We start from the raw sequence: 72089 nt of genomic DNA on the forward strand, positions 1-72089 counted from the left end.
GAAAAGTTAAAAAGTTGGCAAAGGACTGTTTTAACGTCAAGTAGTTTTCTTTCCCCAGAACATTTTTCTTTGCATCTTTTGGCAATTGGTTGCAAAGAGGTGGGGGTAGGAAGCCATGGCAAAGCATTCTTAGGGCATGCACAAAGCATTTCTGGTCTACTTCCAGGCATTTTTCAAGGAAACAAGGGGGAAACCCACAAAGGAGACTCAAAGGGTTGATTGAGAATTTGCACCTATATTTTAAGGTCTCTATCATTCTTGCCGCTTTACTTAATATTGAGGGTTTTCATGGATTTCTTTCCAGAAAGCAGACCTGAGAAAGTTCTTGAAGATTGTTTGGGTCATCCTTGTAAGCAAACTGTTCGTGGATGGAACTCTGGTGACGCGTCTGGGATATGATATCGAGGATGGAAAGGAGTTGCGGCAGACAGCTGGTGAGCTCTTCTTCCTGAAACTTGGGAAAAGTATTTCGAGCAGTTTTATCGAGGGCAGGAGGAGGCTGTAATGGAGGAGATGGGTATAGACACCTTACCTTCATGGCCTCCTGTGCATCCACAAGAAATCAAGAATCTTATACTAACTCTGAGATCTAACAAAGCCCCAAGTTCCAATCTTATACCAGCAGACCTAATTAAGAAAAACCTTGAGTGGTGGATTCCGGTTCTTACTGTTTTATTTACAACTATAGATAGAACAGGTAGAATACTTAAGGACTGGGGAGTAGCAATAATTATGCCTATCTATAAAAAAAAGAAATTGAGAGAATCCTGCCAATTAATTATCTTGGGCATAATAAGTAAGCTCTATTCGAAACATCTGTATTGGAAGTTAAAAGAATGGATGGAGCAGGAAGGTCTTTTGGGACGGGAGCAAGCAGCTTTTAGAGAGGGACGATCATGTGTAGATCAATGTGTGGTACTGGACTATTTCAAACTATTCCTCGAGTTCTCAAATCTCCTTATATGCAGCCTTTATAGATTTTAAATCTGCATTTGACTCTATCTCAAGAACTATACTGTGGGATAAGTTGAAATCTACTACAATAGATAGACGCCTATAATTTCTACTGAGAGCTCTCCAAAAACATACTTCTATAAGGGTACGATGTAATCCACAAGGTCATCTAACAAAGATGGTTAGTACAAATAGAGGAGTTAAACAAGGATGTATACTGGTGCCACTTCTATTTAATATCTATATTAATGATATGGCCCATTGTCTGCATAAACTTGATTTCCACCCCCTCCCCAGGCGTGCAGATAGGCATGTATCATTATTACTTTATGCAGATGATGCAGTTTTACTCTCTCAGACTCCTATTGGCCTTGAGAGCCTTGCATGCTCTTTCTAAATATTGCAGACAAAATTGTCTGGAAATAAATTACACTAAGACCAAAATAATGGCATTTGCCAACAATCCTGTGGTGTTTAACTGGTGTATAGACAATCATTCTATAGAGCAGGTCCACTGTTATAGATACCCTGGAATTGTATTTCAGTCATCCGGTTGCATGAAAGGCTATGTTGACTACCTGGCTGCTAATGCGCAGGAAAGCGCTGGTGCTATCCAAAAGTTTTACTGGTCTAAAGGAGGCCATAATTTAGAAGCTCTTATTAAGCTATTTTCTATTAAAGTATTACCCCAGTTATTATAAGGAGCACCTTTATCCCTTCAGATTGATTTGACCTTGCTTGAAAGAACACAATTGAAATTCTTAAAAGCTATCTTCCAAGTTTTAACGAGTGTTTCAAACACTGCAATTTGTTTAGAGGCTGGTCTGGTTTCAGTAGAGGCAAATTATGGATTTCTGCATTCTAATATTGGTTAAAATTTATTTTTTTTCACCTACTGGCCTTACTCATACCATGATGCAGGACAGTTTTGTCCCCCCATGGCGGAAGAAGGTAGAGGACAAATTGTCTTACTATGATTTCACTAAACAATTTATACAGTCCTTGGTTTATGCTCAGGCTAGATCCATTCTAAAACAAAGAATATTAAATGTTGAATGACAGGTGGGTGTGAGCAGTATCAAGAATCCTCTATTTGATTAAGTACTTCTAATAAGTTAATTTTAAGATCATATATTAAATTCCTAGAGAATTCTAATCATAGGAGAATTTTTACTCTTTTAAGGTATAATGTCCTTCCCTCAGCTATCCTAGAGGCTAGATTTACTAGATCCTTGAAGAAAGACTGCATATATGGGATGGGAACTGATGAAACGTTAGAACATGTCTTTTTTTTACTGTAGTTTATACCATAACATCAGGGAAGTTTTTATTAACCCTATTATTAATGCTTATCCAGGTCACAACAGAAGAATTCTTTTGTCAATTATGTTGGTGGGAAACAATCAAAAGTTGACCAGAATGGTTGCCAACTTTGGATGGTTGGCTTAGTGAATTAGGAGAGAGATAAAGAAGTATAGAGAAGTTTAATTGTATCTTCAATTTTGATATTTTAACTTAATTTTTAGAATATTTGAAATTTTAAACCTCTCTTTATATAGGAATGTATTCTGTTTTTAACATCACTGTTTTCTTAATTATTTTTTACTTGCTTCCCTTCAAACTGTTTACTGGTCAATGACTGTAATACATTTTATTATTTATTATATATTCATTTACACAAGACAATGTGCTCAGAGACATGTTCTCAAAGAGGCACTATTGCATGAAAGGAAAAGGTAAGCTGGGAAACACATCAGAGAGTCCTGACATCACAGAAAATGTGCCAATAGGCAGTGATGAACAAGACCTGCTCAGTATTGGAAGTTTTATATTTAGGTTTCTTGGTTTGAAACTATAGTTTTCATTAAGTATTGAGATTTCAGCTCATAGAAACAGCTTTATTGAAACTAGAAGCAGACAGACTACAACAGGCTCAACAGAAGCCAACTATGTACGTACAAGCCGCGCCCATTTTTCAAGCAACAACCAATAGACACACATAACTAGAATCCTTAGTTTGCATTAACTATATACAAAGTAACTTAACTTATATACAAAGTAACATACACTGGTTGGTCTTTATTATACAGCACATATTGGCTGCTGCCAGCAGGAAGCAACCAATAGTAAAGAAGACTGCAGGAGCCTTTGTTCAGACAGAAGCTAAACCAATACATGATGGTTATATGAAACCTTTATAGTAACACAGCAGAGTAACAGTAGAGTTATTTAGGCAGAACTGTTTAAACCCTAAAAACATGCATTAATTAGTCTTCAGACAAAATCATAGAAAGATACAACTTACAGTTTTATTGAAGTAGATTTCTTCCATAGCAATACCTTGTAGTAAAAGGGAAAGAACCTAATCTAAAGAGTTACATTCCCTAATTCTAAAACACAGCCTGAAACTAGGCAGCGGGGCTGAAAGCGCGGGTCTGTGGATGAGGCCTTCATGGCAGAGCATGGAGGGTTACATCCTCCTCCTTGGAAAACCATGAGGCAAGAGAGAGATTCTCCCAAGGGGCATAGAGACGAGAAGGAGGAGTCAGGAGGCATTCCCACCTTAGACAAAAGAGTAGCAGCTTACTTGGCTAGAGTTGCACATACATACAGAGAGACATGCAGCCCCCCCCCCATTTCCAAGGCATGCTGAGCCACCTATTCCAACACTCAAGCCTGGGGAGGCAGATAGTCTGCCTCCAAGTGGGGAACAAACAAGACATGAATTCAGTGATGATATGCCTCACAACCTGGGAAAAAAGGGAAAAACAGGAAAAGGGGATACAATTTGAAACACAAGAAAAAGGAGTGTAAATTAAAACATGAGAAGAGGTACAATTTGAAACACAACAAGCACACTCCAAATGGAGCAGGAAGTATATCAGGCTCAGGCATGCCCCACCCCTCATGTGTCTCTGTATGCCATGGTGGCACTCACCTGCCACCTGCCTGACTTCTGCTTCTTGGCCTTTGGGTCTACTCCAACACAGTTGACTCACTAGCCCTCCTTAGCTGCAGGGATACTATCTCATGAAGGTCTCAGAAGCAAGGTGATTGGGCCCTGGGTACTCCCCAGGGGCCACTCTACAACCCAGAGTAGACTGACTTCCACTCCAAAAACAAACCTCCTACACTCTCCTTTCAACCTCCCCCACTTGTGGGTGGACCTCCCTTTTATCCCCCCACCATTCCCAGGCACCACCTCCTAGCCCCACCCCCAACAGCCTAGCTGCTGACCTGGCTGCCTTAGGCAGCCACAGCTGTGCCTGTTTTGCCCCCAACCCTTTCCCATTCCATCTAGCCTGTCTGCTGGGTTGCTGGGCTGTAGCTCTTCCCCTGCCTGCCACTGGGTTGGGGTATGGCCCTGTGCCACTAGCACTGCCTATGATCTGCTGCCTGTGATGGCACAGGCTGGCTGTCTCTGCCCCCTGTGCCCTCTTCCTCCAGCTTTAAGGGCCTGGCTGGGAACTGGCAGTGGCTAGGACCCAGGAGCTACCACCTAGCCTGCTTCCTGCCAATGAGAACTTGTCAGCACCTGGTCCATCTAGCCTGCCTCCTGCTGATGAGGGCTTGTCAACACCTGGGCCCTCTCTGGCATTCCATTTCTCTGTTGGTGCCTTTGCTGCCTGTCTCCTCCTTGTTGTTGCTTCTTTCCTCCTTGTTGAGTGAGTGCCAAGGGTGGCAAGGCTGGATGGTGGGGCTGCCAGACTGGGTTCTGGGTGTGGCTCTGGGAGAGTTTCCAAGTCCGGCCTGGTCACCAGACAAAGTGATGGGAACAATGTTATTAATGGGAGTCAACCCCTCATCATTATGTCTTGTAAAGGGAATGACATCATCCACCCCTGGAAATTGCCTGGCTGGGCCCCAAGTGTACCTACAAGAGCTAGCGATGATCTGGGTCTGGTGGAGGGGAGTGGTCAGCAGATGAGTAATTCTGAGAAAGGAGCTGACAGATTCCTCCGTGGGAGAGAGCAAGGATATCAGAAGAGCAAAGGGAAGGAATGAGTCTTGCCAATAAGAGGGGCACTGCAGGCTATTGGGAAAGGAGGAAAGAGAGTCTATCCTCAAGGATGAGGATGGTCTACAAAAAGGTACACCTAAAGAAGGTAGTCAATCTCCAAATCAAGGCATTCCAGAAAATAAAGAGAATATGTCTAGGATTAACACAGATTCAGAAGAAATGGAAAAGGGAAGAGAGAGAGAATTCAAGAGAAATAATTGCAAATATCGGAAGAAGTGATATTCTACACATGAAATAAATGGGAAGGAAATGGGGTCCATCCCATAGACAGATATTACTTATTCAGGGAACAGTTCAATAGAGGAAAAGAATAGCAGAGAAGGTGCACAATATACCATGGAAAGAAGGTGCAGATAAGCTTATACTGGAAGGATTAGAAAATGAGAAATGCTTGTCCCTGTGGGTGTACCTATTCTGATGGTCAATCTCTGAATGCAAATGACTCTTCCCCAGATGGAAATGGGAAGGGAAAATTGTATCTGGTATTTATTAAGGTCCCATTTTAATTGTATTTTATTTTTATTATTTTAATAAACAACTATTTTATCAAACAACTAAGGAACAAAAGTCTCCCACAGGAAAAGTGTTTTTGCCATATATCAAAGGAATCACTGATCAGATGGGAAAGCTTATGAAAAAGCACAGCTTTCAAACAGTATTCAGACCCACCAGAAAAATACAACAGATGCTACATTCAGCAAAAGACAGTAGAGACCCCCTCACCTCTGCAGGAGTATACCGTATACCCTGCAGCTGTGGAGAAGTTTACTTCGGGACCACAAAGTGTAGCATCCAGACAAGAATAAAAGAACATGAAAGACACTGCAGACTTGGCCATCCTGAAAAATCAGCAGTGGCTGAACATAGCCTAACTCAAACAGGACACAGTATCCTATTCCAGGACACTAAAATACTTGACAACACTTCCAACTACTTTGTCAGACTGCACAGGGAAGCCATTGAAATTCATAAGCATAAGCACAATTTCAACAGGAAAGAAGAGACTTTAAGAATGAATAGAGCATGTTTTCCAGTCCTGAAAAACACCAGGCTAACAAAACACTCTATACCCGACAATAGCCCTGCAGAGAAGATTAGCACATCAAGCACCAATCCATATGCTAAAGAACCTCCTCAGGATACAGTGAAGCCTCCTTCCATTAGCATTCCATGCCCTGGGAAACTCTTACAGGATGACTCAGCTCAACCCCACCCCTCCTGAGTAGATATAAATGACCTGCCAACATCTTTTCCACACTGTGACACTGAGAGATCTCTGGCTTTTGGTGCTACACCTCTGAAGATGCCAGCCACAGCTGCTGGCGAAACGTCAGGAACTACAATGCCAAGACCACGGCTATACAGCCCGGAAAATCCACAACAACCATCTATTTTTACTGTTTTTAACTTTGTATTGCGACGGCCTTTGGCCATATACAATTAAACCTTACTTACTTACTTACTTACTTACTTACTTACTTACTTACTTACTTACTTACTTACTTACTTACTTACTTTTTAAATATCTCTATCTTCCTCTTCTCTCTAGTCAGGGACTCAAGCCAGCTCACTAAGAAACACAAAAATATAATTTAGACAAAGAAAAAAATGCAATATGATACCAGTTTTTGGCTAGTTCTGAGTCAGCTGTCCTGCGTCAAAAGGCCACAGGCTGATAGAGACAGCCTTTGGTTCTTGCCCGTTAAGTTGTACATCTGGCGACACCCAGGTGAAAAATCTCTCTTCAACTCATACCGCTTAAGTTGTTAGTTTTAAACAAACTACAGACTACTAAAGTATTTTTAAAAACTAGACTGCATTTAAGCAGATATAAAAATCAATCACAAGCGCATATAATTTTGCAACTGAACAAACAATGAGTCTACTATTATCTTCTAATAAAAAAGGCAATGTCTCCAAGTGATCTATATTTTGGAGCAAATAACAGATTCAAATATTCTTAACGTCAAAAAAAAAAAAAACCGCTGCATTCAAAAGTCACCAGATATATGGTGTCCATATTACCCACACCAAAACAGTAAAGAGTCCAGTACCACCTTTAAGACAAACCAACTTTAATGTAGCATAAGCTTTAGAGAGCCACAGGTTTCTTCGTCAGATGCAATTGTGCAATCCAGGCTCAATTGCGCCTGGATTGCACAGAGGAGTAGCTGTGCTGGTTCATCTGGAGTTGGCTTATTTCATGACTTTTTCTTTAGATAAAATTTTTTAAAGCCTTTCTTTCTTTCTTTTCCTTCCTTCCTTCCTTCCTTCCTTCCTTCCTTTCTTAATTACAGTCAGCGACCAGAGAAGCAGTTTGAAGGTTGTGGAAGACACAGCACCCATGCCTGTACGAGAGATTACCCAAGATGTCTTGCAAACCCGCATTCGAGATAAAAACAAAGGGCAAAGGTAAGCTTTCCTGGAAAGCCATATCTCTCTATGTTACCTAGAAATGCACGAAGCCTCTGTTGAAGGGGCAACACCTTTTCTTTCCTGGTTATTCTCATATCCTGTTGCAACAAGAGGCCTCGTTGCTCAATTGCGCAGAGCATAAAGTGCTTCTTTTTGAGAAGAATAACTTTTTTAAAAATAGATGCAGAGGAGTTAGCCGTGTTAGTCTGTGGTAGCAAAATCAAAGAGTCCAGTAGCACCTTTAAGACTAACCAATTTTATTGTAGCATAAGCTTTTGACAATCAAGTTCTCTTCGTCAGATGCATGGTACAGAAATTGGTCAAATATAGAAGAGGAAGGGCGAGAAGGGGAGGAGAGAGAAGATGTAGTTAGGGGGGAAAAGAGAGGGATGTAACCAAAAAATTCCTTTGCTAGTAAATGTAAACATCTCCTCTTGGTATGGAGATTAATTGGCTTGTGTGAGGCTTCAAAGGAGTTTGCCATGTTGGTTTGTGGCAGCAAAACAACCAGACCATCCAATTCCAATGTAGTATAAGCCTTCGATAACCACAGCTCTCCCCGTCAGATGCATCTGACAAAGAGAACTGTGGTCCCCGGAAGCCCACATCAGGTGCCACTGAGATGCATCTGGCAGGGAGAGCTGTGGTTATCGAAGGTTTTTTTTCAGTATTACCGAAACTTTTTCTGAATACTGAAAAATTTCAGTAATACAGAAACAGAGATTGCCAAAACGATTCGGCCATTGTTTTCAATGAGAAAACCTTCTCCCGGATTTCCGGGAGTCGGGGGGGGGGTTCTGTCCAAATCACACCAAACTTGGTGGAGACCTTCTCCTAATTCTCCTCTAACTACCTCCCAAGTTTCAGAAAGATTGGACTTTGGGGAGCCATTTTATGCCCCCCCAAACAAGGTGCCCCCATCCTCCTATATTCTCCATGGTTCTCTATGGGGAAAAACAAGTCATCTTTCCAGGTGGCTTGGGATGGCATTTTGCAAGCAAAATGCACCCAATTTTCAGGGGACCTGCTCCCACCTGTCCTCACACCGTCCACCAAGTTTCAGGCAGATTCCACTTTGGGGGGCCATTTTGTGGCCTCCCAAAAAGGTGCCCATATCCACCTCCACTATTCCCTATGGGGGAAATAAGAGAGGCTTGTGTGGCTAGGGGTGGCATTTTGCATGCAAAATGCCCCCAACCTTCAGGGGCCCATCTCCCACCTGTCCTCCCACCCTCCACCAAAGCTCAACCAGATCCCACTTTGGGGGGCCATTTTATGCCCCCCCCCAACGGTGGTTCTCCTGCCACACCACTTTGTCTTTCTACTGTGGGGAAGACACACCGCAGAAACACATGGGATTGGGGCTGCCAATGGCCACAGCTACAGTCCACCTGTACCCAAACTGCCAAATACCACACCCCTGCTCCCCAAAACCTAACCTCCCGTGTCCTGTGGCTAGCCACTTTCTATTGATTCTTGTTATGGGAAAATCTCCCACAGCAGGAACCCACGTAATGTGGCATCTATGGCCACAGGCACAGTCCCCCTTTTAAATCCACCCCCACAAGCCCCACACTGACCCAAAGACACCCTCCCCAACATTCCCACACTGGCCACTACCCCAGGAGCAGGCTTGCCAGCCGCCCCTCATTGTTCCCTGTGATGGAAACTTTTAAACTCTCTTTCCCAGGGCAATTATGCACAGCCCAGGGGTGCCACAATGGTGGGCATATTCCTGAGTGTGATCTTGTCCCTGTGAAAGAGCACCTGAACCACAGACACCCTCTCCCAAATTGCCCCACCACCTAGAGATGGCAAAAATAACACAACTCCACATCAGAGAATCACCCAAACACAATTGCTGTCAAAAAAGGAGAAGTGAGTTGTGTTATTTTGTGTAGTAGACTGCTTTCATGCCCTGTTGTGCCCTCCTACTGTGTAATCTAAAGCAGTCAAAGAAATAAAGTGTTTTTGACAGCAATTGTGTTTTTGTGATTATTTAATGTGAAGTGAGTTGTGTTATTTTTGTGTAAGATACTGCTGGCATGCCCTTTGGTGTGCTACCCTGCTGTGTAACCTAAAGCTGTTCAAGAAATAAAGTGTTTTTGACAGGAATTGTGTTTTTGTGATTCTCTGATGTTAAGTGAGTTGTGTTATTTTTCTGTGTGGGGGACTGCTGGTGTAATGTGTCACAATGCTTTGCCTACTTGTACTTTGAAAGTGAGAAAATATTTTTTTTAAAACTTTATTAAGTGTGTGTTTGTGTTTTATTCTTTGTTGTGCAGTTGGTTCCCATCATAGGGAACAATGGGGCTGGCTGGCCATCCATCTCTGTAGGTGGTGGGGGAATTTGGGGGAGGGTGTCTGTGGTTCAGGTGCTCTTTCACAGGGACAATCTCAAACTCAGGAGTGTGCCTACCATTGTGGCACCCCTTGGCTGTGCATAATTGCCCTGGGAAAGAGAGTTTAAAAGTTCCCATCACAGGGAACAATGGGGGACGGCTGGCCAGCCTGCTCCTGGGGTAGTGGCCGGTGTGGGAATGTTGGGGAGGGTGTCTTTGGGTCAGTGTGGGGCTGTGGTGGTGGATTTAAAAGGGGGACTGTGCCTGTGGCCATAGATGCCACATTCCGTGGGTTCCTGCTGTGGGAGATTTTCCCATAACAGGAATCAATAGAAAGTGGCTAGCCACAGGACACGGGAGGTTAGGTTTTGGGGAGCAGGGGTGTGGTATTTGGCAGTTTGGGTGCAGGTGGACTGTAGCTGTGGCCATTGGCAGCCCGAATCCCATGTGTTTCTGTGGTGTGTCTTCCCCACAGTAGAAAGACAAAGTGGTGTGGCAGGAGAACCACCATTGGGGGGGGCATAAAATGGTCCCCCAAAGTGGGATCTGGTTGAGCTTTGGTGGAGGGTGGGAGGACATGTGGAGATGGGCCTCTGAAGGTTGGGGGCATTTAGCATGCAAAATGCCACCCCTAGCCACACAAGCCTCTCTTATTTCCCCCATAGGAAATAATGGAGAAAGGGGGGGGGAGCTAAGAGCAGCATCTTTGGGAGGCCATAAAATACCCCCCCCAAAGTGGGATCAGCTTGGGCCTTGGTGGAGGGTGGGAGGACATGTGGAGATGGGCCTCTGAAGGTTGGGGGCATTTAGCATGCAAAATGCCACCCCTAGCCACACAAGCCTCTCTTATTTCCCCCATAGGAAATAATGGAGAAAGGGGGGGAGCTAAGAGCAGCATCTTTGGGAGGCCATAAAATGCCCCCCCCCAAAGTGGGATCAGCTTGGGCCTTGGTGGAGGGTGGGAGGTCAGGTGGAAAATGGGCTCTTGAAGGTTGGGGGCATTTTGAATGCAAAATGCCAACCCTAGCCACACAAACTTCTCTTATTTCCCTCATAGGGAATAGTGGAGTGGAGGTGGATAGGGGCACCTTCTTTGGGAAGCCATAAAATGGCCCCCCAAAGTGGAATCTGCCTCAATCTTGGTGGAGGGTGGAAAGACAGGTGGGAGCAGGTCCCCGGAAAGTTGGGTGCATTTTGCTTGCAAAATGCCACCCCAAGCCACCTAGAAAGATGACTTGTTTTTCCCCATAGAGAACCATGGAGAGTATAGGAGGATTGGGGGCACCTTGTTTGGGGGGGCATAACACGCCCCCCCAAAGTCCAATCTTTCTGTAACTTGGGAGGTAGTTACTGGAGAGTTAGGAGAAGATCCCCACCAAGATTGGTGTGATTTGGACAGAAAATGCCCCCCCCAGAAATCCGGGAGGTTTTCTCATTGAAAACAATGGCCGAATCAAGCCAAAACGTGAATACAGAAACGGCTTACTGATTCGGTATTCCCTGAATACAGAAACGGTTAAAACCGGATCAGGTTTACTGAAACAGGCAGGCCTTGCACACCCCTAATCTCTAGATGTGCCTGAGTTCTTGAGGGAGAAAACAGGCAAAAAAGCCTGTCTGCTTTTTCTCTGTCCTGCATCAGAGTTTCTCCATCTACTCCCACAGCGGCCCAATTGTCTCTTTTACTTCGCGTTTGCTTCTGACATATCTGTAGAAGTTTTTCTTATTGTAGCGAGCCCTCTGGGCCAGACCCAGCTCGTACTGAGCTTTGGCCTCTCTGATGGGTGATCTGCAGTACCTAGAAACCCTCATATACTCCTCTTTAGAGATCTGTCCTTCTCTCCATTTTCTGAACATTTCCTTTTTCTCCCTTAGCTTCTTTTCATGAAACTTCATGAAACTTCATGAAACTTCTTTTCATTCATGCGTTTCTCAGCATTTATGATTTTATTCCTCTAAACAAAGAGTCATCAGTTCTGGTTTTCTATGATTTTGTTGAATTTGTGTGAAGAAAAAAGTCACTTTTAGAGCAGGAAATAGCTTATTGCTGTCATTCTCCTCTCACCCCCAATTCTGCAGTATGAAGGTAGTGGAAGTCACACCACCCATGTCTCTACGAGAGATTGCCCAAGGCATCTTGCAATCCTGCTTCCGAGATAAAATCAAAGGGCAAAGGTAAGCTTTCCTAGAAAGCCACATGTCTCTCTTTGTGACCTAGAAATGCATGCGTACAGAGGCTCAAGGGAATGTAACTTACCCAATAACGTTTATCGCTATGACATGAAAAGCGTCACCATTTCTGCACATGAAGCCTCTGTTGAAGGGGCAACAGGTTTTCCTTCCTGCTTATCCTCATATCCTGTCGCAAAACCTCATATCCTGTTGCAACAAGAGGCCCTTTTGTTCAATTGTGCAGAGCATAAAGTGCTTCTTTTTGAGAGAGAATACTTTCTTTTCATTCGTGCTCTGCTCAGCATTTATGATTTTATTCCTCTAAACAAAGTGTGTCATCAGTTCTGGTTTTCTATGACTTTGTGGAAATCAGAGGCCTGGATTGCAGAGAGGAGTAGGTGTCCTGGTTCATGTGCAGTTGGCTTATTTCATGAATTTTTCTTTAATAAAACAATGCCAAAGCCATTCTTTCACTTTAAGAAAGTCCACAATCCCTTTTGGTATCTTCTTGAGGTGTTGAGTTTTCTCTGTGTGAAGAAAAAAGTCACTTTTAGAGCAGGAAATAGCTTATTGCTGTCATTCTCCTCTTACCCCCAATTCTGCAGTATGAAGATTGTGGAAGTCACACCACCCATGTCTCTACGAGAAATTACCCAAGGCATCTTGCAATCCTGCTTCCAAGATAAAATCAAAGGGCAAAGGTAAGTTTTGCTGGAAAGCCACATGTCTCTCTATGTGACCTAGAAATGCATGTGTACAGAGGCTCAAGGGAATGTAACTTACCAAGTAATGTTTATCGCCATGACATGAAAAGCGTCACCATTTCTTCTCATGAAGCCTCTGTTGAAGGGGCAACTCCTTTTCTTTCCTGGTTATCCTCATATCATGTCGCAACAAGAAGCCCTGTTATTCAATTGCGCAGAGCATAAAGTGCTTGTTTTTGAGAGATAATAGCTACTCTTCATTCACGCTTTGCTCACTATTTATGATTTTATTCCTCTAAACAAAGTGTGTGAACAGTTCTGGTTTTCTATGATTTTGTGGAAATCAGAGGCCTGGATTGCAGAGAGGAGTAGGTGTCAGTCTATGGAGTTCAAGTTACTCTGATTTCATCTCCCACCCCTTGCAGCAAGACATCCAAGGTCTCTTGAATCGAAGTTTATTGAGAGAGTATATATTCAAAGTACAGATATCCATATATAATCCAGAGGCTAGGATAGCTTCTGGCTGAACACAAGGCTCTTGCTAAGAATGACACATTAGTTACTTGTATCAGTATATCAAACCCTCCGTTTCATCCCCCCCCCTTTTTGCCCAGTTAGTCTAGGAGCTGGGGGATGTGAATGTAGCTGCTTCAAGGTCTCTGTGGCGAGCCACCTCTGATAAGGCTGTCTTGGGAACCACAGCTGCTCCTGTGAACCTGCATACAAAACAATACAATACTGGAAAAGTACAGCAGTAAGAAAGCAATATGGCAGTACTGTGGATAACAGACCTGACATTTCTGCCCCTCCAAAGGCCTCCCTTCACCCCCCAGCCCCCACCTTGTCTGAGTACTTTTTGTGAAATTTGGCAATGAGTCTTGGGGCTTTCACATGAGAGGACTCTTTTTTTTTTTAGAAAATTTTTATTAGGTGAGAATATCAATATACAACTTTCAAATAGCATCTCATTATCCTTTCCCCCACCCTTTCCCTCCCCCCTTTTCCAAGACTTCCAAAAGTTTTCCAACCCTATAGCCTAATCTATTCCCAATCTGTCCCCTTTTTCTATAACTCCTTATCTCATGTTTACTTATTCTTTTATTCAACTAAGCCCTATCTATTAACTTCAAAAATATTGTTATAAACTTAAAATCTGTTATCTGTTACTTTATATTAGCTCCACGTATATTTAAATTTAAACTAACTAACAGTCGGATAAAGTATCTACTTTAGTAATTCTAACAATATCTGTTAACTCTAAGTCCACTTACATTTGGGCTAACAATTAGCTAATACTTCACTTCATATGGTAAAGACTCTATCTCTTCTAATAACAAATCCATTCTAATAATTTTCAAATTGCCATAATTCCCCCTTTACATGCCACTTCTTTTCTAAATATGTTTTCAATCTTCCCCAGTCCGTAAAAAATTCCACTAAATTCTGATCTCTCAGCTTCCTTGTCATTTTATCCATTTCCACCATGTGCAGCAATTTATGCATCCGATCTTCAATAGTTGGTATTTCTTGTACCTTCCATTTTTGCGCATATAAAGTCTTTGTGAGTTTCTCCGTCAGCAGGGGGCGCCGCGTCCGTCGGGTCCGTTGTGGCGGGGGTGCGGTCAGCGCAGCCGGCGGGTCCGGGGGGGGTTGCCCCGCTGCTACCTAGGCCGGGCAGGCGGCCTGTCTGCTGGCTCCAGGGGTCTCAGCTTCCCTTTTGATTGGCCTCAGATGGCCCCAGGGCTGTTAAACCGTGTCTGGCAACAGGTAAGCACAGCCTCTGGGCCCAGGGATGGTCCTTCCCTCAGGACAGCCTCCCTGTTTCTCCTCCCCGGCCAGGGAGCCTCTGACCCCTTTTATCCCCTCCCTCGCTAGGGGCAGCCCCGCCCCGCTCCCCAATCGCCAGCGCCCCAGGTGAGGCTCATTATCTGTCCCAATGCCGGCAGCAACACCTGCCTCCAGCCTTTCCGGGGTGGGAAGCCTGGTGCTCCTTCCTCCCGCCTCCCAGCTGCCATTGGGCGCCCTTCCCCCGTCTCCCTGGTGGGCGGGCGGGCCGGCCTATCGCCTGCCGACGCCGGGGCCGGTTCCCACCCCCTCGCTGCCTCGCGGCCCCGGGCGAGGCTCGGCCTCGCAAGCGCGGGCCTCGCGGCTGCGCCGCCTCGCCTCTGCCGTCGCCGCCGCCACCGCATTGGGGCCGTCTGCCCTGGAGGCGTCCGCTCCGGCGGCCGCCCAGCCTGCCGGTTTGCTTCCCCCGGGTCGCTTCCTCCCGCCCGGGTTGCTGCCGCCGCCGCCTCCTCCGTGGCGCCGTGACAGCGCTTCGCCCGGCCGCCGGGCCGGCTGCCGCGGCCGCGCCCGGCCGCCGCCGCGCCTGCCCCGGCTAGGTGAGTTGTGGGGCCCCTGGAGCCGGGGGGGGCGGCGGCGAGGAGGGAGGGGAGGCTCATCCCCGGACACGCCCTCCCCCTTTCGCTCCCAGATGCAGGTGGGTCTTCCTCGTGCATTCTTGACAGGAAGTCGGCGTTCCGGTGCAGGTGCCCTGGTCGGTGTCTCGTCACAAAACTGAAAGGTAAGAGCGACATATACCATCTATGTATGCGGGCATTGTGGTCCTTCATCCGCGCCATCCACAAGAGGGGGGCATGGTCCGTAACCAGGGTGAAGGGGTTATTGGTGAGGTAATACTGGAGGGCCCCCACCGCCCACTTGACGGCCAAGGCCTCCTTCTCCACCGTGGCATACTGCCGCTCGGCCTTCTGCAACTTGCGACTTAGGAAGAGGACTGGCCGCTCCACCCCGTCGATTTCCTGAGAGAGCACGGCTCCGAGCCCCGTGTCCGAGGCATCCGTGTGGACGACGAAAGGCTCATTGAAGTTGGGATTGTGGAGGACCGGGGCGTGGGACAGGGCCCCCCGGAGTGCCCGGAAGGCCTCATCGGCCGTTGCCGTCCAGGGGAGCTTGGTAGGCAGTCCTTTCCGGAGGAGATCTGTCAGGGGGCTGGCCCGGGATGCGAAGTTCGGGATGAACTTGCTGTAATATCCGACCAATCCCAGGAAGCGTCGGAGCTGCTTCTTGGTGGTCGGACGGGGACAGTCCCCCAGCGTGGCCACCTTCTCGGGGACCGGCCTCAGCACGCCGCGGCCAACTATAAATCCCAGGTATTTGACCTCCTGGAAGCCCACCCGGCTCTTCTGCGGGTTTGCCCGTAGGCCGGCAGCGTCCAGGGCTTGCAGAACCCGGCGAAGGTGTTGCATGTGGGAGGGCTGAAGACGAGAATATCGTCGATGTAGGCGGCGGTAAACCCCTGGCACTGGGCTAATGCCGTGTCTACCAGCCGCTGGAAGGTGGCGGCCGCCCCGTGTAGCCCGAAGGGCATCATGCGAAATTGGAACAGCCCCTGGGGCGTGGCGAAGGCTGTCTTCTCCTTGTCACCTTCCGCCATGGGCACTTGCCAATAGCCCTTCGTCAGATCCAGGGCTGTCAGATATCGGACGGTGCCCAGTTGGTCGATGAGGGTTTCCGCCCGCGGCATGGGGTAGGCGTCAAACTGCGCGATGCGGTTGACCTCCCGGAAGTCAATGCAGAAGCGGACGGATCCGTCGGGCTTCGGCACTAGCACCACAGGGCTCCTCCATGGGCTGCGGGAGGGCTCGATAACCCCGAGCTGGAGCATGTCAGCTACCTCGCGGTCCACTTCATCCCACTGCTTCCGGGGCAAGGGCCGCCAGGGTGCCCGGACCACCCGCCCCGGCGGGGTAGGTATGGCATGGGTCACCGTCGTGGTGCATCCCGGGATCCGCGAGAAGCTGTGGGGGAAGTCCCTCAGCAACTGTTCCACCTGCTCACGCTGTTCCGGGAGGAGCGCCGGGTCTAGCGTGGGGGCCTCCGGGGGGCCCCCCCGGGGGGTCCAGGGCAGGTTTCCATCGGTGGGCTCCAGGGGGTCGGCGGCGAGTTGACACGCCTGCGGCTCCCGCTCCCGCCACGCCTTGATGTCGTTGACGTGCAGCCTCTTGGCTTGTCGCCGCGAGGGGCCCCACTGGACTAGATATGTCAGAGGGCCCAGCACCCGGGTGATTGTAAAGGGGCCCCTCCAGGGGTCCCCGGCTTGTTGCGGGCCAAAGACTCGCCGGTTGACCAGGACCTTGTCGCCTTCCTGGAAGGTGCGTAGCCGGGCTCCCTTGTCATAGCGCTCTTTTTGGGCCTCCTGGGCCTCAGCCAGATTGCGCTGAGCCGTCTCCCGGGCGAGCTGGAGGCGTTCCTTCAACTCCCGCACGTAGTCCGGCGCCGCTGTTGCGGGGTCGTCTCGGGGGGTCGCCCATTGCTCCTCGACCACCCCCAAGATGCCTCGTGGCCGCCGGCCGTACAACAGCTCGAAGGGGGCGTAGCCGGTGGATGCCTGAGGGGTTTCCCGTAGGGCGAAGAGGAGGGGATCGACCAGAAGATCCCATTGGTTTGGCTTGTCCCGTGCCAGCTTCCGCAACATGGCTTTGATGGTCTGGTTGAGGCGCTCCACCAGGCCGTCGGTCTGCGGGTGATAGATGGACGTAAAGATCTGGCGGATGCCTAGGGTTGAGCAGAGCTGTCGTGTCAAGGAGGCCGTGAAGGGTGTCCCACAGTCGGTGAGGATTTCCCGGGGCAACCCCACGTGGGCGAAGAACCGCATCAGTGCTCTAGCGACGCCGGCCGCCTGCATGGACCGCAGGGGAATCGCCTCGGGATAGCGGGTGGCGTAGTCAACCAAGACCAGTAGGAACCGGCAGCCGCGGGCCGTACGTGGCAGTGGTCCCACGAAGTCCATGGCCAGGCGGTCGAAGGGGGTCTGTACGAGCGGCAGGGGCATCAGTGGGGCTTTGGGGGCCGGTCGGGTGGAGGCTCGCTGGCACACTGGGCAGGAGTGGCAGAAGGCCTTGACGTCAGCAGCCACGGACGGCCAGAAGAAGTGGGCCAGGACCCGGGCCAACGTATTATTGGCCCCCTGATGGCCGGCCCAGGCGTGGTCGTGGGCGTAGGAGAGGACGGAGGCCCGGAAGGCCTGCGGGACCAGCAACTGCCGGGTCTCAACCCCCCGACTGGCAGTCAGCCTGTACCAGAGGCCCATTTCCTTGACAATACGGGGGTAGCGGCCAGCCCTCCGCCCGTCCCGGATGCACCCCTCACTTACCGCCACGGCGTCCCAGAGGGACTCGAGGGTAACATCAGTCGCCTGGGCCTCCCGGAAGGCGGGATCGGCACCCCAGGAGGGTGGCGAGGGATCATCAGGCGATGCCGAGGTCCCGGCACGGGGCTCGGGGTCAGTGGTGGCGGGGAGGGCCTCCGCTGGCGAGGTCTGCAACCGCACCTCCAGGCCTGGCGCATCTCGGCCCAGCAGTACCGGGTAGGGGAGCGCGGGCACTCGGGCGAGCTCCAACTCCCACTCCTGTCCTTGGTAGCGCACCGGAACTCTCACCACCGGGTACTCTTCTGCGTGTCCGTGGAGGCACGCGACGGACGTGCGCCGCAGGACGGGCAGGCCCTCGGGCAAGAGCCTGGTCCGTATCATTGAGACGGAACTGCCGCTATCTAGGAGTGCCGACAGCCGCCGGCCCGCAATTTCAACGATGACCAGTAGGGGCGGGGGCCGGACCGCGTGGGTGGCCAGTGGTAGGGCTTCCTCCCACCCTGCATCGCACTCCATTAGGGGGCAGTCCCTCATCAGGTGGCCCCGCTGTCCGCAGCGAAAGCAGGGCCCTCGGTCGGCAGTGCTGGCAGGGGCCGGGCCGCCGGGGGCCTTCACGTTGGGTGGTGGTGGTCGCGGCCAGCGGGGCGGGATTCCGCTGCTGCTAGGTTTGGCCCCCCTGCGGGGGAGGGCAGTGGAATCAGCCCCCAGGGGTCCACGGGGCCCTACCCGGGCCCTCCCGGTGGGTCGGCCGTCGCGCCCTGGTGTAGCTCCGTCCTTGTTGGGCTCCCTTGGCTCTGCCGCCATGAAGTTTTCCAGCAGGGCCGTGGCCTCCTTGAGATCGGCCGGCTTGCTACAGGCCACCCAGTATCGTGCCTTGGCTGGCAGAACGTTCAGGAGCTGCTCCAGGACGACCTGATCCGTGATGGCCTTTTCGCCCGGCGTCTCTGGCTTGAGCCATCGGTAGGCCAGGTCCCGGAGGGTGGTTACGAACCCCCGCGGCCGATCACCCTTGTTATAGCTCAGGGCCCGGAACCTCTGGCGGTACGTGTCGGGGGTGATGGCGTAGCGGTCCAGAATGGCCTCTTTCAACCTCGCGTAGTCGGCCGCCTCCTCCTTTGGGAGGGCCTTGAGCGCGGCCTGCGCTTCCCCGGTCAGGTAGGGTCCGAGAATGAAGGCCCACTGGGCGGGGGGCCACTGGGCAGCCTCCGCGGTGCGCTCAAAGGTTTCCAGGAACGCGTCCACATCATCCTCTGGCCCCAGCTTGGTGAGTTGGAACGGGGCGGCCCTGTGGGGGCCCCCCGGGCCAGCTGGGGCTCCGGCGCCGCCTTGGGCGTCCCTTAAGGTGCGGCAGACATCCCGGAGGAGGGCTGCCTGGGCGTCGCGCTGTTGGGCCACGATGTCTTGCAGAATCCGCCTCTGCTGCTCCGTCTGCTGCGAGGTTATGTCGCGCAACAGGCGCCCCTGTTGCTCGGCCATCCACTGCCCGAACTGGGCAAAGTCAAACGAGCCGCTGGGGTTGGCAGGCGCTGCCCCTCCGCCTCCTCCTCCCTGGTCCATAGCTGTCGGGGGTGTAGGCGGTGTGGTGGTGGGTCCCGGAAACGTTGGCGGACGGAGGAAAGACCGGCTGCTGGCCCACCCCGCAGGCGTGGGTAGGTAGGGGAGGCGCTTCACTAGCGGTCGAATGCTTGCATTCTCCACCACGTTGTGAGTTTCTCCGTCAGCAGGGGGCGCCGCGTCCGTCGGGTCCGTTGTGGCGGGGGTGCGGTCAGCGCAGCCGGCGGGTCCGGGGGGTTGTCCCGCTGCTACCTAGGCCGGGCAGGCGGCCTGTCTGCTGGCTCCAGGGGTCTCAGCTTCCCTTTTGATTGGCCTCAGATGGCCCCAGGGCTGTTAAACCGTGTCTGGCAACAGGTAAGCACAGCCTCTGGGCCCAGGGATGGTCCTTCCCTCAGGACAGCCTCCCTGTTTCTCCTCCCCGGCCAGGGAGCCTCTGACCCCTTTTATCCCCTCCCTCGCTAGGGGCAGCCCCGCCCCGCTCCCCAATCGCCAGCGCCCCAGGTGAGGCTCATTATCTGTCCCAATGCCGGCAGCAACACCTGCCTCCAGCCTTTCCGGGGTGGGAAGCCTGGTGCTCCTTCCTCCCGCCTCCCAGCTGCCATTGGGCGCCCTTCCCCCGTCTCCCTGGTGGGCGGGCGGGCCGGCCTATCGCCTGCCGACGCCAGGGCCGGTTCCCACCCCCTCGCTGCCTCGCGGCCCCGGGCGAGGCTCAGCCTCGCAAGCGCGGGCCTCGCGGCTGCGCCGCCTCGCCTCTGCCGTCGCCGCCGCCACCGCATTGGGGCCGTCTGCCCTGGAGGCGTCCGCTCCGGCGGCCGCCCAGCCTGCCGGTTTGCTTCCCCCGGGTCGCTTCCTTCCGCCCGGGTTGCTGCCGCCGCCTCCTCCTCCGTGGCGCCGTGACAGCGCTTCACCCGGCCGCCGGGCCGGCTGCCGCGGCCGCGCCCGGCCGCCGCCGCGCCTGCCCCGGCTAGGTGAGTTGTGGGGCCCCTGGAGCCGGGGGGGGGCGGCGGCGAGGAGGGAGGGGAGGCTCATCCCCGGACAGTCTTGCTGCCGTTGTCATATAAAATAGTAATGTTCGGTACTGAGTAGGAACATCTTCCATGCTTAAGTTCAATAGCAATAGTTCTGGGTTCTTCTTTATTTGAATCTGCAATATCTCATTTATTACTTCTATAATATCTCCCCAGAACTGTCTGGCTATTTCACATGTCCACCACATATGATACAATGATTCTTCATGCTTTTTACATTTCCAGCATTTATCTGACATGTTAGCATTTCCAAGCGCAATCTTCTTTGGCGTTAAATACCATCTATAGATCATTTTATAAACATTCTCTTTAATACTGGTACAAGTTGAAATCTTCAGTGTAGTTTTCCATAAATATTCCCGTGATTCCATTGTTATTTCTTTATGACAATTAATTGCCCACTTCACCATCTGTACTTTAACCATCTCATCCTCTGTATACCACTTCAAAAGTATTTTATAAATCTTAGATATCTTCTTTTTGCTTTCTTGTAGTATAGTCTCTTCCAACTCTGAGTTTTCGCATTTAATTCCTTCTTTTGAACAATCCGAATTATGAAGGTCTCTGATCTGTCTATATTGGAACCATCCATAACAAGAAGATAACTCTTCCTCTGATTTAATTCTTATCATTTTCTGTTCCATAATCAATATCTCTTTATATGGTAAACATTGTTCTTCATTGTAGATAGCTCTCGGATCAATCACTTCAAACGGTACCACCCAAGAGGGGATGTCTTCACCCAGATATTTTTTATATTTTTTCCAGATCGTGAAGAGGCTCCTTCTGATATAATGATGCAAAAACATAGAATCAGCTTTTATTTTATCCTGTCGCAAGTAGGCATGCCATCCGAACAGCTTCTTATAACCTTCCAATGTTAAGAGCTTACAATCTTTCAGTGACATCCACTCTTTTAACCAAACTAAACATATTGCTTCGTGGTATAGCCTAATATTTGGCAACTGCAGTCCACCTCTTTCTTTAGCGTCACACAAAACTTTCATTTTTACTCGTGGTTTTTTGCCTGCCCACGCAAAGTCAGAGATCTTCCTCTGCCATTTTTCAAATAGTTTAGTGTCTCTAACATGAGAGGACTCTATCCACTCTCTATAACTTTCATCAAAGTCTTTCTATCTGATAAGATAATATAGTTTGTGTTTACGTTTGGAGTCCAATATCTCCTCCACCTCGTAATGTATTTGTCCATCAATGAGGGTAGGGTAAGGCACTGCCTTTTCTGGATGCCACTCATCTGGTAGCGGTGCTTTCTTTAGCAGACTAAAGTGGAAAGTAGAATGCATTTGGCGTAGGTTTTTGTGTAATTCCAATTCTACTGTCACCTTGTTAATCACTCTTTTGACAGGGAAAGGACCCATGTACTTCAGTCCTAATTTTTTGCAGGCTTATTTGCTCCTAAAGTATTTGGTGGAAAACATAGACTCTGTCTCCAGGTTGTAGTTTCCATTGCTCTGCACGGTGGCAATCTGCATATTTTTTGTAGTCGTCTTTGGCCTTTTTAAAGGTTTTTTGGATGACTACCCATTGCTCTGTCAGGGAGGACCACCATTCCCCCAGATCTCCTGGCTTTTGGATTTCTGAAGTGGTTTCAAAAAGTATGGCTTGCCCTTTGTATTTTTGCACTATTTTAAAGGGGGATTCTCCAGTAGAACTGTGAACGGAGTTGTTGTATGCATATTCAGCATAATGAATAAAGTCCACCCAATTATCTTCTTGGTAGTTAATGTAGCATCTGAGAAACTGCTCCAACACCTGATTTGTCTGTTCCAACTGCCCGTCGGTTTGAGGATGGTGGATGGAGCTTAAACCCTGTTCAATGCCCACCACCTGGAGTATCTCCCACCAGAAGTTGGCAACGAATTGTACGCCTCGATCAGAGATCACCTTGGATGCAAATGAATGTAGTCTGACTATGTGCTTCATGAACAAGCTGGCCAGCTTTTTTGCGGTAGGAATAGTGGTGCATGGAATAAAATGAGCTTGTTTGTAGAATAAATCCACCACCACTAGAATACAAGTGCACTCTTTCGAGGGCAGTAAATCGGTTATAAAGTCCATTGAGATCACAGCCCAGGGTCTAGAGGGGGTTTCCAATGGTTGTAGTAGTCCCGGAGGCTTCCCCCTCCTAGTCTTGGCCATTATGCATATAGGGCAGGAGGATACGTACTGGGAGACATCCCGTCTCATAAGTGACCACCAGAATTGTCTTTGCACTAACTGGGGGGGTTTAAGGTAGCTGAAATGCCCAGCTAACTTGGCATTGCTGAAGTACTTCCTTCCTTAAGCTTAAGGGTATGTAGAGCTTAGAGCCTTTATGCCATTCACCAGGCTCCGTTTGTTTGAGTTCTGCTGTGGGCGCTTCCTCCCCCTCTTTTTCCACCTCGCTTTTCACTTTCTCCCTCCATTCACTGGTATCAGGTTTCCCTTTATTTTGGTCATTTGTTGCTTGGCTACGGGTAGTCACCACCCCTCCCAATTGGGTGGGTGAGAAGACAGTGTCAATGATCTCCCTTTTGCTGTCATGTTGGGGCATGTGTGAAAGAGCATCCGCTAGGAAGTTGGACTTCTCAGGCAAATAATTCAGAGTGAAGTTGAATTTGGAAAACAATTCTGCCCTCTGAAGTTGTTTAGCATTGAGCCGGCGGGGGGTGCGGAGAGCTTCCAAGTTTATATGATCTGTCCAAACCTCAAACGGGTGGCGGGCTCCCTCCAACCACTGTCTCCACGTTGTGAGTGCTACCTTAACCGCAAAAGCTTTTTTTCCCCATACACTCCAATTTCGGTCCACCTCTGTGAATTTTTTTGAAAGATAGGCACAGGAGTGTAATTTTTTAGCTTCGTCCTGCTGTAACAACATCCCCACCACCACCCATGGCTGTGTCGCTCGTATCAACCTGCACAACGAATTTACGGTTCTCATCTGGATGCTGTAGCACCGGCTCAGAGGTGAACCTACGCTTTATCCCTTTGAAGGCTTTCTAGCATTCTATGGTCCAGTTTAGTTTTGCATGAGGTTTGTTTGCCTGTAATTCCTTACTCTTTGTGTTTAGCAAGTCAGTTAGAGGTAAGGCAATCTGAGCAAAATTCTCTATGAACGGTCTAGAAATTTGCAAACCCCAAGAAAGATTGTAGTTGCTTTCTGGTAGAGGGGGCCACGCAACTATTAACGGCTTGGACCTTTGCAGGGTCCATCTTCAGCCCCTGGCCCGATATGCGATAGCCAAGATAATCCAGTTCCTCTTTGTGGAACTCACACTTGGACAATTTGGCAGGCAACTTGTGTTTTATTAAAGCTTTTAGCACTCTGCAGACTAGCTCCGCATGGGATGCCTTATCTTGTGTATAAATCAAAACATCATCTAGATACATGATTACTCCCTTGTACAGATACTCATGCAATACATTTATGAGCGTCATGTACACACTCGGAGTGCCTTTCAGTCCAAAAGGCATGACTAAGTACTCATATTGTCTCAGAGGCCTATTGAAAGCGGTTTTCCATTCATCCCCCTCCCATATTCTTACATGAAAGTAAGCATCCATCAGATCTAATTTAGAAAAGACTTTACCTTGGGCCACCGTGTTAAGCAAATCTCGGATCAGGAGGATGGGGTAGGCATTGGACATGGAAATTGCATTAATCCCCTGGAAATCTGTGCACAGTCTTAATCCCCCATCCTTTTTCTTTACAAATAAGACGGGTGCCGCATGGGGGGGAGCTGGCAGGGCGGATGAATCTTCTTTCAAGATTTGTCAATGAATTTCCTCAATTCTTGACATTCTGCCAGACTCATTGAATATAGTTTGCCCTTGGGCAGTTTTTCCCCTGGCACAAGTTCAATGGCGCAATCCGTGGCGCGATGTGGAGGAAGTCCATCCACTTCTTTCTCACTGAACGCTTGCGCCAAATCTTTTTTTTTAATATACATTTTTATTGGATAGGTTGAAAAACAAAATCACTTCAATATCTTTCTCCTACAAAATACATATTTCATCCCAACCCTCTGTTCCCCTCCCCTCCCTTCTGACCCCCAACAGCGCTTATACCCTTTAATTCACATAATATTCTCTCTAATTCTATTATTTCTCATACTCTTCTAAGGTAAAGTTACAGTCAATATAAAATTCAATAGATTACATAGTACTCATCAAAAGTCGTCCATGGACCACAATTTAAAGATAATCTTTAAATTTTTTCCAGTCCATCAAAAATCATTTAGGCTTTGTTCTTTTAACTTTCTGGTTAATTTGTCCATTTCCACCACGTACAAAAGTTTTTGTATCCATTCATCAACTTCTGGTATCTTATCCTGTTTCCAATATTGTGCATACAACAGTCTTGTAGCTATTATCATATACCATAATAGTGTTCTATCCTTCATATTTAGTTTCCATATTAAGTCCTAGACAAGAAGAGCTCATAGAGCACCATGATATACCAACTAGTCACAATAAACCACAAATAAGGAAATTGAATGTTCTTTAGTCCAAGCAAAACATCATAATACAGCTACAGCTGCCAATACACATCAGGCAATACACATTAAGTCCATGTGGGGACACAGTGTTAAGTTTAAAGATCTACCTAGCTTCCCTCCTAAGTAAATCTCTTTTGATGAATTCAGGATTTTCAGCTCATACAAGAAAGTAAATATCAAATCCCTTCCATCATGTCCTGCTTGAGAAAAATGAGGCACTAAAGGAGCTTCTATAACCCTCTGCCGAATACGTGAGAGGTGCTCCTGAACTCTCAACCTGATGATCCGGGTAGTACTGCCAACGTACAATAAATTGCAAGGACATTTAATATTACATAATATTACATTCGTGTTGGACTATACACCTATGTCCAATATGATTTAAAAGGCAGTGTTGAAATATTGGCCGCTTTTACATCTACCTGAGTGCTCTTCACGTCCTAGAATAGCTTTCAGAAGGACGCGTAATCTTAAAGACATCTTAGTACATTCGAACATTCGTGAATCATCCTTCCCACGGATCACTAGACCTACTGGTTGTTTTCCGTGTGGTCATTGTTCAGTTTGCAAGTTGATGATGGACAACCGTGACGTTAAAGCAGCAGGGATCCAGTTGGGTGATTTTCCTACATGTAATACTGATAAGGTAGTCTATCTCATTAAATGTTAATGATTATTAACTAAATTTGATATTTCGGCATAGATAGGGGACCAAAATTGTTTTGCCTTATCACAAGTCCACCACATATGGTAAAAAGAACCTTCATGCTCCTGACATTTCCAACACTTATTTGACATTACATTGTTCATATTTGCCAATTTTTTCAGCGTTAAATACCATCTCTACATCATTTCTTTCCTGGTTATCCTCATATCATGCCGCAACAAGAGGCCCCGTTATTTAATTGCGCAGAGCATAAAGTACTCGTTTTTTACAGAGAATAGCTACTCTTCATTCATGCTTTGTTCAGCATTTATGATTTTATTCCTCTAATCAAAGTGTGTCAACAGTTCTGGTTTTCTATGATTTTGTGGAAATCAGAGGCCTGGACTGCACAGAGGAGTAGGTGTCCTGGTTCATGTGCAATTAGCTTGTTTCATGACTTTTTCATTAGTCAAACAGTGCCAAAGCCATTCTTCCACTTGGAACTTCCACAAAGCCCTTTCAGTATCTTCTTGAAGTGTTGAGTTTTCTTTGTGTGAAGAAAAAAGTCACTTTTAGAGCAGGAAATAGCTTATTACTCTCATTCTCCTCTCACCCCCAATTCTGCAGTTTGAAGATTGAGGCAGTCACACCACCCATGTCTCTACAAAATATTACCCAGGGCGTATTGCAATCCTGCTTTTGTGATAAATGCATAGGGCAAAGGTAAGCTTTGCTGGAAAGCCACATGTCTCTCTTTGTGACCTAGAAATGCATGTGTACGGAGGCTCAGTGGAAAGTAACTTACTATGTAACATTTATTGCCATGACCTGAAAAGCGTCACCATTTCTTGTCATGAAGCCTCTGTAGAAGGGACAACACCGTTTCTTTCCTGGTTATCCTCATATCCTGTCGCAACAAGAGGCCCCGTTATTTAATTGTGCAGAGCATAAATTGCTAGTTTTTTAGAGAGAATAGCTACTCTTCATTCACGCTTTGCTCACTATTTATGATTTTATTCCTCTAAACAAAGTTTGTCACCAGTTCTGGTTTTCTATGATTTTGTATAAATCAGAGGTCTGGACTGCAGAGAGGATTTCATGTCCCAGTTCCGGTGCAGTTGGCTTGTTTCATGACTTTTTCTTTAGACGAACACTGCCAAAGCCATTCTTTCACTTGGAATGTCCACAAAGCCCTTCTGGAATCTTCTTGAGGTGTTGAGTTTTCTCTGTGTGAAGAAAAAAGTCACTTTTAGAGCAGGAAATAACTTATTGTTCCCCTAGTGGGAATGAAGAGACAGACAACGATGTTGGATCTAAGGGCCACTTTATTAAATTAACCTCAACATTAACATTAACCAAAACTGCGGCAAGGTTAAAGCGGTACAGGTCAAGCCACGTGGTCATTCTAAGACCCCCGCCTTGACCTGCCTTGGCAAGCCTTGAAGCCCCGGGTGCGAGCCATTCCAATATATGGCTAGTATACCCGGACAGCCAGGCAAGGTGGTTCTCCCTTCCAAGCTCCTAATCCTCAGCCGTACAGCAGTGAAGCCGGACTTGCACACGGGTTTAACCTAGGCAGCCTGCCCACGCGCGCTGGCAGTCATCACAAGCAGTACCAGCCGCTCCTAGCAGGCCCCTCTTCCCCACACATAGGGAAGCGCCAAGAGTGCTCACCGGCCCACTGCCTAAAGCCCAACTCTATCCCGCCAACGCGAGGGCCAAGCCTCTGCTTAGGCCCTTGCGCCCCACTATTGGCCCAGCGCTAACCTGAGACCTTGCCTCAAGTCGTTGAGGAAAATCTCGTTGCCAGCCTCCAACAGGTGAACCCCATCAATACGATAGAGGCCTGCCACCTCAGCCCTGATCCTGGGGTGGGGTAGATAAACACCCAAACCCTCCCCGAGAGCCTTCTGAATGGCCCTATTGGCCTTCATCCTAGCCCTTTCAGTAGCATGCTGGTCCATAGCCTCACGCCACACCTTACGAGGTAACATGGCGGACCACGTTATAAGGATCCCAGGCCATTGCTGTAAAATCTCCTGCATGTCCCACTTGGCCTGCAGAGACAAAGCCCTACCATGAATGAACCCCAAATCGTTCCCCCCTAAGTGAATAACCAAAATGTGAGGAGTACGCCCCCAACGCTGCCCAAACAACAATGGCAACAAACCCGGCCAACGCAGGCGTCGGCGGCCCTGCCATTCAACTGAAGCCCATTTGCTTAAGCCAGGCTGGGACGCCACAGCAGACTGCCTGGCGTGATGAGCCACTCAGAACACCATACTGTGCCCGCTGATCAAAAATCTTCGTTTCTCTCGGCAAGACACAGAACCTAGGAAACATCAATTAGTAAACTCTCAAAAACGTTCAAACGAACGAACATAGGACCGATAAGCAGAGGACCTCCACCTGCCCACTACCTGAATGGCCTGTGCTAAATACCCCATTGCCGTGTCTGTAGATGCTGCCCCAATTCTAAATGAATGGGTTCCAAACTTAACCCCCGAGAACCTCAATTTCGCCAGTGCCCTCTGAGGGCCAAGCTACAAGTGACGAATGACACTTGAATGGCTAGTGGATTGAGTGGAGGGCAAGTGAACAGGGAGAAATACACTTGCCATTCAGGTGTCATTCGTCACTTGTAGCTTGGCCCTCAGTCACTGCCCAAAATTGGTAGCATGTCAGAGGGGAACCATCCTCATGACAAAATAAAACCCCTGTGTCAGCCTTCCTAACTCGCATATATCTACGTAGGGCACGAACCGGACACAAGTCCTGGTCTGTGCAAGTCCCTAGAATAACAGTCACCCCCTTCTGCTGCTGATCGGTTTTGGACTTTCTAATCAAAAGGGAGACCCCTGCTTCCACAAACTCCACATTCCTGACCATGAGAGCCCACTCAGACCTATCAGCCTTGGACTGGACCACCAACTCACTAATGCTCAATGCCCCCCAAAAGGCTGTAAGAGCAGCTGCGTGAAACAACCTAACCTCAAACTCCGAGCTACACACCGAAGCCCAGGTAGATATAAGCCCCTCTAAAACCGACAGTGATATAGGTTCCCTAGGATCCATGCGAGGGCCAACCTCGCGCAACCAACCCTCTAACATCTTCCTGACTCGGAAGTCCCCCGTGGCCTCCGAGAACCCCCGAGCCTTGCTAATAAAAGCTAACGCAGCAATCTGGCTCCGAGTGGACCTAACCACCAGTCCACGCCCCTTCTGGTACACGCAAAAGCGTATCAGATGCTAAACAGGTGTGGGCCAAGCCTGCTGCAGTCCCTCATTCTTTCTAAACCCCACGAACTGCCCTACTGCTCTGTCGTAGCTGCACCATGTGCTGGGAGCCACCGCAAGCCTTATGGCCCTGAAGGCTTCGGCCTCCCAAGAAGCCATATGTCCGGGGGCATCCGTGCTGGTACCTGGCCGCCTCCGGCACAAGCTGCCAAAACCGCCCCATCTGTTGGCGAGACAAAGCGTCTGCCGCACCTTTGCTAACCCCTGGAACATGTTTAGCTTTAAATCAAATGTTCCTCTGTGGGCACAGCAACGTAAAGGCACGGACCAGCCTCATAACCCGCTCAGATTTAGAGGTTAAAGAGTTGGCAACCTGCACCACAGCCATGTTGTCACACCAGAAGTGAACAACATGGCTGGCCAACTCTTCCCCCCAGAGATGCCCTGCCACAAGAATGGGAAAAAACTCTAGAAAGGTCAGGTCTTTATCCAACCCCATGGCATGCCAATCAGGAGGCCATTGCTCGGCGCACCAGTGCCTACGGAAATACACCCCAAAACCCGTAGATCCAGATGCATCCGACATGATCTAAAGGTCTGCCTCTAAAAGCAGGTCCTCCTTCCAAAATGTAACCGCATTATTGCCCTCCAGGAAGTCAGACCGTGATGCCAAATCCTCCTGCATCCCCTTAGAAATCCTAAGGCGATGATGCGGAGCCCACAGAGCCGACATGGGCATTGCACAGCTGCCGCAAGAAAGCCCTTCCTGGAGCCACTGCCTTACATGCAAAGTTCAGGTGTCCCACGAGCTGCTGGAGCTCTACCAGGGACACCTTACATTTTGCCCTAAAGTCCTGAAGCCTAAGCTTGAGGTCCGAAACCTTGTCCGGGGGAAGACGGAAACACTGCTGCAGAGTGTCTATCTCAATACACAAAAACATTAATACTGGAGAGGGACCCTCCATTTTCTCACTTGCCAAAGGAACACCCAGCTCCTCGGCCAGTTGAGTGAAAATGCTCAGCAACCGGGCACACTGCCCAGTCCCAGCCTCCCCAGTGAACATAAAGTCACCTAAATAATGACAGGAATTGCGGCTACATGCCCTGTGTTGCAGTTCCCACTCCAAAAAGGAGCTGAAACACTCAAACGTTGCACAGGAAATGGAACAACCCATAGGCAGGGCACGATCCATATAATACTTCCCTTCAAAATAAAATCCTAGCAACTCAAAATCGTCGGGGTGCACTGGGAAAAGGCAAAAGGCCGACTTAATGTCGCATTTTGCCAACTCCGCTCCCAAGCCACAACAGCGTATTACCTTGACCGCCTTATCAAAAGATGTGTAACGAACCGAGCACAAGTGCTCAGGAATAGCATCGTTCACAGACTCACCTCTGGGAAAGGAGAGGTGATGAATCAGGCGGAACTCGCCAGCCGCCTTCTTAGGCACCACGCCTAATGGGGAAACCCTCAAATTTGGAACCGGGGGGGGGGTGTCAAAGGGGCCCAACACACGGCCCTCAGCGCACTCCCTAACTATCTTACTTCTCACTACGTCCTCCATCCCCAACACTGAGCGCAAGTTTGAACACATGTCAGGGGAACGTATTCCCTGAACTGGGATTCTAAGACCGACAGGAAAAACCTTGCAACAAAGACAACGCACCCTGTTTACGCGGGTGAGCCAGCCAAAGCCTCCTAAGGACCTCCAGCTTTATTGGGGGCTGGGTCCCTTTACCAGGAGCCTGCTGCTTGCCGGCTCCGCCGCCTCCAAATCCCCTGCCGGCACCCCCTTGCCTTGCCTTAGGGCGGGAGCTGCAGGGGTGAAAACCAGCACAAGAGGGGCCCTCGTGCTTGAGCCTGCAAGGCTTTCGGGAACATGCTCCCTTAAAAGCAAATGCCCAACATAACGGCCGGGGGCTGAACTGGCTGCCCCGCTGCTGAGCGGGTATTAGGCGATGTCACAGACGCCGACCGCTGCACTACATGCCTGCTGTCGGAACGATCCCCCAGGTTGGGTTTAGATGGTGACATCGCCGACAGCCACAGCTGCTGGTGAAGCCTATCCCAAGGTAAGCTGGGGTTAAGGGCCGCCCTCATCCTGAACTCCTCATCATAATGCATCCAAGCAGCACCTGAGAAGCCAGTGTAACCCTTGTATATAATGTCCAAATATTGGAAGAGAGCTGCCGCCCTATGCAGCTGAGCCCTCACTAACACCCCAGCGTAAATCAAGAAGCCCGGGAGCCAATTGTGCCAGGTCGTATCCACACGCCTCTTCTTAAGCCTCTCCTTATCCCTATTATCTAAGTCATCTTTGTCCTTCTTTTCCAACTCCTGGAAAAGAAGGGAAAAAATGTCAACATGCTCACCCTTAACTATCTTGTCATGTGTTGCTTGGGTTAAATGATCACCCAGTGGCAGAGCCATGTCCCCAAAGGGAAGAGCATTAAAGGGGACATTGCCATATGCCAATGGGGCATAAGGATAAAAAACCCCAAGGACCCCCTTGGAACCCTGGCCATAACCCAGCCTGAGGCTGTCCCCGTGCAACATTCATTCCTCCTCAAGCCGGCTGCACCGAGGCACTCTGCTGAGCACCAGCCAAACCTGACCCAGGCCCTGCACCTGGGCATTGGGTACCTGACGCCCATGGCACAGGCAACTGCGGGTAACCTGGAGATGACTTTTGATTCCCAAGTGCCTCCGTGTGCCGCCAAGGCCCCCAAGGCCAAGGGAAAGTGTTCTGTGGTGTGGCATCTTTACCAGTACCTTCCATGGGCTCCACTACCAAAGCAACTGGCGCAGGGTCCACCACAGCCTCGTACTCAAGATCCACCACCTGTTGTGCCGCACCATCACTCTGGCCCACTGACCCGCTGGTTCCACTGGACTCCCCGGCAGCCGTTCCTGTAGTACCTTCTAAGGCAGAAAGTCGTCTTAGAATTTCTCTATTAACAGCATCCCTAGCTGCCCCTCTCACAGGCCTGGAGCGATCCCTACCAACCACAACCCCAGTAGAGACACCTTTACGCTGATCTAAGGCCGCCAGCCTCCTCAAGATCTCTTGCTAGCAAAAAGCCTCATTCTCGTCCTCTGAAGAGGACCCTGCAGTGACAGGCCTCTTCGCTGGGGCCTCTGCAGCTGGCCACTTGCCCTTTGAAGGGCCACCCCCTTTTTTGCGAGGCATCCCAGGCCTATAGCCAATACTTCCAAGCCCTTAAAACGGCCACCCGTATGCAGCCCAATGCAGCCCCAAAATGGCCGCTGGCTAATTATAATCAGAAAATTGGGGCCCAAGGGCCCACTAAGACCCCTGCAACAACTTCTCCCCCAATATGCAGATTCACAAACCACCGTACCCCACGGCTCCCACATGTCTCTCTTTGTGACCTAGAAATGCACGTGTACAGAGGCTCAAGAGAAAGTAACTTACCAAGTAACATTTACCGCCATGACTTGAAAAGCATCACCCTTTTTTGTCATGAAGACTCTGTTGAAGGGGCAACAGGTTTTGCTTCCTGCTTATCCTCATATCATGTCGCAACAAGAGGCCCCATTATTCAATTGCACAGAGCATCAAGAGCTTCTTTTTGAGACAGAATAGCTAATCTTCATTCACACTTTGCTCAGCATTTATGATTTTATTCCTCTAAACAAAGTGTGTCAACACTTCTGGTTTTCTATGATTTTGTGGAAATCAGAGGGCTGGACTGCAGAGAGGAGTGGATGTCCTGGTTTATCTGCAGTTGGCCTCTTTCATGCCTTTTTCTTTAGTCAAATAATGCCAAAGCCATTCTTTGACTTGGAAAGTCCACAATCCCTTTTGGCACCTTCTTGAGGTGTTGAGATTTCTCTGTGTGAAGAAAAAAGTCACTTTTAGAGCAGGAAATAGCTTATTACTCTCATTCTCCTCTCACCCCCAATTCTGCAGTTTGAAGATTGAGGCAGTCACACCAACCATATCTGTACGAAAAGTTACCCAGGGCGTCTTGCAATCCCGCTGTAGGAATAATATCCAAGCGCAAAGGTAAGCTTTCCTGGAAAGCCACATGTCTCTCTTTGTGACCTAGAAATGCATGTGTACAGAGGCTCAAGGGAATGTAACTTACCCAATAACGTTTATCGCTATGACATGAAAATCGTCACCATTTCTGCACATGAAGCCTCTGTTGAAGGGGCAACAGGTTTTGCTTCCTGCTTATCCTCACATCCTGTCGCAGAACCTCATATCCTGTTGCAACAAGAGGCCCCATTGTTCAACTGCGCAGAGCATAAAGTGCTTCTTTTTGAGAGAGAATACTTTCTTTTCATTGCTGCTTTGCTCAGCATTTTTGAGTTTATTCCTCTAAACAAAGTGTATCAACAGTTCTGCTTTTCTATGATGTTGTGGAAATCAGAGGCCTGAATTGCAGAGAGGAGTGGATGTCCTGGTTTATCTGCAGTTGGCCTCTTTCATGCCTTTTTCTTCAGTCAAATAATGCCAAAGCCATTCTTTGACTTGGAAAGTCCACAATCCCTTTTGGCACCTTCTTGAGGTGTTGAGATTTCTCTGTGTGAAGAAAAAAGTCACTTTTAGAGCAGGAAATAGCTTATTACTCTCATTCTCCTCTCACCCCCAATTCTGCAGTTTGAAGATTGAGGCAGTCACACCAACCATATCTGTACGATAAGTTACCCAGGACGTCTTGCAATCCCGCTGTAGGAATAATATCCAAGCGCAAAGGTAAGCTTTCCTGGAAAGCCACATGTCTCTCTTTGTGACCTAGAAATGCATGCGTACAGAGGCTCAAGGGAATGTAACTTACCCAATAACGTTTATCGCTATGACATGAAAAACGTCACCATTTTTGCACATGAAGCCTCTGTTGAAGGGGCAACAGGTTTTGCTTCCTGCTTATCCTCACATCCTGTCGCAGAACCTCATATCCTGTTGCAACAAGAGGCCCCATTGTTCAACGGCGCAGAGCATAAAGTGCTTCTTTTTGAGAGAGAATACTTTCTTTTCATTGCTGCTTTACTCAGCATTTTTGAGTTTATTCCTCTAAACAAAGTGTATCAACAGTTCTGCTTTTCTATGATTTTGTGGAAATCAGAGGCCTGAATTGCAGAGAGGAGTGGATGTCCTGGTTTATCTGCAGTTGGCCTCTTTCATGCCTTTTTCTTTAGTCAAATAATGCCAAAGCCATTCTTTGACTTGGAAAGTCCACAATCCCTTTTGGCACCTTCTTGAGGTGTTGAGATTTCTCTGTGTGAAGAAAAAAGTCACTTTTAGAGCAGGAAATAGCTTATTACTCTCATTCTCCTCTCACCCCCAATTCTGCAGTTTGAAGATTGAGGCAGTCACACCAACCATATCTGTACGAAAAGTTACCCAAGGCGTCTTGCAATCCCGTTGTAGGAATAATATCCAAGCGCAAAGGTAAGCTTTCCTGGAAAGCCACATGTCTCTCTTTGTGACCTAGAAATGCATGTGTACAGAGGCTCAAGGGAATGTAACTTACCCAATAACGTTTATCGCTATGACATGAAAATCGTCACCATTTCTGCACATGAAGCCTCTGTTGAAGGGGCAACAGGTTTTGCTTCCTGCTTATCCTCACATCCTGTCGCAGAACCTCATATCCTGTTGCAACAAGAGGCCCCATTGTTCAACTGCGCAGAGCATAAAGTGCTTCTTTTTGAGAGAGAATACTTTCTTTTCATTGCTGCTTTGCTCAGCATTTTTGAGTTTATTCCTCTAAACAAAGTGTATCAACAGTTCTGCTTTTCTATGATGTTGTGGAAATCAGAGGCCTGAATTGCAGAGAGGAGTGGATGTCCTGGTTTATCTGCAGTTGGCCTCTTTCATGCCTTTTTCTTCAGTCAAATAATGCCAAAGCCATTCTTTGACTTGGAAAGTCCACAATCCCTTTTGGCACCTTCTTGAGGTGTTGAGATTTCTCTGTGTGAAGAAAAAAGTCACTTTTAGAGCAGGAAATAGCTTATTACTCTCATTCTCCTCTCACCCCCAATTCTGCAGTTTGAAGATTGAGGCAGTCACACCAACCATATCTGTACGAAAAGTTACCCAAGGCGTCTTGCAATCCCGCTGTAGGAATAATATCCAAGCGCAAAGGTAAGCTTTCCTGGAAAGCCACATGTCTCTCTTTGTGACCTAGAAATGCATGTGTACAGAGGCTCAAGGGAATGTAACTTACCCAATAACGTTTATCGCTATGACATGAAAATCGTCACCATTTCTGCACATGAAGCCTCTGTTGAAGGGGCAACAGGTTTTGCTTCCTGCTTATCCTCACATCCTGTCGCAGAACCTCATATCCTGTTGCAACAAGAGGCCCCATTGTTCAACTGCGCAGAGCATAAAGTGCTTCTTTTTGAGAGAGAATACTTTCTTTTCATTGCTGCTTTGCTCAGCATTTTTGAGTTTATTCCTCTAAACAAAGTGTATCAACAGTTCTGCTTTTCTATGATTTTGTGGAAATCAGAGGCCTGAATTGCAGAGAGGAGTGGATGTCCTGGTTTATCTGCAGTTGGCCTCTTTCATGCCTTTTTCTTCAGTCAAAAAATGCCAAAGCCATTCTTTGACTTGGAAAGTCCACAATCCCTTTTGGCACCTTCTTGAGGTGTTGAGATTTCTCTGTGTGAAGAAAAAAGTCACTTTTAGAGCAGGAAATAGCTTATTACTCTCATTCTCCTCTCACCCCCAATTCTGCAGTTTGAAGATTGACGCAGTCACGCTACCCATATCTGTACAAAAGATAACCCGAGGCGTCTTGCAATCCCGCTTTGGGAATAATATCCAAGGGCAAAGGTAAGCTTTCCTGGAAAGCCACATGTCTCTCTTTGTGACCTAGAAATGCATGCGTACAGAGGCTCAAGGGAATGTAACTTACCCAATAACGTTTATCGCTATGACATGAAAAGCGTCACCATTTCTGCACATGAAGCCTCTGTTGAAGGGGCAACAGGTTTTGCTTCCTGCTTATCCTCATATCCTGTCGCAGAACCTCATATCCTGTTGCAACAAGAGGCCCCATTGTTCAACGGCGCAGAGCATAAAGTGCTTCTTTTTGAGAGAGAATAGTTACTCTTCATTCACACTTTGCTCAGCATTTATGATTTTATCCCTCTAAAAAACTTTTTCAGCAGTTCTGGTTTTCTATGATTTTGTGGAAATCAGAGGTCTTGACTGCACAGAGGTGTAGGTGTCCTGATTCATGTGCAGTTTGCTTGTTTCATGACTTTTTCTTTAGTCGAACACTGCCAAAGCCATTCTTTCACTTGGAATGTCCACAAAGCCCTTTTGGAATCTTCTTGAGGTGTTGAGATTTCTCTGTGTGAAGAAAAAAGTCACTTTTAGAGCAGGAAATAGCTTATGACTCTCATTCTCCTCTCACCCCAATTCTGCAGTTTGAAGATTGAGGCATTCCTGCTATCCATATCTGTACAAATGATAACCCGAGGCACCTTGGAATCCCGCTTTCGGAATAATATCCGAGGGCAAAGGTAAGCTTTCCTGGAAAGCCACATGTCTCTCTTTGTGACCGAGAAGTGCATGTGTTCACCGGCTACATGGAATCTTACTTACCCAGTAGCGTTTACCGCCATGACATGAAAAGCGTCACCATTTCTGTGCATGAAGCCTCTGTTGAAGGGGCAACTCCTTTTCATTCCTGGTCATCCTCATATCATGTAGCAACGAGAGGCCCCATAATTCAATTGCGCAGAGCTTAAATGCTTGTTTTTGAGAGAGAATAGTTACTCTTCATTCACACATTGCTCAGCAATTATGATTTTATCTCTCTAAGAAAAGTCACTTTTAGAGCAGGAAATAGCTTATTACTGTCATTCTCCTCTCACCCCCAATTCTGCAGTTTGAAGATTGTGGAAGTCACGCCATGCAAGTCTCTATGGAAGATTACCCACGGCGTCTTCCTATCCCGCTTTCGGGATAAAACTGAAGGGGAAAGGTAAGCTTTCCTGGAAAGCCAAATGTCTCTCTTTGTGACCTAGAAATGCATGTGTTCACCTTCTCAATGGATTCTTACTTACCCAGTAACGTTTACCGCCATGACATGAAAAGCGTCACCATTTCTGCGCATGAAGCCTCTGTTGAAGGGGCAATTCCTTTTCATTCCTGGTCATCCTCATATCATGTCGCAACGAGAGGCCCCATTATTCAATTACTTAGAGCTTAATGTGCTTGTTTTTGAGAGAGAATAGTTACTCTTCATCCACACTTTGCTCAGCATTTATGATTTTATCCCTCTAAAAAACTGTCTCCACAAAGCCCTTTTGGTTTCTTCTTGAGGTGTTGAGTGTTCTCTGTGGGAAGAAAAAAGTCACTTTTAGAGCAGGAAATAGCTTATTACTCTCATTCTCCTCTCACCCCCAATTCTGCAGTTTGAAGATTGAGGCAGTCACACTACCCATATCTGTACAAAAGATAACCCGAGGCATCTTGCAATCCCGCTTTGGGAATAATATCCAAGGGCAAAGGTAAGCTTTCCTGGAAAGCCACATGTCTCTCTTTGTGACCTAGAAATGCATGCGTACAGAGGCTCAAGGGAATGTAACTTACCCAATAACGTTTATCGCTATGACATGAAAAACGTCACCATTTTTGCACATGAAGCCTCTGTTGAAGGGGCAACAGGTTTTGCTTCCTGCTTATCCTCACATCCTGTCGCAGAACCTCATATCCTGTTGCAACAAGAGGCCCCATTGTTCAACGGCGCAGAGCATAAAGTGCTTCTTTTTGAGAGAGAATACTTACTTTTCATTGCTGCTTTACTCAGCATTTTTGAGTTTATTCCTCTAAACAAAGTGTATCAACAGTTCTGCTTTTCTATGATTTTGTGGAAATCAGAGGCCTGAATTGCAGAGAGGAGTGGATGTCCTGGTTTATCTGCAGTTGGCCTCTTTCATGCCTTTTTCTTTAGTCAAATAATGCCAAAGCCATTCTTTGACTTGGAAAGTCCACAATCCCTTTTGGCACCTTCTTGAGGTGTTGAGATTTCTCTGTGTGAAGAAAAAAGTCACTTTTAGAGCAGGAAATAGCTTATTACTCTCATTCTCCTCTCACCCCCAATTCTGCAGTTTGAAGATTGAGGCAGTCACACCAACCATATCTGTACGAAAAGTTACCCAAGGCGTCTTCCAATCCCGCTGTAGGAATAATATCCAAGCGCAAAGGTAAGCTTTCCTGGAAAGCCACATGTCTCTCTTTGTGACCTAGAAATGCATGTGTACAGAGGCTCAAGGGAATGTAACTTACCCAATAACGTTTATCGCTATGACATGAAAATCGTCACCATTTCTGCACATGAAGCCTCTGTTGAAGGGGCAACAGGTTTTGCTTCCTGCTTATCCTCACATCCTGTCGCAGAACCTCATATCCTGTTGCAACAAGAGGCCCCATTGTTCAACTGCGCAGAGCATAAAGTGCTTCTTTTTGAGAGAGAATACTTTCTTTTCATTGCTGCTTTGCTCAGCATTTTTGAGTTTATTCCTCTAAACAAAGTGTATCAACAGTTCTGCTTTTCTATGATTTTGTGGAAATCAGAGGCCTGAATTGCAGAGAGGAGTGGATGTCCTGGTTTATCTGCAGTTGGCCTCTTTCATGCCTTTTTCTTCAGTCAAAAAATGCCAAAGCCATTCTTTGACTTGGAAAGTCCACAATCCCTTTTGGCACCTTCTTAAGGTGTTGAGATTTCTCTGTGTGAAGAAAAAAGTCACTTTTAGAGCAGGAAATAGCTTATTACTCTCATTCTCCTCTCACCCCCAATTCTGCAGTTTGAAGATTGACGCAGTCACGCTACCCATATCTGTACAAAAGATAACCCGAGGCGTCTTGCAATCCCGCTTTCGGAAAAATATCCAAGGGCAAAGGTAAGCTTTCCTAGAAAGCCACATGTCTCTCTTTGTGACCTAGAAATGCATGCGTACAGAGGCTCAAGGGAATGTAACTTACCCAATAACGTTTATCGCTATGACATGAAAATCGTCACCATTTCTGCACATGAAGCCTCTGTTGAAGGGGCAACAGGTTTTGCTTCCTGCTTATCCTCACATCCTGTCGCAGAACCTCATATCCTGTTGCAACAAGAGGCCCCATTGTTCAACTGCGCAGAGCATAAAGTGCTTCTTTTTGAGAGAGAATACTTTCTTTTCATTGCTGCTTTGCTCAGCATTTTTGAGTTTATTCCTCTAAACAAAGTGTATCAACAGTTCTGCTTTTCTATGATGTTGTGGAAATCAGAGGCCTGAATTGCAGAGAGGAGTGGATGTCCTGGTTTATCTGCAGTTGGCCTCTTTCATGCCTTTTTCTTCAGTCAAATAATGCCAAAGCCATTCTTTGACTTGGAAAGTCCACAATCCCTTTTGGCACCTTCTTGAGGTGTTGAGATTTCTCTGTGTGAAGAAAAAAGTCACTTTTAGAGCAGGAAATAGCTTATTACTCTCATTCTCCTCTCACCCCCAATTCTGCAGTTTGAAGATTGAGGCAGTCACACCAACCATATCTGTACGATAAGTTACCCAGGACGTCTTGCAATCCCGCTGTAGGAATAATATCCAAGCGCAAAGGTAAGCTTTCCTGGAAAGCCACATGTCTCTCTTTGTGACCTAGAAATGCATGCGTACAGAGGCTCAAGGGAATGTAACTTACCCAATAACGTTTATCGCTATGACATGAAAAACGTCACCATTTTTGCACATGAAGCCTCTGTTGAAGGGGCAACAGGTTTTGCTTCCTGCTTATCCTCACATCCTGTCGCAGAACCTCATATCCTGTTGCAACAAGAGGCCCCATTGTTCAACTGCGCAGAGCATAAAGTGCTTCTTTTTGAGAGAGAATACTTTCTTTTCATTGCTGCTTTACTCAGCATTTTTGAGTTTATTCCTCTAAACAAAGTGTATCAACAGTTCTGCTTTTCTATGATTTTGTGGAAATCAGAGGCCTGAATTGCAGAGAGGAGTGGATGTCCTGGTTTATCTGCAGTTGGCCTCTTTCATGCCTTTTTCTTTAGTCAAATAATGCCAAAGCCATTCTTTGACTTGGAAAGTCCACAATCCCTTTTGGCACCTTCTTGAGGTGTTGAGATTTCTCTGTGTGAAGAAAAAAGTCACTTTTAGAGCAGGAAATAGCTTATTACTCTCATTCTCCTCTCACCCCCAATTCTGCAGTTTGAAGATTGAGGCAGTCACACCAACCATATCTGTACGAAAAGTTACCCAAGGCGTCTTCCAATCCCGCTGTAGGAATAATATCCAAGCGCAAAGGTAAGCTTTCCTGGAAAGCCACATGTCTCTCTTTGTGACCTAGAAATGCATGTGTACAGAGGCTCAAGGGAATGTAACTTACCCAATAACGTTTATCGCTATGACATGAAAATCGTCACCATTTCTGCACATGAAGCCTCTGTTGAAGGGGCAACAGGTTTTGCTTCCTGCTTATCCTCACATCCTGTCGCAGAACCTCATATCCTGTTGCAACAAGAGGCCCCATTGTTCAACTGCGCAGAGCATAAAGTGCTTCTTTTTGAGAGAGAATACTTTCTTTTCATTGCTGCTTTGCTCAGCATTTTTGAGTTTATTCCTCTAAACAAAGTGTATCAACAGTTCTGCTTTTCTATGATTTTGTGGAAATCAGAGGCCTGAATTGCAGAGAGGAGTGGATGTCCTGGTTTATCTGCAGTTGGCCTCTTTCATGCCTTTTTCTTCAGTCAAAAAATGCCAAAGCCATTCTTTGACTTGGAAAGTCCACAATCCCTTTTGGCACCTTCTTGAGGTGTTGAGATTTCTCTGTGTGAAGAAAAAAGTCACTTTTAGAGCAGGAAATAGCTTATTACTCTCATTCTCCTCTCACCCCCAATTCTGCAGTTTGAAGATTGACGCAGTCACGCTACCCATATCTGTACAAAAGATAACCCGAGGCGTCTTGCAATCCCGCTTTGGGAATAATATCCAAGGGCAAAGGTAAGCTTTCCTGGAAAGCCACATGTCTCTCTTTGTGACCTAGAAATGCATGCGTACAGAGGCTCAAGGGAATGTAACTTACCCAATAACGTTTATCGCTATGACATGAAAAGCGTCACCATTTCTGCACATGAAGCCTCTGTTGAAGGGGCAACAGGTTTTGCTTCCTGCTTATCCTCATATCCTGTCGCAGAACCTCATATCCTGTTGCAACAAGAGGCCCCATTGTTCAACGGCGCAGAGCATAAAGTGCTTCTTTTTGAGAGAGAATAGTTACTCTTCATTCACACTTTGCTCAGCATTTATGATTTTATCCCTCTAAAAAACTTTTTCAGCAGTTCTGGTTTTCTATGATTTTGTGGAAATCAGAGGTCTTGACTGCACAGAGGTGTAGGTGTCCTGATTCATGTGCAGTTTGCTTGTTTCATGACTTTTTCTTTAGTCGAACACTGCCAAAGCCATTCTTTCACTTGGAATGTCCACAAAGCCCTTTTGGAATCTTCTTGAGGTGTTGAGATTTCTCTGTGTGAAGAAAAAAGTCACTTTTAGAGCAGGAAATAGCTTATGACTCTCATTCTCCTCTCACCCCAATTCTGCAGTTTGAAGATTGAGGCATTCCTGCTATCCATATCTGTACAAATGATAACCCGAGGCACCTTGGAATCCCGCTTTCGGAATAATATCCGAGGGCAAAGGTAAGCTTTCCTGGAAAGCCACATGTCTCTCTTTGTGACCGAGAAGTGCATGTGTTCACCGGCTACATGGAATCTTACTTACCCAGTAGCGTTTACCGCCATGACATGAAAAGCGTCACCATTTCTGTGCATGAAGCCTCTGTTGAAGGGGCAACTCCTTTTCATTCCTGGTCATCCTCATATCATGTAGCAACGAGAGGCCCCATAATTCAATTGCGCAGAGCTTAAATGCTTGTTTTTGAGAGAGAATAGTTACTCTTCATTCACACATTGCTCAGCAATTATGATTTTATCTCTCTAAGAAAAGTCACTTTTAGAGCAGGAAATACCTTATTACTGTCATTCTCCTCTCACCCCCAATTCTGCAGTTTGAAGATTGTGGAAGTCACGCCATGCAAGTCTCTATGGAAGATTACCCACGGCGTCTTCCTATCCCGCTTTCGGGATAAAACTGAAGGGGAAAGGTAAGCTTTCCTGGAAAGCCAAATGTCTCTCTTTGTGACCTAGAAATGCATGTGTTCACCTTCTCAATGGATTCTTACTTACCCAGTAACGTTTACCGCCATGACATGAAAAGCGTCACCATTTCTGCGCATGAAGCCTCTGTTGAAGGGGCAACTCCTTTTCATTCCTGGTCATCCTCATATCATGTCGCAACGAGAGGCCCCATTATTCAATTACTTAGAGCTTAATGTGCTTGTTTTTGAGAGAGAATAGTTACTCTTCATCCACACTTTGCTCAGCATTTATGATTTTATCCCTCTAAAAAACTGTCTCCACAAAGCCCTTTTGGTTTCTTCTTGAGGTGTTGAGTGTTCTCTGTGGGAAGAAAAAAGTCACTTTTAGAGCAGGAAATAGCTTATTACTCTCATTCTCCTCTCACCCCCAATTCTGCAGTTTGAAGATTGAGGCAGTCACACTACCCATATCTGTACAAAAGATAACCCGAGGCATCTTGCAATCCCGCTTTGGGAATAATATCCAAGGGCAAAGGTAAGCTTTCCTGGAAAGCCACATGTCTCTCTTTGTGACCTAGAAATGCATTCGTACAGAGGCTCAAGGGAATGTAACTTACCCAATAACGTTTATCGCTATGACATGAAAAGCGTCACCATTTCTGCACATGAAGCCTCTGTTGAAGGGGCAACAGGTTTTGCTTCCTGCTTATCCTCATATCCTGTCGCAGAACCTCATATCCTGTTGCAACAAAAGGCCCCATGGTTCAACTGCGCAGAGCATAAAGTGCTTCTTTTTGAGAGAGAATACTTTCTTTTCATTCAGGCTTTGCTCAGCATTTTTGAGTTTATTCCTCTAAACAAAGTGTATCAACAGTTCTGCTTTTCTATGATGTTGTGGAAATCAGAGGCCTGAATTGCAGAGAGGAGTGGATGTCCTGGTTTATCTGCAGTTGGCCTCTTTCATGCCTTTTTCTTTAGTCAAATAATGCCAAAGCCATTCTTTGACTTGGAAAGTCCACAATCCCTTTTGGCACCTTCTTGAGGTGTTGAGATTTCTCTGTGTGAAGAAAAAAGTCACTTTTAGTGCAGGAAATAGCTTATTACTCTCATTCTCCTCTCACCCCCAATTCTGCAGTTTGAAGATTGAGGCAGTCCCGCTACCCATATCTGTACAAAAGATAACCCGAGGCATCTTGCAATCCCGCTTTGGGAATAATATCCAAGGGCAAAGGTAAGCTTTCCTAGAAAGCCACATATCTCTCTTTGTGACCTAGAAATGCATGTGTACAGAGGCTCAAGGGAATGTAACTTACCCAATAACGTTTATCGCTATGACATGAAAAGAGTGACCATTTCTGCACATGAAGCCTCTGTTGAAGGGGCAACAGGTTTTGCTTCCTGCTTATCCTCAGATCCTGTCGCAGAACCTCATATCCTGTTGCAACAAGAGGCCCCATTGTTCAACTGCGCAGAGCATAAAGTGCTTCTTTTTGAGAGAGAATACTTTCTTTTCATTGCTGCTTTGCTCAGCATTTTTGAGTTTATTCCTCTAAACAAAGTGTATCAACAGTTCTGCTTTTCTATGATTTTGTGGAAATCAGAGGCCTGAATTGCAGAGAGGAGTGGATGTCCTGGTTTATCTGCAGTTGGCCTCTTTCATGCCTTTTTCTTCAGTCAAAAAATGCCAAAGCCATTCTTTGACTTGGAAAGTCCACAATCCCTTTTGGCACCTTCTTGAGGTGTTGAGATTTCTCTGTGTGAAGAAAAAAGTCACTTTTAGAGCAGGAAATAGCTTATTACTCTCATTCTCCTCTCACCCCCAATTCTGCAGTTTGAAGATTGACGCAGTCACGCTACCCATATCTGTACAAAAGATAACCCGAGGCGTCTTGCAATCCCGCTTTGGGAATAATATCCAAGTGCAAAGGTAAGCTTTCCTGGAAAGCCACATGTCTCTCTTTGTGACCTAGAAATGCATGCGTACAGAGGCTCAAGGGAATGTAACTTACCCAATAACGTTTATCGCTATGACATGAAAAGCGTCACCATTTCTGCACATGAAGCCTCTGTTGAAGGGGCAACAGGTTTTGCTTCCTGCTTATCCTCATATCCTGTCGCAGAACCTCATATCCTGTTGCAACAGGAGGCCCCATTGTTCAACGGCGCAGAGCATAAAGTGCTTCTTTTTGAGAGAGAATAGTTACTCTTCATTCACACTTTGATCAGCATTTATGATTTTATCCCTCTAAAAAACTTTTTCAGCAGTTCTGGTTTTCTATGATTTTGTGGAAATCAGAGGTCTTGACTGCACAGAGGTTTAGGTGTCCTGATTCATGTGCAGTTTGCTTGTTTCATGACTTTTTCTTTAGTCGAACACTGCCAAAGCCATTCTTTCACTTGGAATGTCCACAAAGCCCTTTTGGAATCTTCTTGAGGTGTTGAGATTTCTCTGTGTGAAGAAAAAAGTCACTTTTAGAGTAGGAAATAACTTATTACTCTCATTCTCCTCTCACCCCCAATTCTGCAGTTTGAAGATTGAGGCAGTCACACCAACCATATCTGTACGAGAAGTTACCCAGGGCGTCTTGCAATCCCGCTTTCGGAATAATATCCAAGCGCAAAGGTAAGCTTTCCTGGAAAGCCACGTCTCTCTTTGTGACCTAGAATTGCATGCGTACAGAGGCTCAAGGGAATGTAACTTACCCAATAACGTTTATCGCTATGACATGAAAAGCGTCACCATTTGTGTACATGAAGCCTCTGTTGAAGGGGCAACAGGTTTTGCTTCCTGCTTATCCTCATATCCTGTCACAGAACCTCATATCCTGTTGCAACAAGAGGCCCCATTGTTCGACTGCACAGAGCATAAAGTGCTTCTTTTTGAGAGAGAATACTTTCTTTTCATTGCTGCTTTGCTCAGCATTTTTGAGTTTATTCCTCTAAACAAAGTGTATCAACAGTTCTGCTTTTCTATGATTTTGTGGAAGTCAGAGGCCTGAATCGCCGAGAGGAGTGGATGTCCTGGTTTATCTGCAGTTGGCCTCTTTCATGCCTTTTTCTTTAGTCAAATAATGCCAAAGCCATTCTTTCACTTGGAAAGTCCATAATCCCTTTTGGCACCTTCTTGAGGTGTTTAGATTTCTCTGTGTGAAGAAAAAAGTCACTTTTAGAGCAGGAAATAGCTTATTACTCCCATTCTCCTCTCACCCCCAATTCTGCAGTTTGAAGATTGAGGCAGTCACACCAACCATATCTGTACGAAAAGTTACCCAGGGCGTCTTGCAATCCCGCTGTAGGAATAATATCCAAGCGCAAAGGTAAGCTTTCCTGGAAAGCCACATGTCTCTCTTTGTGACCTAGAAATGCATGTGTACAGAGGCTCAAGGGAATGTAACTTACCCAATAACGTTTATCGCTATGACATGAAAAGCGTGACCATTTCTGCACATGAAGCCTCTGTTGAAGGGGCAACAGGTTTTGCTTCCTGCTTATCCTCATATCCTGTCGCAGAACCTCATATCCTGTTGCAACAAGAGGCCCCATTGTTCAACTGCGCAGAGCATAAAGTGCTTCTTTTTGAGAGAGAATACTTTCTTTTCATTGCTGCTTTGCTCAGCATATTTGAGTTTATTCCTGTAATCAAAGTGTATCACCAGTTCTGCTTTTCTATGATTTTGTGGAAATCAGAGATCTTGACTGCACAGAGGTATAGGTGTCCTGATTCATGTGCAGTTTTCTTGTTTCATGACTTTTTCTTTAGTCGAACACTGCCAAAGCCATTCTTTCAGTTGGAATGTCCACAAAGCCCTTTTGGAATCTTCTTGAGGTGTTGAGATTTCTCTGTGTGAAGAAAAAAGTCACTTTTAGAGCAGGAAATGTAACTTACCCAATAACGTTTATCGCTATGACATGAAAAGCGTCACCATTTCTGCACATGAAGCCTCTGTTGAAGGGGCAACAGGTTTTGCTTCCTGCTGATCCTCATATCCTGTCGCAGAACCTCATATCCTGTTGCAACAAGAGGCCCCATTGTTCAACGGCGCAGAGCATAAAGTGCCCCATTATTCAATTACTTAGAGCTTAATTTGCTTGTTTTTGAGAGAGAATAGTTACTCTTCATCCACACTTTGCTCAGCATTTATGATTTTATCCCTCTAAAAAACTGTCTCCACAAAGCCCTTTTGGTATCTTCTTGAGGTGTTGAGTTTTCTCTGTGTGAAGAAAAAAGTCACTTTTAGAGCAGAAAATAGCTTATTACTCTCATTCTCCTCTCACCCCCAATTCTGCAGTTTGAAGATTGTGGAAGTCATGCCATGCAAGTCTCTATGGAAGATTACCCAAGGTGTCTTCCTATCCCGCTTTCGGGATAAAACGGAAGGGCAAAGGTAAGCTTTCCTGGAAAGCCAAATGTCTCTCTTTGTGACCTAGAAATGCATGTGTTCACCTTCTCAATGGATTCTTACTTACCCAGTAACGTTTACCGCCATGACATGAAAAGCGTCACCATTTCTGCACATGAAGCCTCTGTTGAAGGGGCAACAGGTTTTGCTTCCTGCTTATCCTCATATCCTGTCGCAGAACCTCATATCCTGTTGCAACAAGAGGCCCCATTGTTCAACTGCGCAGAGCATAAAGTGCTTCTTTTTGAGAGAGAATACTTACTTTTCATTGCTGCTTTGCTCAGTATTTTTGAGTTTATTCCTCTAAACAAAGTGTATCAACAGTTCTGCTTTTCTATGATTTTGTGGAAATCAGAGGCTTGAATTGCAGAAAGGAGTGGATGTCCTGGTTTATCTGCAGTTGGCCTCTTTCATGCCTTTTTCTTTAGTCAAATAATGCCAAAGCCATTCTTTAACTTGGAAAGTCTACAATCCCTTTTGGCACCTTCTGGAGGTGTTGAGATTTCTCTGTGTGAAGAAAAAAGTCACTTTTAGAGCAGGAAATAGCTTATTACTCTCATTCTCCTCTCACCCCCAATTCTGCAGTTTGAAGATTGAGGCAGTCACGCCAAACATATATTTACGAAAGATTACCCAAGGCGTCTTGCAAACCCGCTTTGGGAATAATATCCAAGGGCAAAGGTAAGCTTTCCTGGAAAGCCACATGTCTCTCTTTGTGACCTAGAAATGCATGCGTACAGAGGCTCAAGGGAATGTAACTTACCCAATAACGTTTATCGCTATGACATGAAAAGCGTCACCATTTCTGCACATGAAGCCTCTGTTGAAGGGGCAACAGGTTTTGCTTCCTTCTTATCCTCATATCCTGTCGCAGAACCTCATATCCTGTTGCAACAAGAGGCCCCATTGTTCGACTGCACAGAGCATAAAGTGCTTCTTTTTGAGAGAGAATACTTTCTTTTCATTGCTGCTTTGCTCAGCATTTTTGAGTTTATTCCTCTAAACAAAGTGTATCAACAGTTCTGCTTTTCTATGATGTTGTGGAAATCAGAGGCCTGAATTGCAGAGAGGAGTGGATGTCCTGGTTTATCTGCAGTTGGCCTCTTTCATGCCTTTTTCTTTAGTCAAATAAAGCCAAAGCCATTCTTTCACTTGGAAAGTCCATAATCCCTTTTGGCACCTTCTTGAGGTGTTGAGATTTCTCTGTGTGAAGAAAAAAGTCACTTTTAGAGCAGGAAATAGCTTATTACTCTCATTCTCCTCTCACCCCCAATTCTGCAGTTTGAAGATTGAGGCAGTCACGCCAAACATATATTTACGAAAGATTACCCAAGGCGTCTTGCAAACCCGCTTTGGGAATAATATCCAAGGGCAAAGGTAAGCTTTCCTGGAAAGCCACATGTCTCTCTTTGTGACCTAGAAATGCATGCGTACAGAGGCTCAAGGGAATGTAACTTACCCAATAACGTTTATCGCTATGACATGAAAAGCGTCACCATTTCTGCACATGAAGCCTCTGTTGAAGGGGCAACAGGTTTTGCTTCCTTCTTATCCTCATATCCTGTCGCAGAACCTCATATCCTGTTGCAACAAGAGGCCCCATTGTTCGACTGCACAGAGCATAAAGTGCTTCTTTTTGAGAGAGAATACTTTCTTTTCATTGCTGCTTTGCTCAGCATTTTTGAGTTTATTCCTCTAAACAAAGTGTATCAACAGTTCTGCTTTTCTATGATGTGGAAATCAGAGGCCTGAATTGCAGAGAGGAGTGGATGTCCTGGTTTATCTGCAGTTGGCCTCTTTCATGCCTTTTTCTTCAGTCAAAAAATGCCAAAGCCATTCTTTGACTTGGAAAGTCCACAATCCCTTTTGGCACCTTCTTGAGGTGTTGAGATTTCTCTGTGTGAAGAAAAAAGTCACTTTTAGAGCAGGAAATAGCTTATTACTCTCATTCTCCTCTCACCCCCAATTCTGCAGTTTGAAGATTGACGCAGTCACGCTACTCATATCTGTACAAAAGATAACCCAAGGCGTCTTGCAATCCCGCTTTGAGAATAATATCCAAGGGCAAAGGTAAGCTTTCCTGGAAAGCCACATGTCTCTCTTTGTGACCTAGAAATGCATGCGTACAGAGGCTCAAGGGAATGTAACTTACCCAATAACGTTTATCGCTATGACATGAAAAGCGTCACCATTTCTGCACATGAAGCCTCTGTTGAAGGGGCAACAGGTTTTGCTTCCTGCTGATCCTCATATCCTGTTGCAGAACCTCATATCCTGTTGCAACAAGAGGCCCCATTGTTCAACGGCGCAGAGCATAAAGTGCCCCATTATTCAATTACTTAGAGCTTAATGTGCTTGTTTTTGAGAGACAATAGTTACTCTTCATCCACACTTTGCTCAGCATTTATGATTTTATCCCTCTAAAAAACTGTCTCCACAAAGCCCTTTTGGTATCTTCTTGAGGTGTTGAGTTTTCTCTGTGTGAAGAAAAAAGTCACTTTTAGAGCAGAAAATAGCTTATTACTCTCATTCTCCTCTCACCCCCAATTCTGCAGTTTGAAGATTGTGGAAGTCACGCCATGCAAGTCACTATGGAAGATTACCCAAGGTGTCTTCCTATCCCGCTTTCGGGATAAAACTGAAGGGCAAAGGTAAGCTTTCCTGGAAAGCCAAATATCTCTCTTTTTGACCTAGAAATGCATGTGTTCACCTTCTCAATGGATTCTTACTTACCCAGTAACGATTACCGCCATGACATGAAAAGCGTCACCATTTCTGCACATGAAGCCTCTGTTGAAGGGGCAACAGGTTTTGCTTCCTGCTTATCCTCATATCCTGTCGCAGAACCTCATATCCTGTTGCAACAAGAGGCCCCATTGTTCAACTGCGCAGAGCATAAAGTGCTTCTTTTTGAGAGAGAATACTTACTTTACATTGCAGCTTTACTCAGCATTTTTGAGTTTATTCCTCTAAACAAAGTGTATCAACAGTTCTGCTTTTCTATGATTTTGTGGAAATCAGAGGCTTGAATTGCAGAAAGGAGTGGATGTCCTGGTTTATCTGCAGTTGGCCTCTTTCATGCCTTTTTCTTTAATCAAATAATGCCAAAGCCATTCTTTGACTTGGAAAGTCTACAATCCCTTTTGGCACCTTCTGGAGGTGTTGAGATTTCTCTGTGTGAAGAAAAAAGTCACTTTTAGAGCAGGAAATAGCTTATTACTCTCATTCTCCTCTCACCCCCAATTCTGCAGTTTGAAGATTGAGGCAGTCACGCCAAACATATATTTACGAAAGATTACCCAAGGCGTCTTGCAAACCCGCTTTGGGAATAATATCCAAGGGCAAAGGTAAGCTTTCCTGGAAAGCCACATGTCTCTCTTTGTGACCTAGAAATGCATGCGTACAGAGGCTCAAGGGAATGTAACTTACCCAATAACGTTTATCGCTATGACATGAAAAGCGTCACCATTTCTGCACATGAAGCCTCTGTTGAAGGGGCAACAGGTTTTGCTTCCTTCTTATCCTCATATCCTGTCGCAGAACCTCAATGTCCTGTTGCAACAAGAGGCCCCATTGTTCGACTGCACAGAGCATAAAGTGCTTCTTTTTGAGAGAGAATACTTTCTTTTCATTGCTGCTTTGCTCAGCATTTTTGAGTTTATTCCTCTAAACAAAGTGTATCAACAGTTCTGCTTTTCTATGATGTTGTGGAAATCAGAGGCCTGAATTGCAGAGAGGAGTGGATGTCCTGGTTTATCTGCAGTTGGCCTCTTTCATGCCTTTTTCTTTAGTCAAATAAAGCCAAAGCCATTCTTTCACTTGGAAAGTCCATAATCCCTTTTGGCACCTTCTTGAGGTGTTGAGATTTCTCTGTGTGAAGAAAAAAGTCACTTTTAGAGCAGGAAATAGCTTATTACTCTCATTCTCCTCTCACCCCCAATTCTGCAGTTTGAAGATTGAGGCAGTCACACCAACCATATCTGTACGAAAAGTTACCCAGGGCGTCTTGCAATCCCGCTTTGGGAATAATATCCAAGCGCAAAGGTAAGCTTTCCTGGAAAGCCACATGTCTCTCTTTTGTGACCTAGAAATGCATGTGTACAGAGGCTCAAGGGAATGTAACTTACCCAATAATGTTTATCGCTATGACATGAAAAGCGTCACCATTTCTGCACATGAAGCCTCTGTTGAAGGGGCAACAGGTTTTGCTTCCTGCTTATCCTCATATCCTGTCGCAGAACCTCATATCCTGTTGCAACAAGAGTCCCCATTGTTCAACTGCGCAGAGCATAAAGTGCTTCTTTTTGAGAGAGAATACTTTCTTTTCATTGCTGCTTTGCTCAGCATTTTTGAGTTTATTCCTCTAAACAAAGTGTATCAACAGTTCTGCTTTTCTACGATGTGGAAATCAGAGGCCTGAATTGCAGAGAGGAGTGGATGTCCTGGTTTATCTGCAGTTGGCCTCTTTCATGCCTTTTTCTTCAGTCAAAAAATGCCCAAAGCCATTCTTTGACTTGGAAAGTCCACAATCCCTTTTGGCACCTTCTTGAGGTGTTGAGATTTCTCTGTGTGAAGAAAAAAGTCACTTTTAGAGCAGGAAATAGCTTATTACTCTCATTCTCCTCTCACCCCCAATTCTGCAGTTTGAAGATTGACGCAGTCACGCTACCCCATATCTGTACAAAAGATAACCCGAGGCGTCTTGCAATCCCGCTTTGAGAATAATATCCAAGGGGCAAAGGTAAGCTTTCCTGGAAAGCCACATGTCTCTCTTTGTGACCTAGAAATGCATGCGTACAGAGGCTCAAGGGAATGTAACTTACCCAATAACGTTTATCGCTATGACATGAAAAGCGTCACCATTTCTGCACATGAAGCCTCTGTTGAAGGGGCAACAGGTTTTGCTTCCTGCTGATCCTCATATCCTGTCGCAGAACCTCATATCCTGTTGCAACAAGAGGCCCCATTGTTCAACGGCGCAGAGCATAAAGTGCCCCATTATTCAATTACTTAGAGCTTAATGTGCTTGTTTTTGAGAGAGAATAGTTACTCTTCATCCACACTTTGCTCAGCATTTATGATTTTATCCCTCTAAAAAACTGTCTCCACAAAGCCCTTTTGGTATCTTCTTGAGGTGTTGAGTTTTCTCTGTGTGAAGAAAAAAGTCACTTTTAGAGCAGAAAATAGCTTATTACTCTCATTCTCCTCTCACCCCCAATTCTGCAGTTTGAAGATTGTGGAAGTCACGCCATGCAAGTCACTATGGAAGATTACCCAAGGTGTCTTCCATTCCACTTTCGGGATAAAACTGAAGGGCAAAGGTAAGCTTTCCTGGAAAGCCAAATGTCTCTCTTTGTGACCTAGAAATGCATGTGTTCACCTTCTCAATGGATTCTTACTTACCCAGTAACGATTACCGCCATGACATGAAAAGCGTCACCATTTCTGCACATGAAGCCTCTGTTGAAGGGGCAACAGGTTTTGCTTCCTGCTTATCCTCATATCCTGTCGCAGAACCTCATATCCTGTTGCAACAAGAGGCCCCATTGTTCAACTGCGCAGAGCATAAAGTGCTTCTTTTTGAGAGAGAATACTTACTTTACATTGCAGCTTTACTCAGCATTTTTGAGTTTATTCCTCTAAACAAAGTGTATCAACAGTTCTGCTTTTCTATGATTTTGTGGAAATCAGAGGCTTGAATTGCAGAAAGGAGTGGATGTCCTGGTTTATCTGCAGTTGGCCTCTTTCATGCCTTTTTCTTTAGTCAAATAATGCCAAAGCCATTCTTTGACTTGGAAAGTCTACAATCCCTTTTGGCACCTTCTGGAGGTGTTGAGATTTCTCTGTGTGAAGAAAAAAGTCACTTTTAGAGCAGGAAATAGCTTATTACTCTCATTCTCCTCTCACCCCCAATTCTGCAGTTTGAAGATTGACGCAGTCACGCCAAACATATATTTACGAAAGATTACCCAAGGCGTCTTGCAAACCCGCTTTGGGAATAATATCCAAGGGCAAAGGTAAGCTTTCCTGGAAAGCCACATGTCTCTCTTTGTGACCTAGAAATGCATGCGCACAGAGGCTCAAGGGAATGTAACTTACCCAATAACGTTTATCGCTATGACATGAAAAGCGTCACCATTTGTGCACATGAAGCCTCTGTTGAAGGGGCAACAGGTTTTGCTTCCTTCTTATCCTCATATCCTGTCAAAGAACCTCATATCCTGTTGCAACAAGAGGCCCCATTGTTTAACTGCGCAGAGCATAAAGTGCTTCTTTTTGAGAGAGAATACTTTCTTTTCATTGGTGCTTTGCTCAGCATTTTTGAGTTTATTCCTCTAAACAAAGTGTATCAGCGGTTCTGCTTTTCTATGATTTTGTGGAAGTCAGAGGCCTGAATCGCCGAGAGGAGTGGATGTCCTGGTTTATCTGCAGTTGGCCTCTTTCATACCTTTTTCTTTAGTCAAATAATGCCAAAGCCATTCTTTGACTTGGAAAGTCCACAATCCCTATTGGTATCTTCTTGAGGTGTTGAGTTTTCTCTGTGTGAAGAAAAAAGTCACTTTTAGAGCAGGAAATAGCTTATTACTCTCATCCTCCTCTCACCCCCAATTCTGCAGTTTGAAGATTGAGACAGTCACACCAACCATATGTGTACGAAAAGTTACCCAGGGCGTCTTGCAATCCCGCTGTAGGAATAATATCCAAGCGCAAAGGTAAGCTTTCCTGGAAAGCCACATGTCTCTCTTTGTGACCTAGAAATGCATGTGTACAGAGGCTCATGGGAATGTAACTTACCCAATAACGTTTATCGCTATGACATGAAAAGCATCAACATTTCTGCACATGAAGCCTCTGTTGAAGGGGCAACAGGTTTTGCTTCCTGCTTATCCTCATATCCTGTCGCAGAACCTCATATCCTGTTGCAACAAGAGGCCCCATTGTTCAACTGCGCAGAGCATAAAGTGCTTCTTTTTGAGAGAGAATACTTTCTTTTCATTGCTGCTTTGCTCAGCATTTTTGAGTTTATTCCTCTAAACAAAGTGTATCAGCGGTTCTGCTTTTCTTTGATTTTGTGGAAATCAGAGGCCTGAATTGCAGAGAGGAGTGGATGTCCTGGTTTATCTGCAGTTGGCCTCTTTCATGCCTTTTTCTTCAGTCAAATAATGCCAAAGCCATTCTTTGACTTGGAAAGTCCACAATCCCTTTTGGCACCTTCTTGAGGTGTTGAGATTTCTCTGTGTGAAGAAAAAAGTCACTTTTAGAGCAGGAAATAGCTTATTACTCTCATGCTCCTCTCACCCCCAATTCTGCAGTTTGAAGATTGAGGCAGTCGCGCTACCCATATCTGTACAAAAGATAACCCGAGGCATCTTGCAATCCCGCTTTCGGAATAATATCCAAGGGCAAAGGTAAGCTTTCCTAGAAAGCCACATGTCTCTCTTTGTGACCTAGAAATACATGCGTATAGAGGCTGAAGGGAATGTAACTTACCCAATAACGTTTATCGCTATGACATGAAAAGCGTCACCATTTGTGCACATGAAGCCTCTGTTGAAGGGGCAACAGGTTTTGCTTCCTGCTTATCCTCACATCCTGTCGCAGAACCTCATATCCTGTTGCAACAAGAGGCCCCATTGTTCAACTGCGCAGAGCATAAAGTGCTTCTTTTTGAGAGAGAATACTTTCTTTTCATTGCTGCTTTGCTCAGCATTTTTGAGTTTATTCCTATAAACAAAGTGTATCAATAGTTCTGCTTTTCTAGGATGTTGTGGAAATCAGAGGCCTGAATTGCAGAGAGGACTGGATGTCCTGGATTATCTGCAGTTGGCCTCTTTCATGCCTTTTTCTTTAGTCAAATAATGCCAAAGCCATTCTTTGACTTGGAAAGTCCACAATCCCTTTTGGTATCTTCTTGAGGTGTTGAGATTTCTCTGTGTGAAGAAAAAAGTCACTTTTAGAGCAGGAAATAGCTTATTACTCTCATCCTCCTCTCACCCCCAATTCTGCAGTTTGAAGATTGAGGCAGTCACACCAACCATATCTGTACGAAAAGTTACCCAGGGCGTCTTGCAATCCCGCTGTAGGAATAATATCCAAGCGCAAAGGTAAGCTTTCCTGGAAAGCCACATGTCTCTCTTTGTGACCTAGAAATGCATGCGTACAGAGGCTCAAGGGAATGTAACTTACCCAATAACGTTTATCGCTATGACATGAAAAGCGTCACCATTTCTGCACATGAAGCCTCTGTTGAAGGGGCAACAGGTTTTGCTTCCTGCTTATCCTCATATCCTGTCGCAGAACCTCATATCCTGTTGCAACAAGAGGCCCCATTGTTCAACGGCGCAGAGCATAAAGTGCTTCTTTTTGAGAGAGAATAGTTACTCTTCATTCACACTTTGCTCAGCATTTATGATTTTATCCCTCTAAAAAACTTTTTCAGCAGTTCTGGTTTTCTATGATTTTGTGGAAATCAGAGGTCTTGACTGCACAGAGGTGTAGGTGTCCTGATTCATGTGCAGTTTGCTTGTTTCATGACTTTTTCTTTAGTCGAACACTGCCAAAGCCATTCTTTCACTTGGAATGTCCACAAAGCCCTTTTGGAATCTTCTTGAGGTGTTGAGATTTCTCTGTGTGAAGAAAAAAGTCACTTTTAGAGCAGGAAATAGCTTATTACTCTCATTCTCCTCTCACCCCCAATTCTGCAGTTTGAAGATTGAGGCATTCCTGCTACCCATATCTGTACAAATGATAACCCGAGGCACCTTGGAATCCCGCTTTCGGAATAATATCCAAGGGCAAAGGTAAGCTTTCCTGGAAAGCCACATGTCTCTCTTTGTGACCGAGAAGTGCATGTGTTCACCGGCTACGTGGAATCTTACTTACCCAGTAGCGTTTACCGCCATGACATGAAAAGCGTCACCATTTCTGTGCATGAAGCCTCTGTTGAAGGGGCAACTCCTTTTCATTCCTGGTCATCCTCATATCATGTAGCAACGAGAGGCCCCATAATTCAATTGCGCAGAGCTTAAATGCTTGTTTTTGAGAGAGAATAGTTACTCTTCATTCACACATTGCTCAGCAATTATGATTTTATCTCTCTAAGAAAAGTCACTTTTAGAGCAGGAAATAGCTTATTACTGTCATTCTCCTCTCACCCCCAATTCTGCAGTTTGAAGATTGTGGAAGTCACGCCATGCAAGTCTCTATGGAAGATTACCCACGGCGTCTTCCTATCCCGCTTTCGGGATAAAACTGAAGGGCAAAGGTAAGCTTTCCTGGAAAGCCAAATGTCTCTCTTTGTGACCTAGAAATGCATGTGTTCACCTTCTCAATGGATTCTTACTTACCCAGTAACGTTTACCGCCATGACATGAAAAGCGTCACCATTTCTGCGCATGAAGCCTCTGTTGAAGGGGCAATTCCTTTTCATTCCTCGTCATCCTCATATCATGTCGCAACGAGAGGCCCCATTATTCAATTACTTAGAGCTTAATGTGCTTGTTTTTGAGAGAGAATAGTTACTCTTCATCCACACTTTGCTCAGCATTTATGATTTTATCTCTCTAAAAAACTGTCTCCACAAAGCCCTTTTGGTATCTTCTTGAGGTGTTGAGTGTTCTCTGTGGGAAGAAAAAAGTCACTTTTAGAGCAGGAAATAGCTTATTACTCTCATTCTCCTCTCACCCCCAATTCTGCAGTTTGAAGATTGAGGCAGTCACGCTACCCATATCTGTACAAAAGATAACCCGAGGCATCTTGCAATCCCGCTTTGGGAATAATATCCAAGGGCAAAGGTAAGCTTTCCTGGAAAGCCACATGTCTCTCTTTGTGACCTAGAAATGCATGCGTACAGAGGCTGAAGGGCATGTAACTTACCCAATAACGTTTATCGCTATGACATGAAAAGCGTCACCATTTCTGCACATGAAGCCTCTGTTGAAGGGGCAACAGGTTTTGCTTCCTGCTTATCCTCATATCCTGTCGCAGAACCTCATATCCTGTTGCAACAAAAGGCCCCATGGTTCAACTGCGCAGAGCATAAAGTGCTTCTTTTTGAGAGAGAATACTTTCTTTTCATTGCTGCTTTGCTCAGCATTTTTGAGTTTATTCCTCTAAACAAAGTGTATCAAGAATTCTGCTTTTCTATGAAGTTGTGGAAATCAGATGCCTGAATTGCAGAGAGGAGTGGATGTCCTGGTTTATCTGCAGTTGGCCTCTTTCATGCCTTTTTCTTTAGTCAAATAATGCTAAAGCCATTCTTTGACTTGGAAAGTCCACAATCCCATTTGGCACCTTCTTGAGGTGTTGAGATTTCTCTGTGTGAAGAAAAAAGTCACTTTTAGTGCAGGAAATAGCTTATTACTCTCATTCTCCTCTCACCCCCAATTCTGCAGTTTGAAGATTGAGGCAGTCCCGCTACCCATATCTGTACAAAAGATAACCCGAGGCATCTTGCAATCCCGCTTTGGGAATAATATCCAAGGGCAAAGGTAAGCTTTCCTAGAAAGCCACATATCTCTCTTTGTGACCTAGAAATGCATGCGTACAGAGGCTCAAGGGAATGTAACTTACCCAATATCGTTTATCGCTATGACATGAAAAGCGTCACCATTTCTGCACATGAAGCCTCTGTTGAAGGGGCAACAGGTTTTGCTTCCTGCTTATCCTCATATCCTGTCACAGAACCTCATATCCTGTTGCAATAAGAGGCCCCATTGTTCAACTGCGCAGAGCATAAAGTGCTTCTTTTTGAGAGAGAATACTTTCTTTTCATTGCTGCTTTGCTCAGCATTTTTGAGTTTATTCCTCTAAACAAAGTGTATCAACAGTTCTGCTTTTCTATGATGTGGAAATCAGTGGCCTGAATTGCAGAGAGGAGTGGATGTCCTGGTTTATCTGCAGTTGGCCTCTTTCATGCCTTTTTCTTCAGTCAAAAAATGCCAAAGCCATTCTTTGACTTGGAAAGTCCACAATCCCTTTTGGCACCTTCTTGAGGTGTTGAGATTTCTCTGTGTGAAGAAAAAAGTCACTTTTAGAGCAGGAAATAGCTTATTACTCTCATTCTCCTCTCACCCCCAATTCTGCAGTTTGAAGATTGACGCAGTCACGCTACCCATATCTGTACAAAAGATAACCCGAGGCGTCTTGCAATCCCGCTTTGGGAATAATATCCAAGGGCAAAGGTAAGCTTTCCTGGAAAGCCACATGTCTCTCTTTGTGACCTAGAAATGCATGCGTACAGAGGCTCAAGGGAATGTAACTTACCCAATAACGTTTATCGCTATGACATGAAAAGCGTCACCATTTCTGCACATGAAGCCTCTGTTGAAGGGGCAACAGGTTTTGCTTCCTGCTTATCCTCATATCCTGTCGCAGAACCTCATATCCTGTTGCAACAAGAGGCCCCATTGTTCAACGGCGCAGAGCATAAAGTGCTTCTTTTTGAGAGAGAATAGTTACTCTTCATTCACACTTTGCTCAGCATTTATGATTTTATCCCTCTAAAAAACCTTTTCAGCAGTTCTGGTTTTCTATGATTTTGTGGAAATCAGAGGTCTTGACTGCACAGAGGTGTAGGTGTCCTGATTCATGTGCAGTTTGCTTGTTTCATGACTTTTTCTTTAGTCGAACACTGCCAAAGCCATTCTTTCACATGGAATGTCCACAAAGCCCTTTTGGCACCTTCTTGAGGTGTTGAGATTTCTCTGTGTGAAGAAAGAAGTCACTTTTAGAGCAGGAAATAGCTTATTACTCTCATTCTCCTCTCACCCCCAATTCTGCAGTTTGAAGATTGAGGCAGTCACACCAACCATATCTGTTCGAGAAGTTACCCAGGGCGTCTTGCAATCCCGCTTTCGGAATAATATCCAAGCGCAAAGGTAAGCTTTCCTGGAAAGCCACGTCTCTCTTTGTGACCTAGAATTGCATGCGTACAGAGGCTCAAGGGAATGTAACTTACCCAATAACGTTTATCGCTATGACATGAAAAGCGTCACCATTTGTGCACATGAAGCCTCTGTTCAAGGGGCAACAGGTTTTGCTTCCTGCTTATCCTCATATCCTGTCGCAGAACCTCATATCCTGTTGCAACAAGAGGCCCCATTGTTCGACTGCATACAGCATAAAGTGCTTCTTTTTGAGAGAGAATACTTTCTTTTCATTGCTGCTTTGCTCAGCATTTTTGAGTTTATTCCTCTAAACAAAGTGTATCAACAGTTCTGCTTTTGTATGATGTTGTGGAAATCAGAGGCCTGAATTGCAGAGAGGAGTGGATGTCCTGGTTTATCTGCAGTTGGCCTCTTTCATGCCTTTTTCTTTAGTCAAATAATGCCAAAGCCATTCTTTCACTTGGAAAGTCCATAATCCCTTTTGGCACCTTCTTGAGGTGTTTAGATTTCTCTGTGTGAAGAAAAAAGTCACTTTTAGAGCAGGAAATAGCTTATTACTCTAATTCTCCTCTCACCCCCAATTCTGCAGTTTGAAGATTGAGGCAGTCACACCAACCATATCTGTACGAAAAGTTACCCAGGGCGTCTTGCAATCCCGCTGTAGGAATAATATCCAAGCGCAAAGGTAAGCTTTCCTGGAAAGCCACATGTCTCTCTTTGTGACCTAGAAATGCATGCGTACAGAGGCTCAAGGGAATGTAACTTACCCAATAACGTTTATCGCTATGACATGAAAAGCGTCACCATTTCTGCACATGAAGCCTCTGTTGAAGGGGCAACAGGTTTTGCTTCCTGCATATCCTCATATCCTGTTGCAACAAGAGGCCCCATTGTTCAACTGCGCAGAGCATAAAGTGCTTCTTTTTGAGAGAGAATACTTTCTTTTCATTGCTGCTTTGCTCAGCATATTTGAGTTTATTCCTCTAATCAAAGTGTATCACCAGTTCTGCTTTTCTATGATTTTGTGGAAATCAGAGATCTTGACTGCACAGAGGTGTAGGTGTCCTGATTCATGTGCAGTTTGCTTGTTTCATGACTTTTTCTTTAGTCGAACACTGCCAAAGCCATTCTTTCACATGGAATGTCCACAAAGCCCTTTTGGCACCTTCTTGAGGTGTTGAGATTTCTCTGTGTGAAGAAAGAAGTCACTTTTAGAGCAGGAAATAGCTTATTACTCTCATTCTCCTCTCACCCCCAATTCTGCAGTTTGAAGATTGAGGCAGTCACACCAACCATATCTGTTCGAGAAGTTACCCAGGGCGTCTTGCAATCCCGCTTTCGGAATTATATCCAAGCGCAAAGGTAAGCTTTCCTGGAAAGCCACGTCTCTCTTTGTGACCTAGAATTGCATGCGTACAGAGGCTCAAGGGAATGTAACTTACCCAGTAACGTTTACCGCCATGACATGAAAAGCGTCACCATTTCTGCACATTAAGCCCCTGTTGAAGGGGCAACAGGTTTTGCTTCCTGCTTATCCTCATATCCTGTCGCAGAACCTCATATCCTGTTGCAACAAGAGGCCCCGTTGTTCAACTGCGCAGAGCATAAAGTGCTTCTTTTTGAGAGAGAATACTTACTTTTCATTGCTGCTTTACTCAGCATTTTTGAGTTTATTCCTCTAAACAAAGTGTATCAACAATTCTGCTTTTCTATGATTTTGTGGAAATCAGAGGCCTGAATTGCAGAGAGGAGTGGATGTCCTGGTTTATCTGCAGTTGGCCTCTTTCATGCCTTTTTCTTTAGTCGAACACTGCCAAAGCCATTCTTTCACTTGGAATGTCCACAAAGCCCTTTTGGAATCTTCTTGAGGTGTTGAGATTTCTCTGTGTGAAGAAAAAAGTCACTTTTAGTGCAGGAAATAGCTTATTACTCTCATTCTCCTCTCACCCCCAATTCTGCAGTTTGAAGATTGAGGCAGTCCCGCTACCCGTATCTGTACAAAAGATAACCCGAGGCATCTTGCAATCCCGCTTTGGGAATAATATCCAAGGGCAAAGGTAAGCTTTCCTAGAAAGCCACATATCTCTCTTTGTGACCTAGAAATGCATGCGTACAGAGGCTCAAGGGAATGTAACTTACCCAATAACGTTTATCGCTATGACATGAAAAGAGTGACCATTTCTGCACATGAAGCCTCTGTTGAAGGGGCAACAGGTTTTGCTTCCTGCTTATCCTCATATCCTGTCGCAGAACCTCATATCCTGTTGCAACAAGAGGCCCCATTGTTCAACTGCGCAGAGCATAAAGTGCTTCTTTTTGAGAGAGAATACTTTCTTTTCATTGCTGCTTTGCTCAGCATTTTTGAGTTTATTCCTCTAAACAAAGTGTATCAACAGTTCTGCTTTTCTATGATGTGGAAATCAGAGGCCTGAATTGCAGAGAGGAGTGGATGTCCTGGTTTATCTGCAGTTGGCCTCTTTCATGCCTTTTTCTTCAGTCAAAAAATGCCAAAGCCATTCTCTGACTTGGAAAGTCCACAATCCCTTTTGGCACCTTCTTGAGGTGTTGAGATTTCTCTGTGTGAAGAAAAAAGTCACTTTTAGAGCAGGAAATAGCTTATTACTCTCATTCTCCTCTCACCCCCAATTCTGCAGTTTGAAGATTGACGCAGTCACGCTACCCATATCTGTACAAAAGATAACCCGAGGCGTCTTGCAATCCCGCTTTGGGAATAATATCCAAGGGCAAAGGTAAGGTTTCCTGTAAAGCCACATGTCTCTCTTTGTGACCTAGAAATGCATGCGTACAGAGGCTCAAGGGAATGTAACTTACCCAATAACGTTTATCGCTATGACATGAAAAGCGTCACCATTTCTGCACATGAAGCCTCTGTTGAAGGGGCAACAGGTTTTGCTTCCTGCTTATCCTCATATCCTGTCGCAGAACTTCATATCCTGTTGCAACAAGAGGCCCCATTGTTCAACGGCGCAGAGCATAAAGTACCCCATTATTCAATTACTTAGAGCTTAATGTGCTTGTTTTTGAGAGAGAATAGTTACTCTTCATCCACACTTTGCTCAGCATTTATGATTTTATCCCTCTAAAGTCCACAATCCCTTTTGGTATCTTCTTGAGGTGTTGAGTTTTCTCTGTGTGAAGAAAAAAGTCACTTTTAGAGCACTTTTATTACTCTCATTCTCCTCTCACCCCCAATTCTGCAGTTTGAAGATTGTGGAAGTCACGCCATGCAAGTCTCTATGGAAGATTACCCAAGGCGTCTTCCTATCCCGCTTTCGGGATAAAACTGAAGGGCAAAGGTAAGCTTTCCTGGAAAGCCAAATGTCTCTCTTTGTGACCTAGAAATGCATGTGTTCACCTTCTCAATGGATTCTTACTTACCCAGTAACGTTTACCGCCATGACATGAAAAGCGTCACCATTTCTGCACATGAAGCCTCTGTTGAAGGGGCAACAGGTTTTGCTTCCTGCTTATCCTCATATCCTGTCGCAGAACCTCATATCCTGTTGCAACAAGAGGCCCCATTGTTCAACTGCGCAGAGCATAAAGTGCTTCTTTTTGAGAGAGAATACTTTCTTTTCATTGCTGCTTTACTCAGCATTTTTGAGTTTATTCCTCTAAACAAAGTGTATCAACAGTTCTGCTTTTCTATGATTTTGTGGAAATCAGAGGCCTGAATTGCAGAGAGGAGTGGATGTCCTGGTTTATCTGCAGTTGGCCTCTTTCATGCCTTTTTCTTTAGTCAAATAATGCCAAAGCCATTCTTTGACTTGGAAAGTCTACAATCCCATTTGGCACCTTCTGGAGGTGTTGAGATTTCTCTGTGTGAAGAAAAAAGTCACTTTTAGAGCAGGAAATAGCTTATTACTCTCATCCTCCTCTCACCCCCAATTCTGCAGTTTGAAGATTGAGGCAGTCACACCAACCATATCTGTACGAAAAGTTACCCAGGGCGTCTTGCAATCCCGCTGTAGGAATAATATCCAAGCGCAAAGGTAAGCTTTCCTGGAAAGCCACATGTCTCTCTTTGTGACCTAGAAATGCATGTGTACAGAGGTTCAAGGGAATGTAACTTACCCAAAAACGTTTATCGCTATGACATGAAAAGCATCACTATTTCTGCACATGAAGCCTCTGTTGAAGGGGCAACTCCTTTTCATTCCTGGTCATCCTCATATCATGTAGCAACGAGAGGCCCCAGTATTCAATTGCTTAGAGCTTAAAGTGCTTGTTTTTGAGAGAGAATAGTTACTCTTCATTCACACTTTGCTCAGCATTTATGATTTTATCCCTCTAAAAAACTTTTTCAGCAGTTCTGGTTTTCTATGATTTTGTGGAAATCAGAGGTCTTGACTGCACAGAGGTGTAGGTGTCCTGATTCATGTGCAGTTTGCTTGTTTCATGACTTTTTCTTTAGTCGAACACTGCCAAAGCCATTCTTTCACTTGGAATGTCCACAAAGCCCTTTTGGAATCTTCTTGAGGTGTTGAGATTTCTCTGTGTGAAGAAAAAAGTCACTTTTAGAGCAGGAAATAGCTTATTACTGTCATTCTCCTCTCACCCCCAATTCTGCAGTTTGAAGATTGTGGAAGTCACGCCATGCAAGTCTCTATGGAAGATTGTTTAGAGCTTAAAATTGTTTAGAGCTTAAAATGCTTGTTTTTGAGAGTGCATAGCTACTTTTCATTCACACTTTGCTCAGCATTTATGATTTTATCCCTCTAAAAAACTGTGTCCACAAAGCCCTTTTGGTACCTTCTTGAGGTGTTGAGTTTTCTCTGTGTGAAGAAAAAAGTCACTTTTAGAGCAGAAAATAGCTTATTACCGTCATTCTCCTCTCACCCCCAATTCTGCAGTTTGAAGATTGTGGAAGTCACGCCACGCAAGTCTCTATGGAAGATTACCCAAGGCGTCTTCCTATCCCGCTTTCGGGATAAAACGGAAGGGCAAAGGTAAGCTTTCCTGGAAAGCCAAATGTCTCTCTTTGTGAACTAGAAATGCATGTGTTCACCTTCTCAATGGATTCTTACTTACCCAGTAACGTTTACTGCCATGACATGAAAAGCGTCACCATTTCTGCGCATGAAGCCTCTGTTGAAGGGGCAACTCCTTTTCATTCCTGGTCATCCTCATATCATGTCGCAATGAGAGGCCCCATTATTCAATTACGCAGAGCTTAATGTGCTTGTTTTTGAGAGAGAATAATTACTCTTCATTCACACATTGCTCAGCAATTATGATTTTATCTGTCTAAGAAAGAGTGTCACCAGTTCTGGTTTTCTATGATTTTGTGGAAATCAGAGGTCTGGACTGCAGAGAGGATTTCATGTCCCAGTTCCGGTGCAGTTGGCTTGTTTCATAACTTTTTCATTAGTCGAACACTGCCAAAGCCATTCTTTCAATTGGAATGTCCACAAAGCCCTTTTGGTATCTTCTTGAGGTGTTGAGTTTTCTCTGTGTGAAGAAAAAAGTCACTTTTAGAGCAGAAAATAGCTTATTACTGTCATTCTCCTCTCACCCCCAATTCTGCAGTTTGAAGATTGTGGAAGTCACGCCACACAAGTCTCTAGGGAAGATTACCCAAGGAGTCTTCCTATCCCGCTTTCGGGATAAAACTGAAGGGCAAAGGTAAGCTTTCCTGGAAAGCCAAATGTCTCTCTTTGTGACCTAGAAATGCATGTGTTCACCTTCTCAATGGATTCTTACTTACCCAGTAATGTTTACCGCCATGACTTGAAAAGCGTCACCATTTCTGCGCATGAAGCCTCTGTTGAAGGGGCAACTCCTTTTCATTCCTGGTCATCCTCATATCATGTCGCAACGAGAGGCCCCATTATTCAATTGCGCAGAGCTTAATGTGCTTGTTTTTGAGAGTTAATAGTTACTCTTCATTCACACATTGCTCAGCAATTATGATTTTATCTCTCTAAGAAAGAGTGTCACCAGTTCTGGTTTTCTATGATTTTGTGGAAATCAGAGGTCTGGACTGCAGAGAGGATTTCATGTCCCAGTTCCGGTGCAGTTGGCTTGTTTCATAACTTTTTCATTAGTCGAACACTGCCAACGCCATTCTTTCAATTGGAATGTCCACAAAGCCCTTTTGGTATCTTCTTGAGGTGTTGAGTTTTCTCTGTGCGAAGAAAAAAGTCACTTTTAGAGCAGGAAATAGCTTATTACTGTCATTCTCCTCTCACCCCCAATTCTGCAGTTTGAAGACTGTGGAAGTCACACCACACAAGTCTCTAGGGAAGATTACCCAAGGCGTCTTCCTATCCCGCTTTCGGGATAAAACTGAAGGGCAAAGGTAAGCTTTCCTGGAAAGCCTCTTGTGTATAGAGGCTCAATGCAATATAACTTACCAGATATAGATTATTGCCATGACATGAAAACCGTCAACATTTCTGCACATGAAGCCTCTGCTGAAGGGGCAACACCTTTTCCTTCCTGCTTATCCTCATATCCTTATATCCTTTTGCAGCAAGAGGCCCCATTGCTCAATTGCACAGAGCACAAAGTGCTTCTTTTTGAGAGAGAACAACTACTTTTCATTCATGCTTTGCTCAGCATTTATGATTTTATTCCTCTCAAAAAGTGTGTCGTCAGTTCTGATTTTCTATGATTTTGTGGAAATCAGAGGCCTGAATTGCAGAGAGGAGTTGATGTCCTGGTTTATCTGCAGTTGGCCTTTTTCATGCCTTTTTCTTTAGTCAAATAATACCAAAGCCATTCTTTCACTTGACAAGTCCACAATTCCTTTTGGTACCTTCTTGAGGTGTTAAGTTTTCTCTGTGTGAAGAAAAAAGTCACTTTTAGAGCAGTAAATAGCTTATTGCTGTCATTCTCCTCCTACCCCCAATTCTGAAGTTTGAAGGTTGTAGAAGTCACGCCACCCGTGTCTCTACGAAAGATTACCCAAAACGTGTCTCTACGAAGTATCATGGTTTACATGTAAATACAGTTACAACGTCCAGTCCCAAGACTTGTATATTTGTCCTTTGTGTCTCCAGCATAATAATTGCTAGAAGACTGAATCCAAAAAAAGTTTACTGGAAGGAATTAGGTATTGGCCAGAGGAAGACTTTTCTCAAAACAAGCTGAAAGAGACTGGTCTGGCAAGGCTCGTAGTCTATTGTCAACTTCTTTAAAATGCCACCTCCATCTCACCCTTTCAGAGGAAAGGAAAAGGCCGCTTCAGAGTTCTTGCCAAAGAACTCTGTTTGTTCTGCAAAGGCTACCTACAAAATAAGAAAGAACAAATATACATAAATAAGTCTTGGGACTGGACTTTGTAACTGTATTTACATGTAAACCATAATAATACTTGGTATATGTTGATTTTGATGCATGACTAATATTATAAGTCATATACACGGCATAGGCTTTTTGATTATAACCCCATTTTCTGCCTCCTTGAGCTTAGGCTCCTTACTTCCTGGTTAAGATATCTGACATACAGCTGAAAGTGCTCAATCGGGGTTTGGGTTATGTTCACATCCCCCATTACAATAGTTTTCAAACAAGGTTAGGTCTATTTAAATTAATCAAACAACTCAAACTTAAAGTCTTCTTGAGTAATAGAGATCCTTCGAGTAGTGGCCATTTCCACACCTCTTTCCCCCCACACAAAATTCCACAAAACTCATGGAACGATGGTGTCTTCATGGTGCAATTTCCCGTCATGACTCTGTTTCGTGGTGTGATGACATCAGAAATCACACCATGAAATGGAATCATGATGGGAAATCATGCCATGAAGACATGTCGCTCTGTGAGTTTTGTGCGATTTTGCGTGAAGAAAAGATGTATGGAAACAACTAGTGATCTTGCGCCCTAAATCTTCCTTTGTACCCAATATTAGTCATCCCAATATAACAACTTTTGAAGTGATGGTTTTAAAAAACAATACAAAATTAGAATCACAACCAGTGAGTTCCCGCTAATGTGAGCATGTGAGCAATCGCTTACAGATTCTGACTCCTCCGCTCACAGCTTCTCAGATGTAGCTGACAGATACTAACCCTCAGGTGGCCCCGCCCTCCCAGTCAGCCAGCATCTGCAGGTGGGCCCTATATGGATGAAGCCTCATCCCACTTCTCTCCTCCCTTCCTGGCTGTGGTTGGTTTGGCCCCCAGGGTGGTGCCAGAGAGTGCCTCCAGCCACTGCTGGCTCTCTAGCTGGGGAACAGAGCAGAGCTGAGTGATCGAGTCTGGCCTGACTCATGCAGCCTGAAATCACTAGGATCCCCTCAGCCCCAGAGAGCTGAGGAGAGGAGGTAGCGTCTCAGCCACCACCATGGTGAAGGCATCATTTAACTTGGCCTTGGCGCAGAAAGAGGCTGAAGCATTGACTCACAAAAGCTCATCTTGAAATGAATTTGCTAGTCTTTAAGGTGCCATTGCGTGTCTGCTTTATTTTGTAGCAACAGACTAATACAACTACCCCTTTGTAATCAGCATGGACATATCCATTTTTATACAGAAGTATACTCTGATTTTTGTGGCCCTTTCACCTAATGGCTTTTGTTGTTAAATTGATTTGATTGTAATCAAAACAATTTGATTTTAATTTTTTTTTAAAGGAGGTGCACTCAAAACTTTAATGAAAGTTGTTTCAGCTCACAAAGCAGATTTTTAGCTCACAACACTGGAAAGCTTAGAGGGACAACCACAACCTACATGGAACAATTTATCCCAAGAGGAACAGAGAGCCCTGGATAATTTTCCAAAGGATCCAAATATAACTATCAAAGAAGTGGACAAAGGGGGTGCAGTTGTAACCATAGAGTTGCGTATGGATTTGGAGGTTGACTAATAGTGTATTTTCACAAAAGTCTATTTTGGACATTGTACCCATACAAAAGACATGTTTTTGTAGTAATAATTTTATTGAAGATTAAGCGGCATTGATTTAGACATCTTGGTAAGCTTTCACGATTGTTATTTTTCCTTTGATAAGCTCTTAATTATGATACTCTCTGAATATTCATGCTGGACTGGGCAAGTTGTGTAGTGGAACTACAGTGAACCTTTCATCTATAGTCATCGATCCAGAGGAGTTAGCCCTGTTAGTCCGTAGTACCAAAATAGTAAAGAGTCCAGTAGCACCTTTAAGACTAACCAACTTTATTGTCGCATAAACTTTTGAGAACCACAGCTCTCTTCGTCAGATGCATCTGACAGACAGGCCCAGGAGGAAATGACAACATTTCTAAGCCTGGCTGCAGAGCTTTTTCGCCACAGAGGAGACTAGGAGTGGGTCAGGCGGAAATGTCATTCCCACTCCCATGTTGCTCCTACGGTCCTGAAGAGCTGAGATGGGCAACAGCTGAAGTGTCGTCTGCTGCCCAGCCCTGCAAAAATGCAAGCACGCTGCTACAACCCAGTTCTCTTTTCTCCTTTCAGGAATAGCCCTCTGCTCATATACATCGTGTTGATGAACATGGTAAGAATGTTGTGAGCCACTCAGGAAACTCAATGCAAGCGCTTCCTCTCCCCACCTTGCAAAGATTGTACTCCTTTTTTATCTTACCACCATGGTTGCAGGACATGTTGTCCTGCATCTCTCAGCATCCTAGATTAGATAGCTAGAAACAATCCTATCTGAAGGGAGAACTGTCCGTGCTGCTTTGAGGAAGGGTGGGCTAAAAGTGAGAGAGAAATTGAGAAGTTTGTAAAATACCTACTCAACGTGTGCATTCTAATATTGTATTTACAAATCCCCACTACAGGGCCAGCCTACTCTTTCCATTATCTAATCTTCCCAGGAAGGAAGACGACGTTTGACAAGGTTCTCTTTGAAGCCACTTCCACCTCCCCAGCTGCAGCCAAACCAACCCATTTTGGGTCTGTCGGCTGTATTTCAAGTGGGTCTTGTAGGGTGAAACTTGTCTCACTTGCTTGAGTCACCTGGAATGTTTGGTCAGTGACCATGTTTTGGAGTACTCCTGCTCTACTCTAGTGGCCAACACAGAGGTCCATCTGTGGGCTGTGATCCTGCGGCCTGGACTTGTTGATGTGGCGATTCCCTTTTTTATTCTGTAGGTGCCATTCCTCCAGTATCCCCCAAAGGGTTCTTCTGCCCTCCCACACAGTAGCTGGGGACTTTGTTTTTTGTTCCACCTCATTGTCCACTTAATCAGCTTGGATCCCCAATCAAGAATTAAATTATGTCACAATGAACAAATGCAAAAAAAACCCCTATGGTTTCTCCTTGTGGTTTCACAAGTGTTTAGTTTCCCCTGCATCTCCTTTCAGATCATGGTTCAAAGATCAAATGGCAGCTGCACACTGCTTGGTGGCCCACCTCTCTTCCTTCCTCCACAAGGCACTGGTGTGGACATGGCTGTGAGTGGCAGCATCCCCTCGGCCATCCTGTCAGCAATCACCCCTCGCAACCGCTCTGCAATGGTATGGAGGCAGTGCAGCAAAATTCTTGAAGTTTACCAGGGGTGGGGTGGGAAGAGGAACGCTGCAGCATCTGCCACCAAACATTTTACAAGTACAGGTCCAGTTCTCATGCAAAGGGACTGGCTATTGAGATACCAGCTAGCCCTCATCTGGGCACAGCCAGACAAAATGCTAGGGTTTCTTTGAGCTCTTCTGCCATCCTGGAATGTGCATGATGACCTAGTCTGATCAGGATGGTGGCATCCAGGGAAGAGGGATTAAGCCTGACTCTTCACACTATTTTCCTGATCAGAAATGGCCCCAAGGAGCTACTGATCGTCCCTTCAGGTTAAGGATACACTGATTCCTTGCAATCAGAAGTGATCAGCTTCAGGGGAAAGTAGTCAAATATTTGATTATCTAGAAGCCCCTTATAGACTTTTTGCAAGAAACAGAAAGAGATGAACTAATAATCTGTGCTTGTGAAGATTAAGGAGAGGGAAAAATATATAAATGGAAAGGAAAAGTAGCTACTTAATGATTATTTTAGAATTAGTATATAATATGTATTAATGTTAGCATCTTTCAAATGGAAAATGGGTACCTACTCCTATTTATATAAGTATATTCTTATCTCCTTTTTTTCTTTTTGTAGGTTTTAGAATTTTAAAATTTTAATGAAACTCTATTTTTAAAAAAAGACCAGCTGAGGTTTCCTTGATAAAAGCCAGACACTGGAGATGTTCCCTGATTGCTAGGAGCCACTCTGCAGCGCCTGAAGGTGTAATGCACAGCATTACGTTGGGCCACAGGGGCGCTGCGTGTTATGGGGGTTTTGTTACCAGTTTTATCTGTTTTAATTTTGCACTGTCCATTTAATTGTTATATTGTATATTATATTGCATTTTAATTTGGTTGTGATCCACTCTGAGCATGTGCAGGGAGAATGGATTATAAACAAAGGAACAAAAGACTGAACGAACGAAATGAAGAAAGGAAGAAATGAAGAAAGAAAAAGAAAGAAAAAGAAAGAGAGAAAGATGGGGAAGGCGGCACCTGTGGGAGGGAGCCAGAGAAACGTTTTGAAGAGATTAAGCAAAAACAGGCTTACATAGGAAGGGGGAGGAGGTTAGGAGGGGAGCACAGTTTGACGCAGGGGTGGCTTCTTGAAGAGCCATCTTGCTTTGAAGAGGCGCTGCTTAAATAAAGGCAAAAGCACATGTTGCAAAGATAGCATAGGTCCCCCACCTCCACCATGTTCTTTCTTCTGAAGGAAGCCAGACCTCGTAGCACTGATCTGGAACTTCTGTGTATATGGCACAGCAGTTATCACTGTTTGCTGAAAGAGTGGCTGTAATTGCCGCATCTTTTTGTGCCTGCTTGAATTCAAACAGAAAGGCATGTGAGTAATGTGCTGGGTAGAACGTATTTTGGGCAATGGTAGTTATAAGACCTTAGTGTTCACCTGTTTTGGATTTTGTCTACTGAAACTACATTTGACTTCCTTGGGGTAAGTGGCATATCAACTAAATAAATCACACGGGACAGACTTCAGGGCAGGTTGCCTTGAAAGTGAGGGGGTGGCACTGAGGAGGTACTCACGCTTTCACATCTTCTGGCAGGTTTGGGACAACAGTGTATTGGCAGCAGAGGAACAGAGAGGGATACCCAAGGTCAGCAATTTCTGCATTGCCTTTCATTGGAGGAGGCTGGCAGCTGAGGATAAGACCAGTGGCGGACATCAGAAGGACCACGAAGACAGCGCCTGCTCTTCCAGGTCTACGACACACACCAATTTCATTCTGTGCAATGATTGCAAGTATGTTGAATCAGGAATCTGATTTCTTTCTTCTTAATTGCAACATGTCATTTATAGAGGCATGGTAGGGAATCTGCTGCTGTAACATAGTGGTTAAGTGGCTGAGCTCCGAGCAAGCACTCTGCTGGTCTGACTCTCACTCCTGCCATGAGCTCAGCTGGTGGCCTTGGGTGAGCCCCTCCTCTCAGCCCAGCTCTCCACCTCTATTGTGGAGATAATATTAACGCTAACATTGTTCACCACTCTTAGTTGGCACTGATTTGTCTAGAAGAGCAGTATATAAGCATACTTATTATAAAAGCTGTTGTAGCATAGTGGTTGAATGGTTGGGCTGCAAATCAGCACTCTGCTAGTTTGATTCCAACTACTGCCATGAGCTCTGCAGGTAGCCTTGAGTAATTCACTCCTCTCAGCCCCAGCCACCCCAGCTGTATTGTGGGGTTAATAATAAATTGACTTGGTTAACCATTCTGAGTGTGGCACTAACCTGTCCAGAAGAGCGGTATGTAAGTACATGGTTGTTGTTGTTGTTGTTATAATCATCATCATTGTTGCTGTGGTCATTATCATTATTTTATTATTATTATTAAAAGAGCATAAATTCAACTGTTAGGAAGTAAATGGAAGTCAGGATTATTTTCTTGAGTGCTTCCACCCCACTCGCCCAAGGACCATAACTGACATATAAAAAGCCTCACAGGCTGGGCACATCTGGAGTTGGTAGATTGCCTTTTGCTTCTATTCCATGAAGCCCCTCCCTCACTGATTCTCCTGTACTCTTTCAGGCTGCTGAAGAAGGGGATGTAAAGGCTAAGTTTGTTGGCATCAGAGGTCCATTGATTTATTACACTGCCAATCAAGCCAATGCAACACTGGACTTGATTGTCAAATCTGGTGGAAGACCTGCCAGCAATTTACTTTCTCTAAAGATTGTGAATGCAGATTTCAGCCTGCCACCACCGAGCCTTTGCAGACATTGCTTGCCAAGAGGGCCAGGGCTACCACTTACCCTGCATTGACTTGCCATCTAAGGCCCTGCCTTGTGCCAAAGTCTCCTGTCATCACTGCATTGTCTGCACCCAGGCAAGGTATCAGCATCTCAAAAGGACTGACAGGGTGTGGTTGGAGAGCAATCAACTTGCCCTCCCTCCTCTTGCCTGTTCTTAGCCAAGAGAAACTTTTTAAACTAGGAAAATAGATTTCGATGCAGTCTAAACCTCCAAAATAAAAAGCAATTGTCTATTCCCTCATTCAAACTCACCCCCCCTTCCCCAGCCAGCCATTGCACCTCACCAGCTCTTACAAAAGGTGTTGGATCTTAACATCTGAGCATGGAAAATCTTTGGAAACATTTTCTTTGCTTGTGGCAATTTGTCCTGTACAGTTCTGGTATGAAACTGTGTGAAATGGTGAAATGGATACGGTTGTTGCTAAAGAAGCAGTGCTTTTCTAAGGGGTTACCACATTAACTGGCAAGGAGCTCTGATTATCAAAAGCTCATTTCCTGGCAATCTAGTTGGTCTTTAAGGTGCAACTGGACACAAATCTTGCTCAGCTTGAAGCAATTACAGACAGGGAGCACCTTTGTAGTAGCACAAGTTGGCGGCCATACTGGGTATCTAACAGCAGACCAAACTGTCCAAGAGATGCAAGATGGCAACTAATGTGCCTAGCCCATCTGCAATGCTTGCACCCTGACTAAGTTACTCTGGGGAGCTC

The sequence above is a fragment of the Eublepharis macularius genome, chromosome 8, assembly GCF_028583425.1.
Source record: "Eublepharis macularius isolate TG4126 chromosome 8, MPM_Emac_v1.0, whole genome shotgun sequence".
Taxonomy (NCBI): Eukaryota; Metazoa; Chordata; class Lepidosauria; order Squamata; family Eublepharidae; genus Eublepharis; species Eublepharis macularius.